This window comes from Anoplolepis gracilipes, chromosome 4 (genome assembly GCF_047496725.1).
Source record: "Anoplolepis gracilipes chromosome 4, ASM4749672v1, whole genome shotgun sequence".
Taxonomy (NCBI): domain Eukaryota; kingdom Metazoa; phylum Arthropoda; class Insecta; order Hymenoptera; family Formicidae; genus Anoplolepis; species Anoplolepis gracilipes.
The window spans coordinates 6,336,439-6,397,386 of record NC_132973.1 but is presented as its reverse complement, the minus strand read 5'-3'; the positions used below and the strand labels follow the sequence as shown (position 1 = coordinate 6,397,386).

Sequence of the window (60,948 nt, the reverse complement as noted above, 5' to 3'; positions counted from 1 at the left end):
AATTAATTTGCCAATGCGAACAGTTATAACGACAACGACCGGCCGACGAGTCGGTTCGGATATCGTCCGGCCGTTAATCAATCGCGCGATAGTTACTCCATGCGACAACAATTAACGATTGGTATACTCAAGTCATTTAATGACCAGGCACGCGGAAAGAACGTTAGTATCGTTAACTGCCGTTTTTCTCTGTCATTACACCGATCTGGCATTTTTTATATTCGTTAAAGATTTCAATTAGTTTCTTTCTCCATCGCACGTGCTTTATGAGAAAGTATATACAGGTATATGTATGTATGGTGGTATATCCACATCGACGGTAGGGAGTAAAGGCGCTGACCTTCGGAAGGTCATCCGTCTTGCAGCGATGTACGATATGCTTCCGTGTACCGTTTGTAGTAGCGAGAGATCCGTGACGTTATACTCGGAATATTAAGGAATATTGACCCCGCGCGGCGAATTAAATCATAATTATTAACGAAGCGCGACGGATGAGTCGATAGAAATAATTATCTCGCCGTACCAATCTAAAAATCATTATTACGCAATCGCTGTATTAGCTCTTTCGTAAATCGCAGTTCATGGTTTTTTATCATTAATACGCCAGAAATATTGATGGCATCATGCGATGTATTTGTATTATAAAACTCGTTATTGTATTAATAGAAAATTCAGATTGCTTAGGGTATTTACTCTATAAATCTTGTGAAAATATTCCTTGAAAATTCCCCTGATCTTCCAGAAATTTTTGTTTAAAATTCTAGAAAAAGATAATATTTTAAAGATTTTTTTATGCAACTTACGTATGTAAAGTTGGCTCCTCATTATTAAAAATTCAAAAAAATAATTAGAATTCTGATCGAAAATTTTTGAACACATTTCCCAAATCGTAACTTTAACCAACGAGATCTTTTTTATTTCGCATAGCACTTTGATTATTAAGAATAATTTGTTGAATATATAAATAAAGATATACATGTATATAATATATTTTAAACATATCATTCACTTGTTGACAATGTATGAGCAAAATTATCAAAAAGAGAATTTTAAAAAATTCCCTGAATCCCAATAAAATTCTCCGATTTTTCCGGATATAAAAAAAGTACATATCTAACTTGAGACTTCAATGTTTCCAGAGATTAAACGCCCTGTCATTGCTCGTTGATTATTTATTCGTAAGGTTGCGTCGTTTTTTTCACGCGCGAGGATACGTTCAGGAAGAAAATGACACACATCGGTCGTAAATGCAGGGCACATTTATCGAAGGCAAACCGCATATAATCGCGATATCTCTCGATGAAATTCAAAACATCTACGATAAGCATCAATGACGTGCGGACATTCCTCCCGACCTCTGACCTAGGCCGACGTAGAGCGAAAAGATATTAATGGCGTATACGTACGTACCACGTAGAGAAAACAATGAGGCACTTGGTGCCTCGTCGCTGTAATCAACGTTCCTCGAGTCAATAATCATTTTGCGGCAGAGCGACAATTACGAAGACAATGACACTCGCGCAACGTTTCTTTCCTAAACATAGACATTAATATTCCCGCGTTCCAGGCTAATTGTTGGATAGTTGGGTGTGCAACTAGGCATGTGAAAGTACTTGCTAACGAAGCCCAAAGAGAATTTATCCAGAAAGTTGAACGCGTAAATTGTCTTTGTGTTTAAATTTTCGTATTTTGACATAATTACGAGAGAGTAAATTAAAAGTAAATGTAATAAACGCATAAATCATATATAAAAACATTTTTTTAAAGATATAAAAAAATCTGAGCTTTAAGTTTGAGCTTCCATCTCATCAAGTTTATCAATCATAACTTATTCATAAAACAATTAAAATAGCAAATCTATCGTAATCGAGATACACATTTATGTTCGAAAAACTTGAACTATCATGTGAAGCTAAGATTTCTTACATATCATGCGGAGACATATCTTTCCTAATGTACTATGTGAATTTATTCACGTTGCGAATAAGTTCATGACAAAATTTAATAATAATTTGTGCAAAGGAGGACGTCGTCTTCCGACGATGGCAGACGAGAAGTTAGTTTCAAACGAATAAAAGCCAAGCCATCATGGCCCACTTATTCGGATACAGTTACAAAAACCGCGGTAGCAAAAGAAGTTTACATTTTTGATTCGTGACGGCGATCATTGTTACGCAATTCGCCGCGTAGCGGTCCATCTCGCAGATTCGCGGAAAGTGGCACGCCATCTGCTCGGGGAACATATGGCAAACATAGCGTAAGTCATTTAAGTTGGCGAGTTACCTCGATACCTATAATAACTCGGTATTAACTGTTATGCGCGTCTTTGTAATTGCCGACTGTCTTAGACACCGGACAACGCGAGACGATGCTGCACGCTGGATGCAGCGATGTCGCGCTACGCGAGTGTCGTCAGTCGGTGAGAAATTCAGCTCAGCGAAAAATGGCCGCGACTATATGATCTTGGCATTCTAGTTTGTAAGTTCGTGAACGAAGGTGTACGAAGGTTACACCGTTACTGATCACGGATATCTCGAATACAACGTGAAATTTCAAATTACGGGGTACGAATGCACAGTAATTGCGCGCATATTGCATAATATATGTAATTATTAATTACGCGGGCAAATATCGCGCTCGTAATTTGGCTGCCAATCGACCTGAACTTAATATCGACTTTTTCGAATCAGTTTGAAAGAAATCTTGAACAAATTGAAAAAAAAAAAAAAACTAACATAAGAGAAATCTAGATTATAAAAATTTTATACAATCTCAAAAGATTCTAGAACATATATCAAATAATATAAATATATTAAGTTTCGCATACATATTGCATAGGCTGTCGAAGCTTGTAACACATTTAAAAATTAATATTCCATGATGTAATAATTCTTAAAAAATAAAAAATTACGATAAAAAATATTTAATTAAATTATTTTTTTTAATAATTAATAAAAATATTTAATGAAAATCAATATTTAAAAATCCAAAAATACCTACATGTCTAGATTTTTTCACATAGAACTTAAGTTAACCATTTCATCGGAAATGCTGTCAACTGTGCACGGATTTTACGCAAATATATCATGAAATTGTACGGAAACGGAAGTTCCGAATTGATTGAGGAAAGGAGTCGCAGAGTCGCGGGAGAAAAAAAAAGAAGGAAAAGTCTCGGCGACTCGGAGAGAGATTCCCGAGAGTACCGCGAGCCTGCGCGATACAGTTTATTTGAACTGGGGATCTCCCGAAGTGGGGAGACACGGCTCGGCGCTTAGTGCTCCGCCGCGTTTGTGCGGTTTGTGAGCTTTTAGTCGCGCGATCTCGTCCGCGGCGTCGGGGCGCTCCTCGTCGCGTTTCTCTCGCAGCTACGTCTCGATCGATCGATCGCTCGATCGCTCGATCAATGCCGGTTCGACCGTGTCGTGGTACATCCGATCTCTCGAGAAGAATCGAGGTACTCGCGAAAATTTTCGTCGGTCCGAGTATCGAAAATCATATGGGATATCGCGTTTAAATCGCGAGGAAATTCGACGAGTCTATTTTTTATTTTAGCATTGTCTTGATACGTGCAACAATTTGATTTGTACGCACGAGTGAGTCAAATGTCTTGTATGGATATTTTTAAGCTTTTTAGTTAAGTTTAGATGATCGACGAGGTGAGTGATAAAATAATAATTACAGTGAATGAGATTAAATCTGTTTCGAATAGCGTACGATCACGTTCGAAAAATCATGAAGCTAATGGATATACAGCGTTAGGATGGATTATAATATTTGAAGTGGCCTTTGTTAATCATTATTATTACTTTGTTTGTGTATGCGAGCACAGAATAATAATAAGGATGTAGATAGAAAATACACATAGCATCATAATTTTAATCTTTTGCAGAAAATTATATATTACATGCTTATTACTAAATTTTATTAGAACCTGCAATGTAGAATCTAAATTATGATTCTTCAAATTATAAATATTCGTCGTGCCTTGCAAGCGTGCAAAATATAATAACTGTCGATAATCTTTAATATTGGATTCAAACTTTCACTATATTATTAAAGTAGACCTCGCTCACGAAACGTTATTATCTTATCTAAATTAAAACAATGATTAAAATTCTCTGTTTTATTCTATAGTACTTAATTAATTATCGTATCGTTAGAAAGTTGCACGTAATGCAGAAACTTTCATAAGCTCGATTAAAATCGCTGCCAGGATTACGTGCTTGGCGGCACGATAAGTCTTCTGTAGAAAAATTACATTAGGAATGTCTGCAGTAACACCGCGTGGAAAACACAAAACATTTTCAACTTAGAATAGCCGCTAATGGACGAATTGCTAAATCTACACTTTCACTTCGCACGATTTATTATTCACTCAAATGCGATGAGACTTTTTAGCTTAACATGAATGTAACTTAATTATCTGATATCGAGAATTCTCGCAATTCGTTTCTTGTCAGTTTTACGTCTACTCATATTATGTTTCGACAAAGTGGACACTTTGACATTTGACGGCTGTCACACGTGATAAATGTCATCTTTAAAGAATGGACAATAATAAAAGACGGAGAGTGAAATCGCAAAGTCTCGAAAAGAAAAAAGACGTCACTTGAGGTCACGAGTCTCTTTGAAAGTATCGGTCGAAACATAATTGCTCGTTGAAAACGTATGTGTGTAGCAGGAAGGGGGAACGCGATTTCTGAAAAAGATTGTGCGTATGAACGGAATAGCAAGTATTCGCTTGCGTACAGGACGCATACTAACGCGAAAGATCCGTGTAAAGCGAGCAAATGTAAAAACGCAAATAAAAAAACCACGAACATGAGAAAAACGAAGGTTTATTAAGATGCGTCATAGTCAGCTGTCGTAATAATTCACGATACCTTCGTCACGGTCGCTTTAGTCGTAGGTAATTAAAACTCCATTACATGGCGATTACAGAAGTTTCGCGGATGAAACATTCTGTTGCGAATAACGAGGAAGAAGTCGCGAGTTTACAACAAAAAAAGAATTCCCCATCTCATGTGTATTCATGACCGGAACCGCGGATAATGCCCGGAGTCTCCGCGCGCATCATATCTTACATATGTGGAATATTAATTCTCGTCATTCGTATGCGATGTACGTAGTATCGTCGCGAAGCTATGGAATGTCACAGGTGCAAGTCACCCAAGAAAGTGCATTATGGACTGCGTATGACAGCGAGCATGAATAAATTATATTCCACGTCGCTCTAGGAGATGCTAATAGACACAAATCATCGTCCCTAATTATGTGAAAATCCTAAGAATATATAGGATTGAAAGATAAATCGGATTAGAAATAAAAATTTCTAGCGTGAGAGAAAATATAAGCTGAAAGATTAAGGATAATTTTTTAAGAGGCGCGACCGCAAGAAAATTAATAAAATAGATTGAAGAGAAAGTAAAAATTATTCAATAAAATTCTATTTTAATTATCAATTAAAAATCAAGAAAATATTATGTTGCCATATATAGTAATATTTAGTAATTGATCATTTATTAATCTATTATCCTCTCTTTGCTATAACTATACGGCATTTCTATTACCACTTCAAAGGTGACATTTCGCAAGTAGCCGAGCGTGTTGCTTCATCATTCTGCTCACGTTTTCCTGTGACATAGAGCCAGTCGCTCATCCGAAAGGCAAACACCAGTGGCGACGCACTGGTATGCTACGGAAGATATATAATCACCCTCATAAATTCATCATCATCACCATCATCGTCAAAGTGCCCAAAGTATAATCATTCATTACCTCGCACGGTTCGCTGTTAGTGCATCAAGGCTGTCATGCTTCGCGAAAAGACGAATTCCATTGGGGGTGGTTGAGGTAGCGGATAATAGGGGAAGGGGAATAAAGAGAGAAATGTACTTTGTGTTCTGACATCGCTGGGTGCATATCGTTATGTGCGAACAGGAAGCAAGCTGGTTGCCCGTGTTATTGCAAGAATCCTTTCTTCCACTACATTAATTCCGTAGAAGTTTTTCATCGCATTATAAATCTTTCTAGATCATGTAATGACTGTTAAAAAAAAAAAAAAAAAACTAAAACTCTTTTTTTACATTAAATTAAAAAGAGATTTTAATAAGATTATTTTTATAAATCAATTTAAAATTCTATCAAAAAAATTTTTTTAAGTAAATAAATCTAAACAAATGATATATCATGTAATCTTAGGCAGTGCTACGTGTCTTCAACGAGCATGAGAACAAAAGGTCATTTGATTTAATCACGTTGGGACATTTTTAAGACCAGAAATTTTGATGTAGTCTATCAAGAATTTTAGAAACTATTAAAAATAAAGTCAAAATCTCAACAATTAATGAGTTTTTCCACAAAGTGAGACGTCAAATTCATGCACACCCAAATGAAATTGCACGAAATATACATGGGACAAAAAAATTAATTCCGCGAATAATACGTAATAATACAATAAATTATCTGATTGCTCCCACAAAGCTCTCGATATGATTTCCAGGTCTGCTCATTTTTTTCTTTCTTTTGATGCATCTTCAAAAGCGCTCACAAAACACTCGCGTGATATTTTGCACGACACTTCCGATTTCGATATATATTACATTTATTGATGTACGAAATCTATGTCTAGTATCTCTTCTCGCTTAATACGTATCACGAATCATAACAAAATATCGCGTACAGCGCGTTATATACATAAAAAAATTCGCTGTTTCTGACGAATTCGCGATTATTAGACATGTTTCTTGATACTCGCGGGTATCCATCAACTCAGGTACTTCTCGAAATGATGCCTCTCGTGCCTAGTATCACGCGTGTGTGGTAGGCGCAGGCATGATTGTATTGCGTGTAAACAGCCAGCGACTAATTCAAGTTTGTGATGTTTTTTCCCGTAATACGCTTCGAGCTACCCGTATTAATTTTCTGTATTCTTTGCTTCGCGACAAAATAATATAATAGTAATGTTTCTCTATATGGAGAAAATATAATAATAACAATTAGAATGTATAAGATTGATAATCGTGGAATAAAGAAATCATGCGCGTTATTCAATAATATTAGGTATACATATATATGAATATTATATACGAATATTATGTTTTACGAAGGGATACTGCAATTATTCAAATATTTTGATGCACAAATACATCATAATCGTTAACAAACATTAGAATAAATACTTATCATGTTTATTGTATGTATAGAAAGAGTCATTAATGCCTTTATACATGAATTTATACACATATCGGAATATACATTTTTTATATATACAAAATATATAAATGTATATTGATATATGCAAAAGGCATTAATAACGCCTTCTCCTATGTATGTACATACATATGCACAATTAATTTATTATAGACAAGGATACAAGCGTTTCACCTCGATACTTATATCTTTGGCATCTCGGACGATTTTGTATATAATAATTTGTTTAATTAATATTTTAATAATTTTTACGCATAGAACTTTTATAGAATTATTGTAGAATTTTGAAGCGTTTAAAATCTGATATAAAATGCTAAAAAAATCGTCGGATTTGCGGACAAAGTAAGCAGGATGAATTTTGGCGTCTCAGTTTGTCTGGAGCTATATTTTTTAATAACTAGAACTCTCAACAATTAATGAGTTTCCACGAAGTGAGACGCCAGTCTTCAAACACACTTTGATGTGTCCACATAAAACGCATACGCGCGCGTCGGAATGTAAAAGAAACCGCAGGAAGATTTGATGCGAGATACTGTGAAAAACTGTGCTGCGATGTCATCGAGTGGTGAATTTTCAACGCTGTCGAGCGGCGAAGCCACCGGAACCGGCGAGGACTCGTTGCCGAGCTCGAGAGAGGCGACCGCCGAGGCCGCAGGTTCCGGTGGCGGCTTCATGCCGTTGCGCGAGTTCCTGGACAGATTTTCACTGCCGAGAGTGGTCAGGGTCGAAGGTGCCGGTGGAAGACCGATACTGCTGTACAAGCAACAACAAAAATCGCTGAGAGTCACAGCTACGCTGCTGATGCATCGTTACCGTCATGATGTCAAAGTGGGACCGGAAATAGTCATCCCGGAAGGTTATCCCGGTGAGTACAACTTTAGATATATATTATATTATGTTATGTTACATATTTGTTTATACTCTTGCGCTTATTTTTATAAGTAAATTTAGTAAGAAAGCTTGGCAAAGATTCTCTCCAAACAAGTATTTCATATAAAATTGATTTAAGATAAGTATGTGCGTATAATTTTGAAAAAATACATTTTTAATCATTATTATTCTTTCTTTGTTTTTTTATTAATCATAAAATGTCTGAAACGCAAATTTTCATTCGTTAAAAAAACTATTGTAAAAATAAAATTTAATATTTTAAGCTTGTAAAATAGATGATTGAAAAAGAGAAATTTAGTAAAAAAACGCGATCAATAAAATCGCATAAAGGCGTATATGAAATTAATTACCCACCATTCCGATCTTTTGACTCGACATATCGATCACGTCGTGTACGATGATCGATTATGCTCGCGGAATTGTATCAGAAATTTGATCTGGAATTAAAACGATTGCGGTGGGTTGCGTAAGAATATATGTGTACGCGGTTACAATCGATCGATTAATTGGAAAGAGATTTCTTCACAAACAAATTGTGATAGATTTTTTTTGCACAATTAAATTGAAAAATATTATTTGTAATATATTCGTATATTCGTGCCAATTCTACATTAATCTGGTTGAAAATTAACGAAATATAAATTGAAAATTCGAAATCGTATTTTCTATTATTTATTTTGCGGCTCAAATATCGCTTACGACATCGTTGAGATTTTCTCGAGGATTGAGGAAGTGAACAATGCATGCACCGAGTTGGAGTTTATTTATCCACGCCTAGCTGCGTACATATATAACCAGGTTATAGTAGGTGATTTAACCTAAACCCGTGGAAAGAAAGATGGTTGTGGGTGGCAGTGGCGGCCTAACGATGAAAGTAAATTTCTATTCTGAAAGACAGAAAACGAAGTAAACCGCACTCAAGTTTGATCAACAGCGAGACGCGAGTGACAAAGATGCGATATAAAATTAAGAAAAAAGATCTAACAAAACAATTTTGTTTCAAGAAAATATTAAGAAAATTCATGAAAGACTCATTTATAAGCTGATAGATATTTCATCATAAACTTTGACGATTTGCAAAGTGCAACGACAATGCGGCGTCGTGATGACCTAGCAAGGACCATTCGTCAGATATTACTCAACGCGCAGGAAAACACGATCTCCCGTAAACCTGCATAGAAACGTTTCAATTTCCTCGACACGGCACGTACCTATACACGTTGTTGCATCTGCCACAGCGATTTCTCACGACCGTAATCGCGCTCGCGAGCGTGTCAGTATGCTTTCTCGGCGTCGCGTCGGTTCGTAGCTCTCGCTGGCAAGGAATAGGAACGAACGAGCGAAACGAGTATCGGTCTATAAATAATGAAGGAAAGTATGAGGTAACGCGGTAGAGCGTGCCGCGAATTATAATTTAATATTGTCTCGCTAATACTTCGGGAGGAATATCTACGCGCTCGCAGAAACGTACGAATCTCGCCATGATTCTTCATTCAATGCTGATTTCAACGCTAATTCAACAAAATAGACAGCAACAAAGGAAGAAAATCTAATCTTGATTCGTACGAAAAGAGAAAGAAGAAAACGCACGATAAGAGAAACGAGCAATATTATTATCCAGTTACGTTCAATGCGGGTAGGTGGTCAGTGACATACGGCCGTGAATAATACTCCGCTCATGCATTAGCATAATGCTGACTTTTTTTTTTCAATAAAGATACATGAATTACAAATGTACAAACGTTGGATGGGCGTGGGACGAAATTACGTTGTCGAATGCAAGGATTCATACTCGCGCGAGAGAATAAAGATTGAAATATATGTATATAAAAATGATCATATAATCAATAAAATGATAGAAAAATAAAATATAAACGTCAAATATTGTAAGTAATAATAGAATAATCCGAGCAATTATCCTTAACTAAATTACTGCACTTATAATATTCATCAGTAATTAATATTCGATATCTGTTTGATTTTTGTTTTATATTTTTATATTTTAAGTGGAATGTTTTGACTTTTTTAAGTTTTTTTTTAGTATGAAATTCTATATCTCATTTCATAATATTTCCCGCGTTGATCACGTGTTCGATTACAATCGCTCGCTAACGAAGTCCGCTCCTAATCCCGATGCAACTCCGTCTGTTGCACGTTATCTTGCATTCATGTCAAGGCATTGGTCAATACCGTTGGGCGGATTAATCGTAAGATGGCCATGTATATGCGTGAGCGCATAATCGTGTGCGGATTACACGAAAGTATAATCAATTGCAAGAGAATGATTTTTCTTGAAAACTAAACCTACAAGTTTTGAATTTGCAATTCCCAAGATATTTCTCGCTGACAGAACATGATTTTTACTCCGCAAGGATTTAATTTCCCACTACTTTCTTTGGTATTAAAGTAACTCCAACTTTGTATCTATCATTTTATAGTTTCAAGTTTTCTCTTATACAAATATTTATTTTCACAGCACATGTTTGTATATTTTATCATGCGCGCTGATGTATTAGAAATATGAATGAATAGAATGATCAATTTCCATGTTTCCGCCTAACGTACGCCAACATACACACACGTTGACCTTTCCTTAAGTTTTACTGAAGTGCATGTCGCTTCTCGCACGTTAGACTTTGTATTCTATTTCGTCTCACATTGCGAAGAAATAATCTCACCGTCACTGCTAATCGATAATGAGTGTTTACGTATGAGAGAAGATACCAGTTTGATATAAGCAGTACTGGAAGCTGACGGATTATACGGATTATACGGATTATGCGATTATATTAATCTCGACTATAAGTTCAATATTACGCCTCATTCAGCCATCGTTCTGTTATTGAAATTTACACAAGCGGATGGCCGCATAATGTTGCCGTAACATCTGGTATTACTTGACGCAACTTTATTAGTCCTTTTTAAAGAGAGAGAATTTCCCTGAAGAGAACCGCAACACGACTGGAGTCTTTTGACCTTTCGCTCAGAATTTCAATGTTTTCTTTCATGTTGTACCGGATCGAGTTGCCTATCAACTGTTTATAAACCTGACTTTATGCGCTCGGATTCGTAAAAGTCGTTCAACGCAAAGAGGAAAAAGGGACGTATCTTTATGGCTACAAATATGCTGTGAAAGCGCGCTCGTGACTTCGCCGAGACGTGGGAGTGCCGTTTCGAAAAAAATATTAGCTCGGCTATAGTTCCGGTGGTGATCCGAACAAAATTACGACGATTTTATCGGACAAACTTATAACACAATATCTCTCTTGTTTTTATTTAAAAAATTCGAATTGATTTTCTCTTTCTTTCGATCATCTTGAGCAAACTGCAAGATTCATTCATTAAATATATCAAGATTATTTTAATATTTAATTTTATTATTAATTTTAATAATTTCTCTTAAGTAATCGATAATAAAAGTGAGCGAACTACGATGAAAAATATAACTTTCTGTCAATTTTAAGTTTTATGATAATATATGCATTTATAAAATCAATTACGCATTAATTATTTTCTAAAAATTTATTTACTAAATAATATATAATTTAAATTTATGCTTTTTAATAATTTTTCACATATTGCGCCTCCTTGCCCATAAATTTTCATCCGATGACGTTTGAACACTTTAATAACACGGACTTAACGAGTTTACGCAGCTCGAAGCCACTTTTGCACGATAATTAAACGCGTCTCGATAAGTAATAAAGAACGATATGCTCCATTGCCAATCGCGAGACACTAGAAATAGTTCATAGTACTCTTAGTCGAGGATCATTCATCATGAACGGCGATTACACGTAGCCTTGCGCAGCCTCGAGCGCGATTTAAGTCACTCGGAGTGTCGGAGTTCAGTAGTGGGTGAAGAAGAATGCTGAATGTTAAACGGGCGGAAGTGGCGACCGCGCCATTTCTATGCATAACCCGTTGATTTACAACTAGAAATACATTGCGCGCACGAGCACACGGCCTGTTTTATGGATTCTGAATTCGTTGTTTGTTGCGTATCCCATTACTTTCTCACGTATACGTCTTTCACGCGCCTCTAAATTTGCATAAATCACGAAAATGCAAGGCAGATGCGAAATCGAAAGTTCAGTAACGCCGGTATTAAGCGCGAGAAACCTATTGCCTTTTACGATCGTAAACTGCGTAAAATTCTTCTCCACATGAAGGCTATCGGTTCTGCGGTGAAACATAAGCTGCGAGGAAGCTGTCAGAACAACACAAATATGGATGCATCGAGCACGTGTTTTAGCGAAAATAAAATCGAAGAGTTTTAAATTTTATTTTTGTTGTATGTAGAAAAAAATGATTAAATTATTGTGTGTGTTTGTGTATCTTTGGTGAATGCAAAAGTTTGTGCCTCATTTTAATTAATATATAACTCAAGCCCAATATATAACCGATCGAATTCCGCAAAATAATATACATTCAAATATATAAAAATAAATATTTTAATTGCAAAATTCATTAATCAAGCGTTAATCGTTCGATGCCACATCTAAATATAAACTTGCCATTTCAAGTTCCATCGGGTTTAAATGGTCAATATTGAATGCGACTAAACGTACACGTGGCGAGAATAACCGCCATGATTTTTGTCAATTAGCGTATGAATGCATAACGAGGAATACAAACTTCCGCGGTTGTAGGTATCGCGACGGGATTATAGCGACTGTGAAAAACTCAACGGCGCATTAATTTTCGTTTACATACACCTCACTTTAGTGTCTTTTGATAACATTCTCGTGGCTACGTAAAAAATGTTTAAAAATTTTTTCCACAGTTTTTGCACAAACGATACGAGAAACGAAATATCAATATCATGAGTCTTCCGGGTGATGTAAACTATTCTAATTTATGAAAACTCAAGAGAATTGAAAACTTAAAAGATTATTAAAAAATAAATAAAAATAAAAATAAATACGAAATATATGAGTATGTATATATGTATGATTAATTATATCTTTTCATTTTTCACTTTCGACTTTATTTTAACAATTTTTTTATATTTGAATTTTCGTTTTTTTATCTTTTACTAACACAATCACATGTATTTTATCTGTTTAAATACCGGATACGATTGTAAATTAAATAGCGAAAATGCAAATGCGCGTTAATTGTTACGTATATTTCGCATTAGTCGTACCCCGATAAGCACTTTGCGCACAATCTTGTCTCACAATTTGCATTCGAACGGAGAAGAGCTTTTAGAATCCGATCTATGTATGGAACTTCTAAGCGTTATCTCAACCTGGATATCTCGCGAACGTGTTACCTCGTTAAAAGACAATGCGCGTCCGTGGCTCTGTGCCTACTTTACCTCGATACTCTCGCAATTGCAATTGTATTATTCCACACAAAGTATGATTTTTTTTTTACTTTTCTCAGCAATTAACTGCGCTTTTGATACTTACGATACTCAAAAGATAGCGGAAGTTGCGGACAAAAGTTTTTGCGCAACGTATTTTATTACCCAATCCCGCGAGGAAGAATATAATTAACTTCTTTATAGTTTTCCACGAGCGATTTAGCATCATTGATATCCGCAAATTATTCCGATGTCTTTTCTAACGACATACCATTGCCAGACGGTCGACACTGCGGGCGGTTTACGCGCGATTGCGTGTTCACAGATTATAGTTTTAATTGCCCTAATCGTTGTCCATGAAGATGGCATTTTAATACCTCCGCTGAATTTTATGACGTTTAGTTAGCCATAATTTGTAAGACTTACAATTAGACACATACAGACTTAAATATATTGCTTATTATTATTTACTCGTAATTAGCTCGCTTGCTTATTATCTCACGAGATGTATGATTTTAATCACGTAGTTGTATATATTTATCGCGTTTATACGACGTAACAATTTTGAAATGCATCTTATATATCGGGACAGAGTTCAAGGTACAAGTGTAAACACCGGTTTGAAAGGAGATAGGCGTGAGTACATTTGAATGTAGGTATATGTAATGCACAAGACGAGAATTACATTATTAAGAAAATCGAGCGGCAATTCTTGGAACACAAGCATGACAGCTGAGCCTTGAACCGCATTCCACGATTGATTAATGTATTCATTGTTTCTATTCATTTATGAAAAATTAATGAAAAATTGTATGAGAGATATTTGAATAAAAAAATGACTAATCGTATAAATAATATTCAAACCTAATCAAAGTCAATTAAATTTCAAAAATTGAATTTTTGAATAAATTTTCCCTTTAAGCTGCTTAATTCATATCATCGCGTTTTCGTCTTCTTATGAGACGTTTATCGTAAAAATACTAAAGATGAATAGTCGTACTCTTCGTCGACACAAAAGTCTTTTGTGCTGCATTCTTTACGTGAAGGTGCGAAAAGAAGCTTTTATGCATGAATTCTCACATATTACAAACGGCTAAATTAACACGACGCGGGATGCACGCTAATATCGAGTCTGTGTTCATCGTTTGGTAAATGAATTATTGTGTCGAGCAAACAGAAGGCACGGCAAAGTGTTATGCAACATGACGAATCATTCCGACTTCTTAGAATTTTACAATTTACGCGGCTCATGCCTTGGACCGTCTCAGCGGTTGCCTTTCGTAACCAATTTTAATATAGCCACACCCATGAAATTTCGATGAACCAATCCTATCGTCTCATCGGTATACGAGACCAATTTCCGACACCGGGAACGACAAAGTCTTTCGTAATAACAATTTTCGATCGACACCGTAAAGCTTTTACCTGGATCCGACGCCCGCGTAGATCTCGTTTAAGTTGAAAATCAATAAGTAGGTCACGATTCGCATTCAAATCAGACAATTTTTATCGGAAAAAAATGTAGAAAGTATTTTCTCAAGGCTTTGCAAAGAAAAACCCGTCTTGATTTTAATTTGATCAAAAGCCCGTGTTTTTTTTTCTTTCATCATTAACTAAACATTTATGCCGAGACATGATAACACATATTCGCTAGGCGCAACAAATCTCCCTCCTTTCTCGTTATGAGGAATGTGTATTCGTAACGAGTGCTCCTGAAGGAACGATTAAACCTTAGCTTCCGGCGATGAAGTACTCAACCGCGACTTGATATCACGTGTTCTTACTGTGAAATTGGAGCGATCTTCCTCGCAGCAGGAAGAAGAATCAAAGTAGAGATCCTGTTAACCCCACGTGCATCCCGCAGATTGCTACTCTAGCGAGAAGTCTTCACTACTACAAACGAACGGAGCTCCGGTTTAGAAAAGTTACGAGTGCACGCGTCGGCTGCAATCCAGAAATAATTCTCGATCCTTCACGATGCTGTTCTTCGTAAAAGATTTTATCTTTTAATATCATTTTATCTTTTTGCGAAATACAAACTTCACGTAAGGAGAAGTAGAAAATTTCACGGAGATTAAAGTATTTGTTTTATGTTCTAATTATTTAATTTTAATGTGTCGTAAAAAATACATTTAAATATATTTTATTTGCCTCTATCCTTGAATTATTTCAATTTATGCATATAAATTTATTGAAATACATAGTCTATGACGTGATAAAAATATTATATCCAAAAGAAAAGTATTACAATTAAATTAATATAACATTTAATCCTTTTCCGTGCGTGTATGTATGTGCGCATATATGTGCGCGTGCTATCAAAATTATTCGAGGAAAAAGTGCTATCAAGCGTGAAGTCGATGTTACCTCTGCAATCGAAGCGCAGTTCCCGCATAAGTATTCGCTCGTAAATACATGTTCCGCGAATTGCGCTAATATTCCAGATACAAGCCTCAGTGAAATGACTAGCGCATAATTTCTGTCGAGAGAGAGAGAGAGAGAGAGAGAGAGAGAGAGAGAGAGCGGACAAAAAAAAAAAAAAATAATGCTACAGAGCTGCGCGCGCACGTGATAACACACAATTCCGGTGGAGAGAGAGAAAGAGAGACGAGGGGAGAAGCGCGGCTTGGAAAATCGCGGTTCCTGTTAACCCCGTGCGCGCGCGTGCACAACGTCCCGAGATTGCTACCCTTACGTACTCGCGTATTCGCGATTCCGCTCCACCGAGCGGAGAGCCCCGCTCTTTCTCGCTGGCTCACACGAAGACACACGCTGTAATCCCGGGATAATTCTCGACGTATCCGCGTTATATAGCCGCGGTATTCCGCCGCAGATGTAAATACCCGCGGGGCAGCCGGGAGCCCCGCAGGTATTAAACATACGTTCCCCGAGTACTCGACAAATTGCTCGCATGAACCAGAATAATTAGCATCCCTAGCCTCCGGTGGTGTATGCCTACTCGCGTTGTGCTCCTCCGTCCTTCTCTCTTCTTATCTCTTTTTCTTCTTTCTTCTCTTTCTCTCTCTCTCTCTCTCTCTCTCTCTCTCTCTCTCTCTCTCTTTCTTCATATCTCTTCGGCAACTCTACCGCTTGAATCAGGCTTATACGTTCTGGGGAATGCCCAGAACAGAACAAGTGTGTTTCTCCTTCTCTCGCTCACCAACGTGGTGGTTCTTTCTCTCTCTTTCTCTCTCTCTCTCTCTCTTTTCTCTCTCTTCGTCCGTCTCATTGTGACGATGCACCACGTTCCGTGGTTGCGTTTAATCAGCCCCGCTGACTTGATGCGCGCCATACTGTCCGGCCTCTGCCGTGCGCGTCGGCCGATGCGGCTGCTTAAGAATGTAATTTAATATGCGACGTTACACACCGCGGGCCCCGCCGTGTCATATTTATAGGTATTTATGCATCAGCTTCGCGAGTACGTTAGTGCCGCGCGCTGTGCGTATGGTACGCGCACAGAGTGCGCGAGCCCATTGAAATTATCTCCCGAAGAGGGAGAGAGAGAGAGAGAGAGAGAGAGAGAGAGAGAGAGAGAGAGAGAGAGAGAGAGAGAGAGAGAGAGAGAGAGAGAGAGAGAGAGAGAGAGAGGGAGAGGAGAAGGAAGGTATCGCAGTGCGCGCGTATTCACAACACTCGTACTCTCTCGAGCATACGTGGGAGGAATTTATCGTTATTTATCGCCGGTTAAAACCCTACGCACCGCGCCGATTCTCTCTTCGTGACGTTTCGCGCAGCTCAACGCGACGAGAAAAAGAGAAAAACGCACTGCCGTTGCACCTGCTGTTAACATATATTATTCTAACTCGTCGCTCGCTGCGCTCATCAACCTTATACATCAATCATAAAAACGTGGCTCTATTTTTTTCAAGTCGCGATATTTTTTACTCTCGGTTTTGCTTCGTCTATAATATATATACATTAGAGAAATCTTAAAATACTGACACTGAAAATTAATCTAAAATGATATCCATTGCGAGTCACATTCTTTACGAATGTAGCATTAGCATACTGTATAATTTTGGTTATATTATTTAATATCAATTATTAATACATTAACTATAATTTTAAAACATATATAAAAATTAATAATCAGAATTTTATCTTGGGATTAAATGGGATTAATACATGTGCGTGAAAGTCTATCTATGTAATAAAGTATATAGCACGTACAATAAATCTTTCTGGTTAAAGTATCGAACGAGTCTCTACCTATGTTTTCACTTTACCTATTATACATATATAATACACAGAACCATTTGTTACTCTCCAAGTTATAAATAGAAATATATTGTAACAAGCAAAATATTTCATTATAATATATTAATAGAAGCTAATAATCTCTAATATATGTATATATAGAAATTAATATCGTACTGCATCTGCAGCTAACGATATTCAGATTTCACTTTGACATGTTAGAGTAGAAATCTAATTTTTATAGTCGCATATATCAAGCCTTACTTATATCGTGATCGACACACGTGCATGAAAATGAGGATGCAATCACGGTGTAATTACGTGCATCTTATGATGCACGATGACGCGGTGTCAGGTCGCGAGATACGATCACGAGGTCTCGCTATTATTATAACCATTCCCTTTTCTGGGACGGCGGGGGCGTGAACGTATATCGGCATCGATACATTATGTAAGAGTCTTTTTTCTCGATTAAACAATTTCCCCCTCTAACATTGATCGACGTGGGCGTTAAGAGAGACACGTGCTGCCGACACGTTATCTCATATGAATACTAACAGAAATCTTGCATAGAGGACCACCCTGACGAAATTCGAAAATATTTCTCACGATATAAACGTGATAAAATGTTTCGGATTTGAAATTTAGATTCACTCGAGAATAGATTAAATTTATTTGAGATTGTCGTTTAAATACTCATTGAAATATTATACATGGAAATGAGCCAGGAGCGCCTGATTCGTCTGATTTCGTTTCAATGCCGTCGTATGTTATTTATAAAGTAACCTGTTTGTGTCATGTGTATGCAACAAACGCGTTTCGCGGAGAAACACACGGTCGCGTCGCGAGGAATATAATTTTCCGCATTTTCCGCGCGTTTTCCTCAGCACCGGGAGATTCACGGCGACGATGCGTCGTCGCCGTCGGCGAAACGCCCTAATGATGCGCTATGCATGCGCGTGTGCATTCATCGTAGTCCTGATCCTGTACACAGAGTGTAATATCATCGAAGTGTCGAACCGTGGCGAATAGTATCGCTAGCGCTAAGAGAATCCTTCCCGTTAGTTAACTTGCGTGTCCACTTTACTCTCAGAGATATGCTTGATAGTAAAACTACGGGTATGGAAATGAAAACGTTTATCAATTGCCAGATTAAAGATCTTTATCTATTCATTTCTGGAAAACGTTAATAATTTTCTAACATTTATTATGAAAAATAATAAAAGATATTACAGAATGAGTACTTTCTATTTCTAGCTGAAATAGAAATGTTTTATCTTCTTACATTATGTAACGTATATAATTATTATATTGTCATTTTTATAAATATTTATAAATAATTATAATAAGAAAATTAATTAAACATTTTTAATTTTATTTTGAAACGCGTATCATTCTGCTTTTTATCATTTTATTTGCAACTTATTACTTTATTTAAAAAGATAATAAAATAAAAGCCTATTATGAGCTAGGCCATGATTGACTATTTCTTGAAGCTATCTGCAATCCACGTCTTACTCTAGAAAAAAAGACTCGCTATGGTAGACAATAAACACTCGAGGATATTGTTACTACTCGCTTGCCAAAAGGCAGGATAGGCAATTTATAGTTAACGTCAGCAGCGAAGGAAAAGGCGCGGCGAGACGCGCGCAGAGGACGTTCGATTCGAGGCCGAGATTGTCGGCTAAGCCTTGAGGCGCGATCGTAACTCATAATTGATGAGCGGCGCGTCGAGGATCCAGATCTCTGTGGATCGACGTTGTCGAGAAAAAGTCGCCCGAGCTGAGAATAGCGCGCGTGCCCCCTCGCCCATGATGACTTTATAATGTCGTATCGAGGCGGCCCCGGGCAATTATTATCCGTTTCGGTCCGCACTTTTCCGCATCGACGTGGACGGCAACGCTCGCGGCGGTCGGCCTTAATTACAAGGATACCCCGAGACAGAGAGGGAGGACCCCGAAGTGCGCCAAGTCCCGAGCGCATATTGTCGTTACATCGCGAGGGATTACGTTGCAAATCCGCGGTACGTCGATCCCGCCGGAGAGAGATCCGCCGTCAGTCGTAAACACGGTTGCGTTACTGCAGTCGTAAAGAGGATACGATCGAGAATGTAAGTTTCGTCGTTTCTTGCCGGTCGTAATTTTCGAGATTTCCGATGAATCGCTATAAAACAAAATCTTATCGCTCTATCTCCGTGGCAAGAACCGCGGAGGGAGACTGTCTGTCTCTCTCTCTCTCTCTCTCTCTCTCTCTCTCTCTCTCTCTCTTTTTCTCTCAAGATTATTACCTGAAGTCGAAAATCGATGAATAAAAAATATCCTTCGCGTATTTCTTCATCCATCCTTCTCCGCTTATTTGTACGTGTGCATATATCCTTGAGGTATTTATTACTTATTATTAAATCTATAAAAAGAAATTTTTTATTCCATAATACGGCTCAAGAGAGAATTTTAGAATAAATCATTTTCCAATTTTTTCGTAAACACGAACTGTTTGAGCACCTGCAGTTTCACCGATGATAATATCGCGAAACTATCGCGAAATGTATCTAAGAATCGTATACACGGAGGAAAATAATATTACACCTCGTCTCTTTTCCCTTCGCGTAGGACGTGTGGATATAGCAACACGGTTGCATAAAATCGCCAGCGGTCTTATCTCGCGCTAGCACCTTGTCTTGTCGGTCGGACTATTGAAATTTTCAATGCAGCCTATTCGTAGAATCGAATGTCACGCGTAGGTTTACATCTTTTTCTGGTTTTGCCGGGCCCATATTATCGAACCATGCAACGGTGATGCGTTAATTTATAGTTATTATATTGACAGAGAAAGAAAAAAATATGACACTCGAATTTTGTCTACCGTTATTCAATTCAACTATCAGTCAAATATTACATTTTAGTTATCTTTCATTTATTTTTCATTAAATGTACAAATGTTATTTATAATTCTTTTTGCAATTCGCGATAGTTTGAAAAAACAATTATTTATTGTTTAGTTCTCTTCGGTTTGGTTTACAGTCGATTTTACAGTTGAACTCTGCTATTCTTCGCGCATTAATTACTCAGTTGATCGATTCGAAAATAACAAAGAGTATTTATTTTGATATCGAAAAAGAAAAACTGCTTACTGATGTCTTTTCTGTGAATGAAACCGATTGAAATTCTCTTAGGCTAATGACGCAGCGTATATTTAAACAGAAATGATACATAACGATATTGCATTCTTATAAATAAATGTAATAACAATGCATGTGTGGGGTTAATTTAAGAATTAAAAAATTATTCTTTGGAGGGATTTTAATTGCATATGCGAATAGAAAAAAATAGACTGAAAATATTTTCGAATTGCATTTAAACTCTTGCGTTAATTAAGTAGAATAATTTGTGCGTTTAATGTATTATAGAAATTTCAGATTTCTGTATTGTAAATCTCTTTCATAGTAGTGAATATTCGATATTACTCGGATTCGATTTAAACTTCCTACTGTGCAATCGTATTCCTGATAACCGATAACGAATTGTTTCTTTGGAATACCGTAGATAGTTCGATAAATTACTTGGAGATATCAAGAATAATTAAAACCCTACTGTGGTACGCACAGAGTCATTTGTCAATTAGTTCAGGAAGCGCGAGCCTCTGCTTCGAGAAGCGAACGACGTTGTTACCTGTTATCAGTATAAGGTTCAACAGCATTATACTTCATGTACCGCTGCGCGCAATCAGGAAGAATCAAGATCACTACTATCTTTAACTCTTCCCGGCTTGTCGAGAGAAGCAGCGAAATAAAACGCAGCCATTAATGCGATTAACTTAATATGATCATTCATGCGAAAAAACTTTGCGAAATTCTACTCTCACACAGTGAAAATCCAATTGATCAAAAATGATTTTTAAATTATATAATTATAAATTTAAAATTAATTTTAAATTAAGAATTAAATCCTACTTTTTCATTTTGACAATTATTATTTTTATTAATAAATTGTGTATTGCCTTATTTAATAATATTAATTATCTCGTATGTTTGTCGAATAAAAAATAATGATAAAATTTTCCCAGTTTAAAGTGTTCTTAAAATCGCACGAGATCGCCTTCGATACTCGCGGAGAGTCAACTTTATTTGGTTTATTCAGGTTCAATGGCACCGGAACGTACGTACAACTTGGCATAGCGCCACGTGTAATCCGGCAGAATCAGGCTCGGTCGATCTGCGCACAGTGGTCGTTCTCGGAGTCCGTTGATACGAGATGAGCGGTAATGCGGACTTAATGCGATCAAACGAGTCCACCACTGCTGCTACCAGTACAGACGAGAGCGAGGCCACGGTGCCCCGCATAAATGCGCGTCCGCGTTATTATACCGGTGCCAGGACCGACTGAGAGACCGGGTACGCGTATGTACGCGATACTATTGCGTACTTAGCGCAGATCGGCCAAGCTGGTCGCGGGTCCGGTGTACCAGAGCCAACGGTGCCTCCCATCACGTAATCTGACTAATCGTTTCCGGTTTCGTCGGCGCGAACTCGCCTCCAGTATTATAGCCACGCGAGGTAATGTTAGACCATCTCCGCCCGTGCGCTAATGATACGCCTCAATCATGCATTAGACGTATAAAAGCGAATTTACACGGTTCACTCGTAACGATATCGTACCGGAAGAATTCGATGATTCTTTATTATTCTTTAAGTAAACAACGTTTCAGCAAGTTTTATTCGCGAAAAAATGTGACAGTATATATGACATTCATCTTGGATACTCACTGAAAAAAGTGATACGTAATATTTGAAAAACCATCCTACGTTTTATCATATAGAGATATGTAATATTGTACATCTACAAATATTTCTCGCCCTTTTTTAAACTTATTTGATTTTTAAATGCAAGAAAATTATTCAAGTTCATAAATTTGTATTTTTTTAGTGAGTTATGAATATTTATCACATCGTATGGGACAGCATTAGATAATTAAACTCAGACAAAAAAAAAAATAAAAACAAAAAATCATATATCTATTGCATTCACTCTTGGAATGTATTTCTCATGAGAAATGAATTGCGTAAATTTGTCTTAACCTTAGCGACGGGATGGATCGTCCTGAAAACCTACAGCGTAGGTTAAACGGCGTATTTAACCTCGTCTTGCAGGGGGTCTCTTTCAACGTATACACATGGCAAACGAAACACTACCGTGAAAATGATCGCCCGCAGAGATTTAGCGCATTCGGAGAACGTGAAGGGATATAGCTCTCGCGAAATTATTTTATATATCGATAAAAAGTATTGCGTTCATCTAGCATGAGGACACTGCAGACTGTAAAAGACATTTCTGTAATATTAAAATATAAAGAATAAATGTCCAAAAATATAATAACTTCCTCAATACGATAATTATCTATAAATTTTTTATTTTAATAAGAATAAATTAAGGCCTAATACTTTTCAGTGGACTTCTTGTTACATTTAAAATTCTAAAAGAACATCAAATATTCAAAAAGAAAATTTTTTTGATCACAAATTTTAATTTTAAAAATAAAAAATTGTGAGAACTCTTTCAATTTTGATTTTTATCAAGTCGGGATCTAAAATTAATCATTATATTTTATAATTCACAATATTTTGTTGCTAGAATATAAATTTTCGAACTTCTTATATGAAACATTATAAATTATAAATATTTTGATAATTATGAGAGTTTTGATTAATTTGTAATAGTTTATAATTTATAATCTAAAAATTATTGACCGAGAAAATTGGAGATATGTATGACGACGAATGATAGAAGGAATTTTTTCGAGCTACCCTGTATAATTACTGCAGAGATCCATATTGAGAAGCTCGAATCGAGCTTTTCGCTTGGCTAACGTTCGATTCCTGATATTACGTGATTGCAAGGTCACGCTGTGCTACAGGTAATAAGGGAAATATACAGACTTGTGATTCTTTCCGGCAAACCGGTCACGAGGATCCCTGAGGGATATGCACACTGCGCATTGTGTTGTACTGTCAGAACGAACTCGAGTGCACGAACTCGAGTGCAGATCGGCTGCAAGAGACCACGCGCGCAATTCTTCGAAAGCGAATAAAGTGCAGTGGTTAGGCGCTAACAATGCTCATAGGTATACCAGCCATTCTATTAACCGTCTTCGATTTCGCGGTAAAACGCAACAGACAAAGTACTAACTCCCCTATACTAACGCTCGCAAATCGGCCACGGATTTCTGAACAAATATTTGCATTAACCTTGAACATACTGACAACGAGCGCATTTTAAATCGAATATAATATTAATCATATGTTAATATAAATGTTAACATCGCTACATATACGTATACAGATTAAAATGCAATAAAATATATACATATATAGTTAAATATACACACAGTTAAATAATATCAATAAGTAAAGTATTATATATTAAATTCTATTTCACGTTTAATAATGTGATATAAATTAATTTAATAAGAATCAGAATATTTGAAAGATTATGAAAAGTGATAGAGTTAATTTTCACGATAAATGTAATATATATTCTCTTATATTTTAATAGAATAAGACATACATGTAACATATATAATCTTTAAAAATTTCATTTTTCCAAAGTTGTTTGAGATACACTTCGATCGTACCTCTTTAATTAAAGACTAATATTTACTTGCAATTTCAAATATGCCAAAGTTAATTACAATTAAATAAACAATTACGTTTCTCATCGTATAGTTGTAAACGTGAAATAAAATATGAGAAATCTTTTGTAAAATGGCATGCAAGATATTCTCCAAAAGGCAGTGCAATAAAGCGAAAAGGAAAGGCGCACCAGATTAGTCAGTAGACAGTGTCGGCAGGCCGGTCGGCCTGTCCGGAAGAAATCGAGAGTGGCTCCGAGAGAGCCAGGACAAGGTCGTAATCTCGTGGTTGGAAAGGAGAGAAAGCATTTAGCTCTCCCGATCCTCCGGCGACTTGACTCCTCGAAAGTATCGAACGTTGCGTAACCGCGTTCGATCATCTGACGCAACAAAGCAAACGAGCGAGAAATTGGATCTATTATTTTCATAATTTGTATCTTGAGACTTGCTCAATGGGTTTACGAAGATCGTCAATATCGTAAAAGAGTTTGACCGCAAAATATTCGAAAAAAAGTCGACACATCCATCGCTACAATATTTTGTATTTATCAGGATAAGATAATATAGGAGAAAGAGAGGGAGAGGGAGAGGGAGAGGGAGAGGGAGAGGGAGAGGGAGAGGGAGCGGGAGCGGGAGCGAGAGCGAGAGGAAGAAGGAACTGATGGATGGTCCAGACGATTCACTCTCTCTCGCGGACGCGAGCGTGGGATGCGAAGGTTGACGACCTGGCATCGCGAGGATCCCGTCAAGGTCGCACCGAGCGGTCGAGCGTCACGAATTTCGCGCGATTATGTGAGCGTTGGCTCGTCGAGCTGGGGGTGTTCAATAAAAAAGTATCGATATTCAGCATTTATACTTGATCGATAATAGGAGCTAAAGCAAAAAATTTTATACTACTTCCGTAATAATTTTGTAATATGTGTGTTGTTCAAATCTTAAAAATCCGTCTTTATTTAAATTGTTTCTAATTATTAAAAAATCAGAAGATTCACGTGGAAAATTAATATTCTATAATAAATTAAATTTTACAAGTAATTACAAATATGTACTTTAAATTAATTGTAATATCAAAAATTTAAAAGCTTGCAAAAGTTCTTAAACCGATGGAGACGAATTTATCTGAAAAGATGCAAGACACCCTATGCGTCGACTAGCACAGCATCGCGATTGACAAATGATTGAGTCGATTCAAACGCAAATTACTACTATACGTTCTTGAAGAGCCAGGTGTCTCGAACGTGTCGGATTACGAAGGTCAGGAGCGATGATCGAACGCCAGTTATTTTGTTGAAGGTTTATTCGTTGAATAGAAACGCGAAGTATACGCTGAAACCGCGAATTGTAGTCCTGTCTTATAACACTAACCATCATTGATTGATGCATTATATCAACAGTTTCAATCTAATCAATCAAATCAATGTTCTCTTCTGATATTCGCAAAAGATTTTTTTCTAAAGAGTTCTAAAAAAATCGCCTAAGTAAATTAATTAAAAAAAAATTTATTAACTTTATGTAATTATCCCAAGAGTATATTTGTTGTTAATATATTATTAATATATCTAATTAATATTTTTCTTATAATTTTTGATGGCTAATTAGAAATTTTGATATAATAATCAGATATTAATAGAATTGGTATAATATTTCTTTAGCATTCTCTTGCTCTCTCTTTGCCTCTCGCTTTTTTTTTCTTATATTTTTGTCAACGATTCTATCCATTCAAATTTTAATTACATGAAAAAATACAAAGAATCATATATGTATAATCCGTCAGATGTTATGAGAAGTTATAATTTATTAACGCGATATTATCGTATATAAAAGAGTTTAAATTTTAAACAAGTCTGCCTATTTAAATGTGTTGATAAAAATCGGTAATGATAATAAAATAATAAATAATTGGATAATGTTTTGGAAAATTCGACCGAAAATGTATTCGCATTACGTCGCAGTTTCGAAATATAACTTGAAATTTATAATATAAAATTTTAATCTCCTGATAGAATTTTTTAAATATACAATAAATAAAATTTACAATAAATAGAATAATAATAAACAACGGGTTAATTAAAAACGACCTGACTAGCCAAAATTATTCAATTTATTTACACGACGTTTCGACCATATGGTTGTGGTCCTTTTCAAGTGTAACTATAAAGAAAATAAATAAATAACGGATCAAACATTGATATATAGATACAATTTTTACCAGATTTTAGCCAAACAATACAACATAAAGGCGTCATAAAACCAGTCTACTCACACGTAAATTAAGAAAGAGATGAAAAAATCCAATGGGGCATGTTTAAAGGTAGAACATAATGATGGAATAATTAAATATGTCACTTAGTTAAAAACAATGGTTATAAATTTTGAGATGAACACAAACAAGGAGACACGTCATGTCAGCATGAGTTTTTTGACAAAACTGTGAATATTTAAAAAGAAAAACAGTTCAAACGACCTTTATAATTTTGTCATAAATATTATTTAAATTTTCAGTATCTCTTTGTAGATTAATGGTGGAGTTAAATTTCTTAATAAAAAACATTTCAGCTATTTCTCTTTTCTTAATAAATTTTTCATTGTGTAAAATAACCGGATCATCCCACTCAAAATCATGCCCAAATTCAACTCTGTGTTTGCTAACGACTGATTGATTGGTAGGATGTAATTTTATATTGTTAAGATGTTCTCTAATACGTGTGCGTATATGTCGCTTTGTTTGGCCAATGTAAAGCGCATCGCAATCCTTACACTGTAATTTATAAACCACATCAGTTCTAAAGTCAGTATGTAATCTGTCTTTACCACGCTTAATCAATGTATTAAGTTTATTAGTTATAGTCATAACGACGTTCAAACCAGCGTCACAAACAATACGACGTAAACAAAAGCTAAATTCATTAACATAAGGAATTGAAACATAAGGTCTGCCTCTTTGTAATTCCTTCACCCGGGGTTCAAATTCCAAATTGTTGCGATTTTTTAAAAAATTGACCCTCTTTTTGATGTGTCGTCCAATAAGGTTGTCAGGGAAACAATTATTACGCAAAGTTTTATAAACGATACACAAATTCTCATTATGGAACCTAGTATCAGAGAGCAACAATGCATGATCAACAAGACTATAAATCGTATTAATTTTATATTTCATGGGGTGATTCGAATAAAAGTTGATATATCTTCCCGACCAAGTGGGTTTCCTGTACCAATTAGTTATGAGTCCATTGTCAGCACGTAAAACAGTAGTATTTAAGAAGCTAATGGACTTATTCTGTTCAATCTCAAACGTAAATTTTAAACGAGGGTGAAAATTATTAAAGGTATCCAACATCTCATCAATGCTTGTGCGTGGAATTATTGCAAATATGTCGTCCACATATCTATAGTAAATTGGGACTTTAAAACTTAACAAATTTAGACAATGAGGCTCTAAATCATCCATAACAATGTCCGCTAATATCGGAGATAAAGGAGAGCCCATGGGGCTTCCGAAAATTTGCTCGTAAAACTGTCCATTAAAACTAAAACTTGTCGAATCTAAAATCAATTCCACAACATGAATAAATTGAGCAAGGCTAAAGTTAGTAGCAAAAAACTCATGCTGACATGACGTGTCTCCTTGTTTGTGTTCATCTCAAAATTTATAACCATTGTTTTTAACTAAGTGACATATTTAATTATTCCATCATTATGTTCTACCTTTAAACATGCCCCATTGGATTTTTTCATCTCTTTCTTAATTTACGTGTGAGTAGACTGGTTTTATGACGCCTTTATGTTGTATTGTTTGGCTAAAATCTGGTAAAAATTGTATCTATATATCAATGTTTGATCCGTTATTTATTTATTTTCTTTATAGTTACACTTGAAAAGGACCACAACCATATGGTCGAAACGTCGTGTAAATAAATTGAATAATTTTGGCTAGTCAGGTCGTTTTTAATTAACCCGTTGTTTATAATCAAATACTAGCGACTTTAATAACTTATAAGAATAATAATAATTACATATTCAAAATATATAGAATATTTATTATATAATTATATTATATTATAATATATATGTGAAAGAGTTAAAATTATATAAATTATACAATAAAAATAATCAATTTCTTACATTATTATTTCTTTGTTAATTTACATAAATACTCGATTTGTCTTTTAATATAAAATTTAAATTTCATAATATAACAACATACTTAGAATATATATAGTATTATAATATGTGAAAAAGTTAAAGTTAAAGTTAAATAAATAAAAATTTACATTATAAATTTCATATTATCTCTTTGTTAATTTACACAAATACTTAGAGATTTATTTATTGTAGTTCTATTTATTTTTTAAAATTCATTACTTTCAATGTAAAAACGGTACTGGCATAATCTTGGTGCGCCCTTAAAATTGTTAAAATTTATATATGACTTACCATACACCTGCATTTGTTATCAACATTGTCGACTGAACGTTCCCCTCTTTCACGGCAGAAAATCATGGCTGAGAAGATATCCAAATATATCCAGAATGACTTCACGAATCCATAATGTATCCGTAATGCGTCGATAATAAGCACTCGCGACACAACACTTTTTCTATTTTCACGTCTCATACGAATTCAGAACTGTACAATAATGTTTTCGTATCGTTATATATATACATGTGCATCCAGGTCTTTTGCATCTAAAGCACTTCAACAAGTGATTTTTATCTGTACTCGTGACGATAGAACACGACGGCACATTTGTTACACTCGAGTCGCGACGATTCCAGGAAAGCGATATCACGAAAAGTATCTTCCATGAAAATGACTTGGCGTCGAAAAATAATCATGGCAATTGAAAACATTACATTCGTTCGTAGCATCGCATTTACGATAAAAACACGCAAGTATCTTCACGCAATTTGACAATTCCGCTCGTACAGACGCATCGAATGAATTTAATGGTTCACATAAATAATTATATAATTATGTATGTTTTCATAAAGATAAAAGCACTTCGATATATCGTCGGTCGAAATTCGTCGCTGGCGAAAATAACGTAATAATATTACACGTTGTTACATACTCGTACTGCACAAGTACGATCTCGTATATCGTCACTATAGTCGTTACACTGCAATGATAAACGCTCGTCGATATGCGATCGAAGACGATAAAAGATGCGCACTTTTCACACGACCCACGTCTTTCACGTTTTTACGCCACCCCGGAGATATTTTCACCATTCCGTATTCATGCGAAACTCGCGATTTGATCGGGCAAACGGAGACGAAAAGGTATCATATATACTTCGCGTTACACACTCGCGAACGAATACCGATCACCCATCGCACAATCGAGGGCAAAGGATGATGACGCAAGAGCTTGACGCTTTACGGAATAAACATAACTGTGTCGCGCCCGCGGCTATGCTCTGCAAACTGGCGTTCCTCCTTCCCCTCCCCCTCCCCCTCCCCGTCTCGCGTCCTGCGTATTTACCGAAATTACTGCTCCGAAACGATGTGTCCGCTCACCGGGCGATCGAAAATTCGAATTCTAGCCTTTCTCAGAACGAAATTTAACAGAGGACAGAAAGACGATGTACGCCGGTACGCAATCGGAAAGACGTGAATTTTTTCGCAGGGCCGCGGACAGTTTGGTGCAGGACACGGGCAACTTTGCATACGTATGTCCGGTGCTCTCTACCCTTTCGTATCCACGCGAAGCTTGCAGTTTGATCGCGGAAATAAAAACGATATCGCCACACGTACCTCACGCTGTACACTCGCGATCAAATACGGATGATTGATCGACGGATCGAAGGCAAAAGGACAACGCACGCTCTACGGAATACCCGTGTCTTGCTCGTAGTGGTGTCCCTGCACGACTGGCGTCTTCTTCCCCCCCCCCCTCCCCCCCGCCGCAAATTACTCGAAAATACTGCATGAAAAGTGCGTCGTAATTGGCCGAAACGATCAGACGACCGCTGTTCGTTCAAAGTTGAATTTTACGAAAAATAAGCTCAGAGTTGATAGAAAATAAAAATGTAGCGATTTAGATTAAAACTAATATACATTCTTTCATTACACAGAAAAAAAGTAAGTGTCAAATCAAAACTTATATACTTCATGTAAACGCGTTCATTGTTTCATATATACGCAACAATTTATAATCTTGTTAGAAGAATTTAAAAATCTTAAATTTCAACCAATATTATAATCTCTTTCAATGTTACAATTGTCATTTCAAGAATAAAATAATTATTTTAACTCTAAAAAAATTATAATCTTTGATTTAAACATGTGTTACTTTCTATCCAACATTTTTTCCTCTCCGTTCAAGAAAATTATTCTTATAATAACAAGAATATATTTTTTCTTGGTTGAACTATATAAAATGTCTTCATCCAAGCAAATTTTCTTTAAATCTCATTTCAAGATTTACATTTTGAAACTAAAGATATTGTCAAAATAAGAGAATATTCTTTTTTTCTGTGTATGCAAATCAATATTTCTACCGAGATAATATCGTACACTAAAGCGAAAGATAAATATCTACTCTTAAATGGCATGTTAAATTGATGTTCAAGTATATTAAAATTCTCTTGAAAAAAATATTGAAATTTATTGCTTCCTTTTTTTTGTGATGCCGATTATTAATTTGTGATAAAAATCTAAAAGCTATAGGAATAGGCAATAAACGCTCGACGCTTCCTTAAATTGTAATTTTATATTATAATTAATTTCATTATAGAGTTTAATTACGATATCAATTAATGCAACACTTAAATGAATTTAAGTCGACAAAAAATTAAAATAATCTTTAGAATTGATATTATAATAATATACGTCATACACATTTGCATTAGATCTTTTTCTCAATAAAAATTTTTCATTTACGTATGTATACAAGTAAATGTCGACACTGAAATGACATTTTTTATGTGTTTGTGTAAAAGCTCCCAGCAATAATGGCCTCTTCGAAAAGTGCACATAAGAAAAAATGAAATGTGATGCAAATCAGACTACAAAATGTGAAATCTTTTAGATTCTCTTTCTTGTTAGAGAGTTTTTAATAGTATCGTAACATGATATCGTGACATGTGATAATTCAACAATGCATCTGCATACGAATGACAGTACAAGCCGGCTCGTCGTGTTCCTGAAAGAGAGACATAGAACTTTTCTCTTCTTTTTCCTTGCTTTCTACCTCTGCTTTCTGCTTTCGCACTGTCATGTTTTGCTTGCGTACAATCTACTAAGGTTGATAGGTTAACTAGGAAGCCGCACTGCATGTACGCACGCGAATATAATTACGCTACATGCGTGCCCTATTATGCAATCGCGTGTGCGTGCGTCGTGTCATCGCGCATCGTGATACGTCTACAGTTCGATCCCGAAAGGAAAATATATATAAGTGTATATATATATATATATATATATATATATATATATATATATATATATATATTACTTTGATATGATACAATATGTTCAATGAATAATTAAATGTTTAATTTATTTGCAAATTTCTTACGATATTCTGTTTATTCGTAAAGCGTATTTTATATTTATTACATATGTAAATAAAAATAATATATCGCACATAAAATTCAAATAATAAATAAAAATATTATGCTGCAATTCAGTTTTGATAAAAATTTAATTTTCTATTTTAATTTACTCCTTTAAATAATTCTGGAGCAATAGCTTAGAAATAAATAATTCCATTAAAATTTAAATAGTTTTTGTGACAAAGAATTATTTGATTTATGATTTAAGAAAGAAGGAAGCGCTCTTATACAATACCGTTTGAATTCCTGTATTCACCGGTATAGAACTTGCTGGAAAGTGTTTCACGGAAGCTCTTCCTTCTATCAGATTCACAGTAGCACATGAATTATATGTATACTACCTTGAGAAGAACTCGGTAAGGAAAGTATTATCCGTGAAACACATCTGTATGGCATCAATAGAAATTTACATATTGAGGTAATAAAAAAAAAAGATAAAAACCTGTGTTAAAACATTGTGTATTAAAATTATCATAATAAATCCATAAGAGTTTATAAAGAAGTTATATAATTCATACAGACAAGATTTACTTACTTTTAATTACTTTAAAGTTAAAAATGTTAAAATTTAATTAGGGAAGTCTGCATGAAGTTATTAATCAATAACCTCTTTGCTGTCATTTTTATGTGTCATCCATGTCATATATCACAAACGTAAATATTTTCCATCGCAAAGAAATAATCATAATTTGTTCTTTCGATTTTTAAGAAGAAATTATATTTAAAAAGTTTAATCACCCCAAACACGTTGAATTAAAATTTTTGATGGATACAATTTGACATTCAAACACTATAGCAATTATTATTGAATAATTTTAAACCTGATAATATAGAAAATATTAATATAATCTTTTTTTGTTGTGATTTTAAGTAAATATAATCGATCAAGTAGCTGCATATGAAAAGTAAGAAATTTTGCAAGCGTAATTGCAAGATGTATATTTATAAGAAGGAAGTCGTGCGAACACTTCAAAATTCGTTGTCTGATTTCGTGTTTACGCAATCGAGAGATACCGGAAATTGATTTGACGAACCGGCGATAAAAAGATGCCGAGATTGTTTTCTAGACGTGTTCAATCTTTGCCCACGATGGGTGGCCGTACGAAATCAATCGCGATTGACAGAGACAAACGACTTAAAAAAAAAAGATCATCATAGTTGGACACATACATGGATACGTTGTCGCTCATCAAGAAGAAAAGCACCATGTGTATTCCGTCATTGCATTCGCAGGAAGAAAGTCGAGACAGTAGTGCGATCGCTTCTGTATCATTCTGTCAATCCGAGAACACTTTCGAGTATATCAGAGATCGACAAGCAGATTTCAACTCGATGTCACTCGAATGAAGTGACATACATTAGTACAAAACTCAGAAAAGAGAATACTGACAATTATTGGACGACAATGGATCAGTCGAAGGACAAAACAAGTTTAAAGTTTATATGTATTTAAATAGAGTTTTAAAGACGAGTTGAATGAAGATAAAAGTATGGATGTTCTTGATTTGCATTTCGTAGAATTAAAGAAGAACTGGAAAATCGGTGAGATCATTGCAAACTTCTTGCGAAAGCGAGTTATGCTATATACGAAAATGTTTTCCGGGAGAAGAGGAGAAATACGTTTTATATAAAAGTTGAAAGAAATAGGAGAAATTTCTGTATTGAGGGAAAGCTGAAAGCGAAAAGTAATGACTCCGCAGAAATTCAGCATGATGTTGCAAAGAGTGCAAATGTCGTACAAGATGTAATTGAAAATTCGTCGATAACGATTGAAAGTGATTACCCGTCAATGAAGCACGCCGTTTACCATCGATTCGAGACATCTCGTATTTTGCAGGATACAACTTTTGTGAAAGGCGTACAAAAGGAGAAAATCGAACCAATTATCGATCATCAACACTTTCAATCGTGACTGTGTCCAGTACGGAAAAGTCGCAAATTCGCGAAATTTTTCTCCGTAATTGGACACTTATTTGCTCGATCCTGATAACAATCACGTGTGAACGTTTGCCGATAAACTGTCAACGACTACATCCTTTATTCGGATGCGATTCGATATGAATGAAAAAAGAATGATAAAGCAAACAGCGATAAAGCAGAGGTGTATTTCTCAAGGTGTACCTGGACGAGAAGTATCACTTTCTTATGTCGCTTCATCATCAGCTGAACAAAATGCCATTGGTGAGGAAAATGAAAGTGAAAGCAAAGATACAGAAGATATTTTACGAGGAACTGCGCACAAGAATTCGCGATCCGCATAATGCAGCGTGAGAACAATCCTGTTTACTACATTATACGTATGTGTATATAATTGTATATTCAGAGGAAAGCAAATTGGATTGTTATTAAATATAAAAAATTAAACATTTTGAGATAAAAAACTTGTTATATATGTGTTTCATATATCGAGGTTTTCATAAAACAGGAACGTATCCCCAATTTTTTGAAAAATGAGATATTAAGATATAAAAAGTTCTGCAGGCCTTGCTATCTTATATAACAGAGCTGTGTACTAATTGGCCTAATAATTATGAAAATAAATACAAAAATATTCAGACTTTATTTCTATGTATCAAATGCTAATTTTAAACCGTTTCCTCTTATTCTTGTAAAGTTGCAATTTCGAGCTTATGTTCCTATATTATGAAACCCTCAATATGTTATGCACAAAAAAAGTAAGTGTCAAATCAAAACTTATACACTCATATGAACGCGTTCATTGTTTCATATGTACGCAACAATTTATAATCTTGTTAGAAGAATTTAAAAATCTTAAATTTCAATAATATTATAATCTTATTTCAATACTACAATTATCATTTCAAGAATAAAATAATTATTTTGACTCTAAAAAATTATAATCTTTGATTTGAACATGTGTTATTTTCTATCCAACATTTGTTCCTCTCCGTTCAAGAAAATTATTCTTAAATAACAAGAATATATTTTTTTTTTCGTTGAACTATATAAAATGTTTTCATCCAAGCAAATTTTTCTTTAAATCTCATTTCAAGAATTTACATTTTGAAATTAAAGATATTGTCAAAATAAGAATATTCTTTTTTTCTGTGTGTGTGATAAGTTTTCACAACATTCTGCTTTTACATAACATTCAACTTCTCTTGTAAAATAAAAAACCTTTTTTTAAATATTTAAAGATTTTTTATTAATAAAATTTCTATTTGTGTAATGTACATACATACATATCTCGACTATATCATCTAAATGTTTTAATGAATTAATGTAACACGTATATACACATTAATTCTCTCTCTTTCTCTCTTTCTCTCTCTTGGAAAATATGATACAGAGACATGCAGATAACGAGTCATATACATGCGCATAAAGTTCGAAGAAAAAAAATCAATGATGCAGATCAGAAAGCTTTAAGGAAAGAAGCAAGAGAGAGAAGGCGAGAAAGACTATTCATGTTGAGGCAAAAAAAAATTGCGCAAGGCGGTAATTTGCCTGTTGATCGTTATTTATTGTGATCCTCGTGCTACGCGGGCGGACGACCGGACATTTGCATGCGAAATTGGCGATAGCATAAAGGCATGAATCTCCTCACGCACGACCGAACGCACGAGCAAGAAAATGGGGCCTGCCTTACGCAATTGTACGTTGAACAGTGGTCAGGGATTGGCCGCGTCTCTTCGTGTTGGCACGTTGACACGTACCATTTATACCTCATCATGTCCGTGGAAGATCGGCCGCGCGAGCGAGCGGTCTGCGGTGAAAAAACGCAGGGGCCCGCCCCCCGTTTCTCCCTTCTATCCGCCGTTTTGCACGTCACTCGCGGCCAGGAACGCGGTAAATTGAAGGTGTCAGTCGTGGTGGAATATAGATCGGGGGCCCGTCCGCGTGCCCGCCGTCGAGAGCGAAGTTTCATGCCAGCCAGTATCGCAAGAATCTTGTGTATGTACGTGGCGGAAAATCAATCCGTACACAAGCGCAGTCAAAGAATATAATAACGCATTCATCTGTCCAACGTTCTATAAAATCTTTAAAAAATTAAATAAGTGCAAAATTAATGGAAATTAATCTCTACTAATCTCTCTTTTTTTAATAATGCAAAATAAAATCTGGATTTTCTACGAATTATTCAAAAAATTAGAGCCAGTAATTATTGTGAATCAGTAAAATTTAATTGAAAAAGAATACGTGTGTAATATGTATATTATATATTTACACGTCCCTATTTTATAAATATTACACACATATTCTTTTTTTAATTAATATTATATTTATATACATAATGTCATAAACATCAAGTTTTTATTAAAAATAGTTTATAAAATAATTATTTATTTCAAAAAATAGATTTTATATATATATATATATATATATATTTAATAAAAAACTATTATGTATGTTTATATTTTAGATACATCAACAATAATGTTATACAACAGATATTTTTATTATAAATTTCTTTACTGAGACAAAAAATTAAGTGAAATTACTGTCTCGCATATTGTAAAATAAAATTCGTTCTCGGGATGCTTGGTAGCAGGACTACAATCTTAAACAGAATTGTCGAGGTAAAGAATGAATAACGGTCGCAACGACCTATCATTACTTAATCAGAGATCTGCTCCAGTTTACCAACATAGTGGCTGGCTTAACATCGGCAGTTCGAACACGACAGCGTGAACAAGAATCTGTAGACGTAGACGGATAATTTCATGCACCGAGTAGCGCGGTAGCTAAATAACTCAGAATCCCGGCGGGTCTAAACAAATTATTCGTCGAGAGTTGTAAATCAAGAAGCACACGCGGAATGATTATTACTTACCGCTTAAGAAAGCACAAACTAACAACCGTAACGTCGGGAAACGATCGAAGCGAACGAAAATGTTAATTACACGACAATATTCCGCGTCGATTCGAGCTCGCCCATCACGATGCCGATCATATCGTAGAACCTTTGTAGGAACCCGTCTCTTATTCGAACTGATATACCTTTTATACTCTCTAGTAGAATCAAATCTAAGTGAATTGTGTTATAAGAAATTATATCACCTCACCATCATTCAATATTAATCATATTTAGTCAACTTTAAAAAGTTAAATTCCTATATGTGTGTACATGTATGTGCGACAAACTGATACAATTTATAAAAATATTCTTCCATTTTCTTCTCTTCTCTCGCATTTTTATAAAAGAAAACAGTAGTGCATTCTATATAATATTAAGTTTCATTAATTTCTATATAGATTCACTTCTGACGTTCATTACACACGAGAGAATATATACAAGCGCGGATCAGTACACGTGTATATGCATACGAGACCGGAGGGCAGCGATTACGCAACGTGAAAGTCATCGATGGAATTCACTCTTACTTTGGTTTCGCCCTGACCTCCGGTATAATGAGAGCGATCTGAATAATCTGGTTCGGCACGTATTTGGCAATGGACCCGTAACCGATTTAATGAGTATTGAATATGTTCCGCCTTTTGCTTTTCGAGACTTAATCTTAGACGTGTGACTACGCACTTACATAATATTCAGATTAGATGATGGCGTCACGCACTGATGAAAAGATTGATCGACTGATAAATATCTCATCATCTTTTACAAGTTAAATTTTAAATCCGCTAAGTATAAAAGTCATGAATATTTAAACAGCTAATGGGACGCATTTAAAAATTTTGCATGCCTAATTAATTATATAATCTTGTCGAATATTGTCAATGTCAATGTCTCGTTTATGGCCAAAGCCGTTTAACTTTTTTATTGGCCATTTATGTTACATATAGGCATGTGATCGGTTTTTTCTTATGTCATTTCTTGTCTTTTTTAGCTCAGACAGTGATTGGTTGTTACGTTAAGCTAACGCAATATTATACCGTTGGAATAAAAATTTTGATATTGATCCGTCGCAGAAAAAATTATTTTAGACCGCAAAAGAGATTAAGCTTTTATCAAGATTACATCCAAGGGAACCTTGATCGTCGATTCAACAGCCAGACGTGTATGATACCGCGACGTGTTTGAGTAACGGTTTGTACCGAACCATGAAGCTTCCGAGGTTGGCCATTCGTACGGTATCTCGTAAATAACTGTCTAACCACGGACGATAGTTTTTTTCGTGTCTTCTTATCTCGAATGCCACAGATTTCCACTCTTCCTATATGTATGCTTCATATATATAATAAAATTTTAATATTAAATATATTAATTAATTTCTCAGAAGTATAAGAAACATTTAACAGTATAAAATGCAGTTTTATGATACTATAATTGAAACGATTAGAATTAGATATAGAATAAAGAAAGAAAAGTAAGATGGAAAGAAAAAAACTTGATTCATTCAAAGGGAAGTGGAAAGAAAAAAAACATTACGAAAGTATCAATTGAGTTTCGGCTGTAAATCGATTAAGCCGAACGCGAATTACTATCGGAATTACTATTTTGTACCTGACATCTGATAGTAGGCGATTCAAGGGAAGTCTGGATGTGTAACAAGCGAGATCGAGGGCGAGATCGATCTCAGCCAAGGCGAGCACGAACTTACTGATGAATGAATCGGCAAGATAAAAGTAATGGATAGAATCGGAATTGATTTCTTCATAGACGTAGGCGATATGTGCGAGAAAGTTCTCCGATTAATTTATATATCTCGCAAGCCTTACGGAAGTCAATGAAAAACGCAAAACCCGCATTCCTTTGTATGCGTTTACTTAATCTTTATAGCTTCGCAATAAAAAGGCAAAAACGCATAAATCGAGTTTAATGACAAGTGCATGCATCGTGGTTACGTAAAGTATCTGACAGCTACTAGCTAGGTACAATCGACCGACAGAATAATTTTATAATAATTCACACTATAATAGAACCGTAATAGAAATATCTCTGTGCTAACAAGCTATTGGACAAATCTCGTTAATATAGCTTGAGATACTTTCTCTTCATTTAGAACTGGTCACGTTCAATTAATTGCAATTTATCTCGCGTGCTTCCTTCATAATATTTCATATCCTTGTGAAATTTTGTTTTTACGTAAAAATAATTATTATCGATGAAAAGATAAAGTAAGATAAATCTACATCATATCTTAGTGATGATGGAAAGAATGCTGGATGATTTTATCGCGACGATATACGCGATTATAATCGCTCTTAATGTTTCCCAAATTTGTCCTGGGAACGTGCAAAAAATGCGGAGTAAAAACGGGAAGGTGTATTCTAATTAGGTGTATTCTGAGTGAATTTATTACGCGCCGTCACCTCGCGTCTCGCATTTATCTCTGTTCTCTGAGAAGGGACATTACAGTTTAATCCGACTATCGAGGATCGTGAAGGCCGATTAAGGATAAATTCGAAATTGGCTGTAAACGTTCGGATGTGTCGATAAAACATTCGTGATATCCATTCGCGGAAAGGACGTAACGATTGCGGGGATTCGTACAACACAACAGGCTCATTGTAAATCAATTCAAAATGGTGAAAACGTGATGTATATAAATCGCTTGCGAAACGGTACGACGATTTATATGCTCGTATTGTAAATACCGTGCCATACACACATACGAAAGTGAGTGTACGTTTATATTCGGCTATAAATTTCCGCGCGATTGCTCTTACGTCGCGCCGCAAATCGATGGATTACTGATTTAATCGAAGCTCGCGTGACAACACGACCCTTGGATCGTCGTTGAAGAGTCTCGCAGATTCGAACCTTTCTGTCGAGATCTCTTGCATGATTAAATAATATTACAATTACATAAAATTATTTTTCAATATATGTATATAAAACTGATTACTTATAATTATTCAATCAATTATAATATATCAATTATTATTATTAATATTATTATTAATAGTTATTATATTTAGATAGGATATAAATTATATATAGGAATGAATGTAAAAATGTATGAATTTGTGTGGATGGAGAGGATAACACAATTTGTAAGCACCAACCAAGTCCCATCTTGGAAGCTGGAGAAATAAAGTATTAAATATTAATAATTATTTATATCAATTATATAATAATATATATTAATATCTTAATCCTTACTCCGTATTGTTATTTTTGGCACCTTCTAAGTGTACAGGTGGGTCAGTATATTTTCGATAAGTGTATTAATATGTAAAAGTGTTTTAAAAAATCTGAAAAAATGTATATATCTTCTTTGAACATTCTAAATAAAGACTAAAATAATAAATTTGAAAAATAATTTACTTAAATATATTATTTTATGATTATTTGTTTTCGAGAAATTGACGTTGTTAGAAAAATCACAGACAAAAATGACCCATCAGTACGGAGTAAGGATTAATATTATGTATATTAACATTATATATTAATATTATGATTGCATAAAATTACTTTTTAAAATACAAAATTGATCAATACGATACAATTGATCAATGACCTCTAAATATGATGAAGGTTTCTCGACAGAAACAAATATTTAGAAAAACGTAATAAATTTATTGATTTATGCGAGACTGTATAAATTAAATATATTAATATAATTATATTCATATAAATATATTAATATAATTAATAATTCGTACAAATATATTAATTTAATAACATATCTAAAGTGTGCGCTATCAAGAATTAAGGAAAAGAAATCGCAACGATAGTCTTAGCCGCGTATAACGGTTGCGAGTTTAATGAAAATTATAGTTAAGCTCGATGTATAGAGCCATAATTCCATCAGTTATGTATCTACGCGTTGTACAACGCGTAGATAGATTTAAATTGCCTTTATGAAACTGGATCCTAGGATCTTAGGATCTCATTAGGCGCGTTATAAATGTCGATGTCGGTTTCGAGACGTGGATCGCCGGTCGCTCGCATTAACAAAGTAGGTCAAATTGACATTGTGATTTCGTAAAGGATTATTAGTTGTTGGCCGCGGTGATTTTAACGGCGTGTTCGCGAACGTAGGTAGGTTTATGAAACTAGTCGGCGCGACCACTAGTCGGCCGGTTTTTCTCCCCGCTATGCGAAAGCGCGCGCCTCAAAGTGAAACGAGTTTCCACGGCGTAACGCGTGTGCAGCAACGGTAACGTTTGTCACGTTCCGCGTGGAGAATGAAGCCGTGCAGCGCTAACGAACGCGCTAGATGAAACTAGGCGCGGAATGACGTTGCACACGACTGACACACGTGTTAACGTCGACTCTCGTGTCTCGTAAAGAGACACGAGAAAGCGAAATCCCGTAAATCCCGCGTCAATGAAATGTCGCGTGTTTCACGACATCTCTTTTCTAGAGAAACTCTTAATCTTTCCTAAATGAAAAGAGTATCATATTTATAGCAGAAATATATGAAAAGGAATAAGATACCAATTTATTTATAAATATGTTTATATTTATGCATTTTCATTATTATTACGTAGTTTTATTTTTATTATTTTTGCGACTCTGTTTTTAACTATATAATTTTTTATTATGTTTCATGTGTAATCTTTTTTATGTTGCAGGCTGGTTCGCAGTGGTCTCCAATAACAGCGGTACCGGAAATGCCAGAGTGTACAGAAGAGTCGGCGCCTTAGTGCGAGCTGGAGTGCCAGCGTTTTTGCTCGCAAAACCATTGAGAGCTTACACATTAACGCATTCTAAAATGGGTAAATTATTTTACTTATAAATTATATACTAATATGTATCAATATAGACTGTGTGTCTTTTGATTAAACTAATTTATATATAATTCCAAATTTCCTTTTATATTATGTAAAGTTATGAGCAGTTTATATGCAATTATAATACTCATTGAATGATGTAAATTGTTAATCAAACTTTGATAACGTGACCTAGGTATTTTTTTCAACTGACGATTTGACTTTAACAATACTTGGATTATTTTCTTTTCGCGCGCGCGCTCTCTTTCTGGCGAGTGTTAAGCGGATAGACATTATCTACATATCTCGCGTCACATCTGGTACCCGTCGAGTTTATTATTCCGGCCAACCCAAGTCCGCATTTTCCATGGGCCAACTGTCACGATTACAATTATCATCCGCTACGATCTGCCTGTGAAAATACGGCCCGTTACGAGCTATAAACCGAGATTCGCACCATACTAGCGCGCTCTTGTTTAATATAGTCGAAATTATTTTCTAAAATGAAATCTGCCCATTCTTTGGGAAAATGATATTTGGAGAAAAAAAAAAAAAACGCTGATATACAAAGTTTCTTATTCGTGGTTATATCGAAAATCGGTAATTTCGGTAGTCACAGAATAAAAATTTATAACCACTCTTTTTATTCGCGATAAAAAAAAAATGCTTTATTTGCGGTGAAAATTTCAATTCTATTTTATTATCTTTGTCAATTCTTTATGAAAATTAATTCTCAATGAAAAGAGAGGGAGAAAGAAACTTGATTTTTAAAAGAAATCTCTTATTCGCGGAACCTATCCTCCGCGAATAAAAAAATTTTGACTGCACATAAAGACGTCGATTGTATATGCGAACAAATGAATAATAAAAGATGCATATTTTTGTGATTATGTAAAATTCTTGTGATTAATTTTGATATTTCTTTTATGGGCAGAGCGGAGTTTATATATAGGGTTTAACGCCCTATATAATTCTATGCATAGGCGCGCGTACATATCTCGCCTCGCGGCTCGGATTTTCTTCAGAGTGCAGCGACTGGCCGTGACACGAATGTCAATGTGTCCGTAATGTGCGGTTCTCGTGGCGTACGTTCACACTGTCGGTCGCCATGTTTGTGCATTTAAACGTAAAGCGAGCTTTACGCGCGACAGGCGCGTAACGTAATAGGTATGCGGCTCAGTGAAAGCCGTCTCTTGCGACGCGCGTGCATAAACGGCTGCAAATGCGTGTACGCAGCTCGCGGCGCGAGCATTATATCATTATATGCACCACCGTAACAATTATGATCGCAGTGGAAAACGGAGAATTCCTTCATTCCGTTCCGTTTGAGTCTTCTCGCGATGCCTCCACGAATGTGTCTCCGCGTCCGTTATCCAACACGTTTATTGACGTGTTAATTACTCGACACCCTGTCTTTCATGCTCGCTAACTTGAAATGCAACGGTACGCGATTGAAGCATGCATCGTTGATTTAATACGGAAATCCGTCAATATGTTTCTTGAATATTAAAGTATATAGTGTATCGATCGATTGATTAAGCTATATATATATATATATATATATATATATATATATATATATATATATATATATATATATATATTATAATTATATCAGAAACTCATGAAGATTCTTCTGACAGGATATGTTGGATAATGCTATGTAAAGGAGAAAATTTCTGTTTATATGCACACATATTGTGACTTATTCAAACTCTATGAAAATATCATGTTAGTTTATTATATTAACGGTTCAAAATAGAGTACAACTGGTGATACTTTATCTTTTTATTATTTACTTGTCAAATAAATTTCTGTCTGTTTCTCTCAGGTGATTTTGATATTTTAGTATACAATTGAAACACACTCTACGAGCTAGTTCTCAGCATTCTCACATCTGATCTAGCGTGTTGCATGACATTATGTACAGTATTGCCTATGCAAATATATGGATAAAATAATGAGCTAATTAACAACTATACGAGCGTTAATAAACTCCAGTGTCCCACCTTTCACAACGGCAAAACATTTTTTGCCAGCGCCAATTAAATATAAGATAGCTAATTAAATATAACCATTCTCTTTGTAATTAATTTGATGACGTTTTAGACGCACACCGATTAATTGCCTCTATAAATTGTTTTTGTACATACATGCACGTAAACACCATTAAAGTTAATCCAAGCTTGAATCTCTGTTTATTTCTCTCTTCACAGTTTTTGAAAAAGAGATAGTGAAATCAGTTAAATCTTAATTGAGTTTTTTATATTTTCGAAAGTGATACATTAATTTTTGGTCGATTTCTTTCGCGTAGAGAATGGAAACTTGCGAGCTCACTACACGAAGACGACGGTGCGCGCCGGCGAAATCCTGCGGCTGACCGCCGTCTTTCAAGACACACGTCGGGCCCCGGTCGCCAGCAGCGTGTCTGGAGTGATCCCGGAAGGCAAATCCTCGAGATCATCGGAGAGAGATCAGTACGCACAGTGCTTGGACTCTCATGGGCACGAGCTGTTCGCGCCGCTCTCGGCCAGAGGCGAGTTCTACGCGATCTGTCAAAGCGGTAGCCTGGACACCGGCAGCGACGCCGTACTCTATAGGGTTCACCAACTCGCCAGGAGGGATCTTCCCTTGAGGGTAAATTTTATTGCGTTTTAAAATCAACGTCGTATAACGCAATCATTCTTATCTATTTCATCGGCCGTTTCTTTCTCGTAACACTGACGGAAAATTGTTACCATTTTATATAATGATAATGAAAGTAAGAAACTTTCAGTGTATAAATTAATTTTGTACGATAAAAAACATACATAAAATGTTTCATTATGTACACGCGCACTTGATTTTTCTTCCTTACGTCTAATATTTCCTTTCTTAAATTATATTTTTACCGACTTCTGTCATATTTCTGTTCAATAATATATTGCATTACGCGTTTTATTATCATATTTTACGAAGGAAAACTTAAACTTTCTCTTGATCAAGAACTCGCGTGAATGATCTTCAGGTACGTCTGGTTGCTGGACCTCTACCTATACCGCTGCCCCGAGATTACAGCGGTCTGATGCAGTTGGAGAACGCGAATAGAGGGCCCATAGTTCTCGGCTGCGCGGTGCCGTTGATGCCCGAAAGACCTTTACCTAATTCCACGGTGCCAGAGCTCCTGGAACTCGTCGCTACCGGTCCAACCGCGCCACGGGTGAAAAGGGCACGATTGGGATGCCCTTCCGAGGCGAGACTGCTCGCGTCGCCGAAAATGCAGCGATTACTCTCGGCTTGCAGGTAAAAGTCGCAATTGTATGGAAAAGCATGATTTGCGTTGCGTGATATATTAATTATTTAAGACACACACTACTAACACAAGAATCTAAAAGTTAAAATTAATTAAATAAAATTAATATTGTGTATAAAATGTATTTTGAAATTAATTAAGAGAAGATCCTTTTTTGAATATTTGTTAAAGTTTATGTTTGATGAAGAATTAATTCAGTTTAAATTTTAGTTATAAATTCAGCGTAACAAGAATTTTGTTGATTCATTTCTTAATACGATCAAGAAATTTTCTTTTTTATTAATCGTACTGTCAAATAGCTTATATATATTATGTATAAGAAATAAGATGACATGAGATGAGGCCACTTTGATACCGCTTTATAGAAGAGCCTTAGATCAGCGGGCAACCGAGCCGCGAGTCGCTCCTCCGAAACCAGTGTCCAACAACAGTCAGCTGAAAGAGTTGCATTTGAAGGAGATCAAAGCGAAGCCCGAAGCGAAACCGATACTGCAAAGTCTGAAGGAGGGTCTGGAGCACATCAAGAAGACGACGATCCGTGATCGGAGCAACAGTCGCAGTATCGGCAACAACAATAGCTTCCTCGACAAGATCTCGAGGATAGCGCAGGGTAGCAGAAGCAGGAACCCGGCCAAGAAGTCGGCGTCCTTCACGTTCGCCGTACGACCGGAGATCGGTATGCGATCGCCCGAGAGGTACGCCAGTCTCGAGTCGGAAACGAATCTGATGCAGGCAGCGCAGGCGTCGTCCAGGCAACAGGTGCAACGTTCCATCTCGACCAGCGTCCTCGAGGTACTGACCAGTAGCACGGACATGGATCCGCCCTATTCCAAGGTTAGAGACAGCTTGACGCCGTTACCTCCCACGCCGCCGCCAAAACCGGAAGAGATCTACGCCGAAATTTGCGAGCTGGGCAGCGGCAGCAATCCGTTGCGACACTCGTCGCAGGAGGAGGAGGAGAAACTGCCTCCCACGGGAAGAAACGGCACCAGAGAGCGAGATCGGGGTTACGTGAAACTTGCGCTGTCTCATTCCGAGGTGTCCGACTTGTCGACGAGCACCGGCGACGATGAAGAGGGCATTTACAACACTGTGTGCTGAGTGCGCGTCTTCTTCCGTCGAGGGTAGAATCAACATTCGAATTGTTCACGAATCGCGGTAATTGACTTTATGGTTAACCGGAACGAATGACGTGACGTGTAAAGAGTCGAAATTCTTGAGTCAAGCTGCGAATATCGACCAACGTTTATAATCGTGAATGATATTGGCGAACGTTTGTCTTGTGAAGATTATTTGAAAATCTCTAATATTAGAACGGTCGAGCTAGTAAATTTTTACAAATATTTTTTTAGTGATAAAAAAGTATAAAAACCAAGTGTCTTATAGATTGTCCTTATTTTATTATTATACGCAAAGTTGGAAATTATTTTTCTAAGCATTCCCTCTGATTCTCGGCCGTTTTACTATTAAAGAGGGAAACGAAGCGGCATGTTTTCCGGATTGGACAGAAAACACCAGGAGTCGGAAGCGATATATCGATCGCGTCAGCGAAAGATGAGAATCGAGATTAACGGCTCAGCTGGTCGCCAAGGAAATTGCTCCGCTAGCAGTTTCTTTCGTCGCGGGAGGATCCGGGTGTCGAGGAGTAGCCGATACGAGCGTCTACCATAGGATACCGCGCGGAATGATTTACAAGGCTGTTGGAACCGAGGAAAATGATGCCGTAATTACGGGCCCCGGTACACGTTGCTGCAGCGGATGTAGCGGAGCACGCCAGTCGGGTCTAGCACGCAGCCACGTTTCTTCGTGGCTTCCGTCATTAAAGAATCTGTCGTTTCGCCAGAGTTAATAGTAGTGGGTTTACCTCGCGATTACCTCGGTCGCTGGGTGACATTAAAATATCAGAAAAACGCGCTTCAAAAAATAATTCCTTGATCATTGAAAATTATTGTCGATAATTTGATTCAACAAACGCGTATTTGTTTTGTCAACAATAGATCGAATAAACTTTGATATTCAATCAAATTTTTCAATTTAGAAAATTCGGAAAAAACTTCTCTCCTTTCTATGTAAAATTCGTACTAACATTTTGAAACCTCAAAATCACTGCAGTTTAAGTCACGAATTTAATTTGTCATCAACAGTGATCCTTGTTATCTTTTTACACGATCTTGAATTCAATGCTTTATATTTTGTCTACAACGTAAGAACACGACGCGACGAGTGGAATTCTCTAAGGCGGATGATGACGCTTTATATGATCACGTACGAGGGGAACGTGAAACGGATCGTTGAACGTCGATCTAAACTTCCCGAACACGTTGGAAGCCAGTGTGTATCGCGGAGCACGCAACCGACGTGGCACGAAGAAGTCGACGGTAGAATGTAAACGAGCCGGTCGGTGGCTTTTAGGAAGAGGAAATTACCGGCGTCCTTCGAAGGTCTAGGTCATCATCGCGATCGTTGAGGCTCGGAACGAAATAGTCGACGATAACGGTCTAGTCGCTGAGTTGAACCGAGCCGAGCCGCGCTCGTTCCCTCGATCCGGGGGTGATATTTTGTGACGATTAATTCATTAGCTTGTCACGCTTCGCTGCATTTGGCTTCCTTTTCGATGTACGATGACCCCGAAGTTTTGCGCGCTCTCGCGTCCGATTGCGTGACGTTGCGCGATTGGCTGTTAAACGCGTGATTACAAACCTTGCCAGTAACATAGCAGGTATTGCGTTCGAAACGCTTCGAGGAAACCGGCAGATCTCCTGTACCTTTCTCTTTTGCTCCCTCGCCTATTTTTTCCCTCTCTCTTTCTCTCTTTCTCTCTTTCTCTCTTTCTCTCGCATGACGAAGCGCTTGGAGCTGCCAGTCGGTCGCGGCATCGTACGAACGAGGATGATGAAGAAAGGGCGTAAAAATCGAGGGAACGATGGGCGCCTAATGGGAAATACCCGCGGGAGAACGCGAGGAAAGCAGGACTCGCTTGCTGAAGATTCCCAGAGGATCCTAATGGGTGTAATCTTGTCTAATTCGACGTCTTCAGCGCCCCTTCTTTCCATTCCCTTCCTCCAAATCGCGTGCGCGCGATAATGATGTATATTTGCAGGTTTTGTGTATATTCAAATGAAGTCGTTAGCGAATAAAGAGAGAGCGTTTCTACAACAAAATATGTCGTCGAAAAATGTCTTCTCTGTTAACTTCCTTGTTGACGTTAGAATAAAATTATCTTGACGCTTGCAGCGGAAATTTGCAGGTAAGTGATTTTTTAAATATATAATGAAATTAATATCATGACACTTTCTTAATAACATATTGTAATACTTTTAATAAAACTGTTGATGATTCAAATTTTATATATTCTAAAGCTATTATATATTACAACTATTATAATTTAATATTCTATCAAATTATTAACACAAATTTGAATATATCCAATAGAGAAAAATATTCATTGATACATTACAATATACAATATTATTCGACTATAAAAGCTATAAATTATTCATATTTTGAGAGAAATGAAAAGATGAAAATATGCAAATGGAAACTATAATTATTTTATGTATCATAATACTATTTTATTGTTATTCAAGAAAAACAAGTAGAAATTCTTTTGTCATGCTTGTCTTATCATCATTAAGTATTCCACTTAACGAGTGATAAATATGGAGATATCCACTTTCTCGCCGATCGGTGTATGTTCGTCATTATTCATCTCGTCCGGCTCACCCACGATCGCAAACGCAGAAATTCGCGATTAAATACACCGCTCACGAAGCAATAATAACGCAAAACGATCGCGCCGGCTATTGGTCATTAATGTTTTTACGAGCATGCAGTACGCACAGCTGCGTCTATTCAATTATAGCGAAGAGAGAGAGGTTCGGACACACAAGTCCAATGGCCCCCTCTGGCATACCTCTCTCGTCGCAGCCTCGACTCATCCCCCGCGTCCACCTCCGCTGTCTTCTTGTCCCTCTTTATTTCTCTTTCGAGCGCGGCAACACGCATTTACGTCCATTAATATTAACGGCTCGAAACAACGATAATAACGGGGAGCTATGGGGAAGCAGAGAGGTGTTCTCTTCGACGGTCACGTCGTGCAACACGTCGGCCCATTCGCATAGCTCACGTGACCGTTGCATGCATCATTCTCGCCGCGAAGATCGACAATGCCAGGAAAATGCGACGGCGATTTTTATCGTCAGGTAAGTTCACGGTTCAGTCTGAGGCTGTCTAAAGAGATTATGCTGTTACGACGAGAAATATTATGGGAACTGAAAGCTTTTGTTTTAAAAAATATTTCTATTATTCTTGCTAAACCATTTTACATGCGTATAATATAGATGTTTCAATTTAAAATATGAAATCAGAATTAAAATCGTACTAAATATAATGACTTGCATTTTGTTGTTAAAGTAATTACGCAAGACAAGGTTTAAAAAATCGAATTAATACTGCATTATTGATTATCGGAGAAAATTGGTATCATGCAAAACGTATGACGAAGTACACAGTGTGCAAAGTGGGTTAGCGTGATACAAGATGGATTAAGAAGAGCGATAGCGAGAGCAACCGTTTTACATCTCAAAAACGCTATTATTATCATAATTATTACTATCGTTATCGTATCCTGAGCAAATACCGTGTCGGACGCAGCGTAGATCGATCGGGACAACGCATAGGGCGCTATCGAGATCCGGCAATCTCTGGTCCACGGGTGCATATTTCAAGATCGGCATGCGTGAACGGTCTCAGGGCCGTCGGGTTGCTTTTGCGGTTGTGTATAACTCGGCTTTACTGCGGCTAATGCGACGGACACGGAGCGCGAGGTATCGTATTTCGCGAACCTGGGTCGACCGATCGTGGAAGCATGTTTTAATATGCAAATTAAAATGCAAATAAAGCACTCCCTCCTCGTCTCTTGTTCGCATCCGTTGTCTACCATTCCTGTCTCTAGGCGCATCGTGCACGATCGTCATCCCTCATCCTGTAGCCTGAGGACAAGGTCGCGTTTTTTTTTTCCTTGCACAAGGTTTTATCCTACTTTCTATTCTTTTTTATTTTGTTCCTTGTTTATCCGGTATTTAGTTGCCCGTCTGGGACACAGATCATTTTTCGAATCATCTATTTACAATATATTCAACGAAATCTTTCTCTACAGTTATTATATAGACTAAAATTAAATCATCATTTAAGTATATTAAGTTAATCTAAAAAAAGTTTTAGCTAAACAAATTTTTGTTGGATAATTTAATTGTTTGTACTTGAAGGAAATATTATTATTACAATTTATAAATATTATCATCAAATTATTATTAAATATTATTTGATATTATCAACGCGCAATTGAATATAGTTTTAATATCGCAAGGATTACTTTTTATTATACGTATTGTTTTCAACACAAAGTCAACATTATCACGCATGACGGATTAAATCCGTAACGTTATATCTACAGATCTTTCCTGAATGACGATATAAAAGGATTATATGGAGAGCAGTCAGATACAAACAGGACGAATCCTTGAGCTATCGTATGCGTAATGTCTTCATTCAACCCGACTCCTATCATAATTTCCAGGTGATGAACGAGCGCCCTTTATACGCAGAACGGAGCGAGATTAAACGAAGAGTCATCAATAGGCCGGTCGCATTAAACTTGCGTGTACACGTGGAGAAAAATCAGAACGAGTCAATTAGTCGCCCTCTACCTGTCCAATCTGTCACAATATACAAAACTCCCTCTTTCTCTCTCCTTTCTCTTTCTTTCTCCATCTCTCGTTTCTGATCTTCTTCTTTCTTCCTATCGCTGTTCAGGATCACGTGCCGCGGGCGAGATATCTCTGAACTCTAGCCACGTTTTACGGGCACGGTTAACAAATAGCATGTCGCTGAATGTACTGCGCAATATTATCGCACTCCGACGTCGACAAAAATTAAGCGCTGCAATTATTTATGAATGTCCCGCGGTCGGCCGACGCGAAACTCGCCGGCTATTTCGGTAGCCGACTTTTGCGTAAGTGCGTTGCGCACCCGAGCCCATATAAGCGCAACGTTGCCGGCGATAATCGATCATATATATCTGTCACGTAAAATCGATGCGCATCGAATAAAACCTGTGATCAAAATTGCGGTCGACAGGTGGATAATCTTGAATCTTGATCTTCTTTATAATTAAAAATATTATACCTTTTACCGTATATATAATAATTTGTTAATCAGTAAAATAAAATTTCACAATTTTACAATCTTCCAGTATCTTATCTCTCATATCTTGACTTATTATCGCGTCGTAAAATATCATTTTGAAATACAGTATCTCCGACACAATATGCGCATTCAATCTTTGTTACGCAATTAAAGTGATTACAAATGATGTGCTAATCAAACGCTATCGTGACACGCGTGCGTGCGCACGCGTACGTGTCGCTAACAAGGGAACCTTTCCAACTGTAAATCTCCGATTTTAATGAGTTTTGAATGTTTTGTAGTTTAGGTCAAAATAAGAGACACATATTTTTTTATACGTGCCCATACGGCCATTAAGGGAATGAAACGCCCCCTTGAAAAAAATCAGTTTTTATCTTTCTGAGTGAATATTGTCGAAACAAGTCACATTTCTTAATAATTTCAAACCCTTTGACAGTTACATCTTTTGCATCGCCGATATTATATTTGATATGTTTAAAAATAAAAATTACCGCATATTTATATCCGATAAGTTAAATTAAACTACTAACAGTTTAATTTAAGTTGTTTCACCCTGCAACACAAAATTAAAACAATAATTAATGTTAATAAAATTTAAAAAATATATTTTTTAAAAATATTTTTTTACTTACATTAATGTATGTTTCTTAGTTAGCAAGTGACGCTTGTAGCTGTCTTTACGAGTAAATTTCCCGTTGCACAGGTCACATCCTAAAGGAATAATACTATACTAGAATCAGCAAGGCTGATTCCTACAGAAAAAAATAACGAAATTCAGGCACTGTTTTTAATTTTAACCGATAACGATAAAATTTTTACTTACATCATTTGCTCGTCTGTAACCATCTATGCTTCGTTCTATGCTGTTTTCATTATCACTGTCGATAGTCGGAGCGTCTTCCAAAATGGACTCCGCTTCCCGCGATTTTAGCAGCATCTTCTGCGCCATGGCTGGTGGCCTGGTGCTGTCCGTCGGTGACATACGTCCTTTTTTTCTCCCTCTATCAATTCAAAGAATTCACGTCAAAAATTGCTTCAACTTATTTTTAAACATATCAAATATAATATCGGCGATGCAAAAGATGTAACTGTCAAAGGGTTTGAAATTATTAAGAAATATGACTTGTTTCGACAATATTCACTCAGAAAGATAAAAACTGATTTTTTTCAAAGGAGCGTTTCATCCCCTTAATGGCCGTATGGGCACGTATAAAAAAATATGTGTCTCTTGTTTTGACGTAAACTACAAAATATTCAAAGCTCATTAAAATCGGAGATTTACAGTTGGAGAGGTTTCCTTGTAAGTGTTACGCGTGACATAATCGGATTGCAGGAGAAACGGACCGGCTATGGTCGGCCGACAGATACAGCAGCGAGAGCAATGTGTGATGCGCCTCGCTCGTTACAGCAGCATATTGGAATCCCCGTTAGATGACGGGAGAAAATATACCCTATCCAGTGTCCGGTGTTCTGTCCAATGCATACTAAGTAGGTTTAGAAAATATCGGTTGTCAGTAGAGACCTCATAGCGTCGAGTCTGAGTGAAGGAATTGAATGAATCAGTCTATCCTAGCTGGCCTTGTGTCTCTTTGCTAATTTGAGTGTTTATATATGTGTCTGTGTATTCATTGTTATTAACACACTTTAAACAGTTTAGACGCTTCAGCACATTACAATTAACGTGAAATCACATTGTATTATTCGCGATAAAACTGAGTAAATATCAAAAAATGGTAATTATCTGTTTTACGTGTTTAATTAAATTTTTTGTCTATTGTGTTTTTTTTTTTTTAAAGAAAATTTATATAAAATAGTTATCAAATATAATAAGAGACACATATGAGACACTGTTTTTAAGATCTAATTTGCTTTTTTACGTTAGTTTCGCATTTCATAAGTTTGATAGTTCCAACATTTTTAGAATCTCTTTTGTCAAAATGTATGACCTTTATTCTCGTTTACTCATATAATTGTGTTGAAAGAATTCAGGGAATTTGGTATCAATGTATTTTTGTATACATAAAAAAAGATGTTACACAAAGAAGCACTATTTTATTGTCTATTGTTCAAATCTATCTTTTCTACAAAGAATTATTATGATGAAAGCAAATGTGCCAACTAGATTTAAAAATCTAAGATACTCTGAAGAGAGGTTCACGTATAGCTATAGATTATCAACCGATTCTATACTCAATCGGATGTTATATAATAAATGCACTTGGCGCCAGAGACACTATCGTATCTTTTGATACGTACATTGTCGCAACAATAGTTCTACTATAATCCACGTGATTGTATACAGTTGCATTGTTGCGAGTCTGTAATGGTGCAAACTCTGAGTGGTAGTGAGGGGGGAGGAAGATTGCAATGGAAGAGAGTGCGGCGAGATGAAGAAAGAGAAGAGGAGGGTATGTTGGCGTCGCCTGGAATGCCCACGAACCACGAACGATCTGCCGATACAACGGGTTCACCTTTTACAGTCTACCTACCGATCGTTCAACCTTCAATATCTACGCATTATATATCTCTTTATGTATATCTCTCTAACTCCCTTTGTCGAATCGCATCGTTGTTTTTGCTACCTCAAAAATTAATCATCTCTTCTCGCAATGAACGCAACTTTGATACCATACATATTCTAATATGAATTTAATTATTGACCATCATATACTATGCATAAAAAGGAGACTTAATTAAGAAGTATTTATATTTTTAGAGAATTTTATTTCTTCCTTTCCTTCCAACCTTCGATTGTCAAGGTCAAGGAACGAGGAAGGAATAAAATTCTCTAAAAATATGAATACTCCTTAATTAAGTCTCCTTCGATGAAATTTAAATTTAAAAGAAGATTGATTTGCTATTGAAATATATGGGAAGAAAAGATTTAATTAAAATAAAATATAGAAGAAGTTTTATATATATATATATATATATATATATATATATATCTTTTTTTTTCTTCGTTTGAAGCAATAATGAAAGCAATATTTTTTATGTACATGTCTAATTCTTTCAATTGTGGAATATTTATATTGCATATAGAATTTGTTTTATATCGAACCGTTTTTCAGAACTAATAATTTCTTTCAACAAATAACAAGAATAAATCTAAATAATTGTAGGCCGATCATGGAATTTGGCACAACGAGATGCGACAGTAATGAAACGTTTCGCGATTAAGTAACATCGCGGTTCTCCGAGATGTCATCATTTTCAGCGATGTTTATTCATGATCACGATTAACTACTTACTACGCCAGTTGGGATCAGCGCTCCGCCTACCTCGTAAATTTCCATTGCTCCATTGTATTCTTTATTCCAATGTGTCTTTGTATCATTCTGCGCTGTTTGAAAAACAGTTTCTCTTCTCGCAACGCTATTTATATAAAACTCTAGAAAACATGAAATTGCTGTAAGATATTTCAAAATCTATTTACTGGCTTCAGAGAGAGCCTTAAATGAATTATAGGATCATTCGAGATAATTGGCAATTATTCTATGGTAGCCTATATGGTGTTCTATGGTATAGGATTAACTCTCATACTAACGTTCTCTGAAATAAATTACACACGAAGGCATCTTTCGCTTGATCGTGCTTCGATCGCTATTGATCAGCTCGACCGAATCGACCTGCCTGGCCTGGCAATGATCCTAACCAGATTTCCATGTTCATTGATGCATTATCGCCGCTGCCGGGACTATCTCCTTATAAAGCCCCGAAACCGCAAACGTCTGAAGGTCGGATCGGGGTTCGGATATTAATATATTAAATAAACTGAGGAATATATCTAAGCATATTGCACTGCGAATAGTCAGCAACAACCTAACCAAGGCGATCGCAACCACGGTCGTTGCAGGCGGCACCCATTTGCTCTCTTCGGTTATCTTAATAGGAATTCAATAGCCTGATTTGGTATCTCTTTCCGTGCTACCATGCGTCCAGAGAAAATAACCATTGGCGTATCTATATTGGCAGAAGCCTCTAAACGCTACTAAATTTATTGGAGTCTTGGTATGCTTAATATTTATATTATTTTATATTAATTTAATATTATTTTATATTTAATTTTTTATATTAGATTTATCAAATACAAAATAAACAGATTTTTTTATTTATATAAAAATAAAATTATGGAGTTCTTAACTTGTTTAATTATTTTATATATAGATTTATATATATTAAATAAAAATGTGTGTGTGTGTGTGTGTGTGTGTGTGTGTGTGTGTGTGTGCGTGTATGTGTGGACAACAATTTTCATTTGTTTCACATATTATCATATTATTCCTTTATTTATATTATGCATGGATATAATAATAATTTAATGTAATAGTAATTTTAAATTTCTGAAAATTCTTAGAAATTATGTTGATCTTTAAATATATTATTGAATAAGTTATATCTCTACGTATCTTAAAATCGAAAGAAGATCTGACAAATATCATGTTGTGATTTATCTCGATAAGTGCTGGTCATAAATTACTGTCGTACATTTCGAACATAGAGGAAACATTAATAGTCACACTTAAATAAATATCAGAGCGATTTAATAATTCTCTTTATGGCAAAACCCGTTAATTAATATTCTTCTTAGAGACGTTTACATTCGAGGGTGAGATCCGCTTTAAGCGCTCGGTGATATTAGCATTCGATCCAATTTCTCGCTTTAACGAGCACAATCCGGTTGAAGGGAGAACAACATGGACGCGCGTAATAAACGTACTGGTCTTCCCAAGGCGACCGCCCACGAACATATAGCTCGTTAGTGACAGATGCGATTTGACCCATTAGCACAATCACGGTTATGTGCGCCTCGTTTACCTCCTCTTCTTCGCATCTTTCTTCCTCTTCTCTTTGTATCTTCTAACATAACGAGACTAACGGAACTCGCGGACGCAGACCGGAAAAGAACACCGCACTTCAGAATGCCGACGCGTGCCATATCGCTTGACTTGTCCCGTATGTCCATAAACGAAGATCTACGAAGTTCTTCCTATGATGGTCCTTCTGGCTCGCAGAGAATTCTTAGAGAATTCTTCCTCCGTAAGGAAACATAGCCGAGAATGGACAAGAATTTCTCATCCGTGGCACGCGCATCATGTCTATAAAGTCGCATACGAGATATCCCGGAAACATAGCCGTATTATTTAATCTTTATGTATCGTTTAGTTGAGCTATTTAATTTAAAACAATTATTATAATTATTTAGAATAATAATTGAATAATCTTTATGTCTTGAGCATAATATGTGTAAAATTGAATAATTTATATCCTAGAAATCTTATTATATGATAATAAATTTTATAATTGGAAGAACATCATATGTAACATAAAGTAAAAATAAAGCAGATAAACTTTCTCTCTGTTCGGGTTAACAACGTTGTAAATCTCAAATATGGCTCACTCAAAAATTTCTGAATTGTCTATAGTTATGCGGAAGCAACTCATGAAAAATTCATACCTCCTTGTTTCTTTCTCTAACAGATAGACGAGCGAAACCAAAAGGATTAAGTGCATCTCATCAAGCGGCCGGTCCGGTTCGTCGAACCGAATCGCAACGATCGGCGCACAATGACTCTAACGAGCCGCCGTAAAGGCCCTGCCGATGTCTTCTCTCTTTCTCTCTCTTTTTTCTTTTCTTTTCGGCAGAGATTCGGACTGAAGCCCAACACGAGAGAGAGAGGTTAATGCACCCTGCAGAAGATACCCCAAAATGGAGCGCAGCGTAGGATGACGCCCTTGCGCACGCCTACGCGATTCTGTCGCGACCGTCCAGGACTCCAGGTTCGCGAGCTCGCGACCATCTGAATGGCTGCGTTCAACTTCTAAGAAAAAACGTACATAATCTCTCTCGCATTCTTCATTGCAAAAGGGATGGCCTTGTTAGTCGACGCGCCGAGATTTATCGACTTATCGTTTGTTACGAGAAGGAACCAGCTCGTCTCTCACACGGTGAATAGATATTCGCTCTTGTGACAGCGGGTGATAATGTATAGCCGGATGCTGTTGAAAGTCGGCCCAAGACGTGCAAGATAAGAATCCAAAGGATACATTTTGTCCTTTTGTGCTACGATCGAGTCTCGCACAGCCGCGTCTAAGCGAATATATACATAGACAGTTGAAGTGTAGTTGACCTTCGTTGAAATTTTGACTCGCTCTATCTGCGCAAGTTCTCTTCGCTGATTATTATTTTTTTCTTTTCGTATTTCTTCGTTATTCAAATTTAAGAGTGGCCTTGTACTTGACGAGATTTATACTAAAACATAATAATAAGATAATAATAATAAGAAGAAGAAAACTTATAAAATTATAATAAATAAATTAATTTTTTAACAATGATAATTGAATAATTACTCCATTCATCAAGAACTTTTATTATTTACGCTACTGGATATTATACGAGTTGTCAAAAGTTTTAAATTTTCTTTTTGCTTCTTCTTTCTTTGATCAATATCATTTTCATTATGTATGGGCATTGGCTATTTAATGTGCAGTAGCTCGAATTCATTATTTCGCCTTCATCAGAAAGTCAGCAGGCCATCGAATAAGGTCACTCACCTCCAGGCAACTTCCGAGAATCCGAGAGAGAAAGGACTGGCCCTTGTGGTCGAAGATCTCGCTTAGACCTTTTGGCCCGGTCCGAGTTCTCATCTTACCCAACGAATCTAACAATAAGATACGAGGCGCGCTACGAAATTTCGATGGGCGAAAAAAAGAGTAAATTGCGACGAGACCGAAGAGCAACAGCCGAAAGCTAGAATTTCGCCCTGTCGAGAGTGCAAATTAGGCGCTCGACTGACAGAAATAACTAACGATCACCTCAAGAAAGAGAAATCTGACAGACAGCGGCCTGCCATACATCTTGCTACTCGACAGCTCGTCTAAGAAAATTAAAAGAAGTCTGCGATAAGACCGATTGCCAATTAATCTCCGGTATAATTACAAATTGTAAGCATTGCTCTTAATTAGGTATCTTCATGCAATGTTTAATGATCACACTGAATATTTATACAATTATGTAATTATTCTCGCGTCAACGTGATTCGTTTCGCATCGTCAATGTAGAAAATTGTTAGGCCGACTACACTTGGAGGAAGGACAACGTAGCGCACATGAAGTTTGTGCATCACGTTCGGGTCACTGGTGTACGAGAAGACCGTTATGAGTCAGTATGAGCCCAGGGGGGAAGCATTATGCATAGCTACGGGCGTAATCCTGACTTCCAAGAAACGATCGCTCATTGATCCTGAGTCTCCCTCCTGTTTCGACGACACAGGTCACGTCTGCATAACGGTCCCCCGCAAAGGACACGTGCCTCTAAATCGCGCTCGTGGACTAATCAACCTGACACCGACTAGCGTGGAAACCGCTATTGATCGAACGATTTTCTCGCGATTGACGCGGCTGTCTTACAGTAACTTCTTTCGCAACAGGATTCGCAAACGAAATAAGACACGAATTGATTAGATTGCTTTTATTCATTTTAGTCTTGAGAAGTATTTAATCCTTGCTTGTATAGAGATTTATGGTATTTCGCCAATTTTATCCGAAACAACATCTTGCCAACATCTTGGACGAAGAAACCGACAATTTATCGTTACAAGATGACACATCGACGTTTATCGGTGTCTTCAGTATTCTTTTATGTACGACATAAAATGCATTCTTGGGAAAACTCGTATTCCTTGACACGCGAGAGTGTTTCTCAATCCGCGACTTTTCTCGTCGCGACATCGTTTAACATATACGTAGTCGGTCAAGGAATATAATCGTCGCAATTGGCGCACCGTAGCTTGTTCGTCGTATAATTTATGAACGCCGCAGCAATAAAGTAATATAATCTTAATAGTCCACCGTTGCCTCATAAATCATCAAATCTCCGAGTTTATTGACGCAAACGCAATTACATTGCGCGAAACGTTTGCGAAATCGCGCGGAAAAGAACTTTAATTAGACGATCAAGCTCGCGCACCCGTATAATGTCTCTCTCGTAGAAACAAACTTTCTCTGCTCTATGCGGTCTATGCTATTAGACTCGATTTTAGCGTTCGTTAAAATTTTGCATAATGCGCTACTGACCGGTTGCCGTAACGAAAGTCTATCTCACCGATATATACATGTATAATCGCGTATCGAAGGCAACGGTATTCGCTGCTTTTCCCATCATTTCTCGTATATACAGCTCGGACAGACTTCTGATGGCGACTACTGCTAGGAATGATGCATAACGTGTCACGACATAACAGGTCTTCCGTGCGTCTCTATATTCGCGTAATGCAAAACGATCCATTACTCGTCGATCGAGACAGTACACTCAAATAAAATCAACATAATAAAGTACACACGTGCCTTAATTCTAATAATTTTTAATACACAATTATTTTTATTAAGCGGTAATATTTTTTTTTTTATGACTGCAAGATTTAAAAAAGAGATGAATAGCTGTATGAAGAAAATATTAATTATTTAACTTTTCAATATTCATATGAGTTTTATAATTATTTATAATTTATGAAATTATATTATTGATAAAGAAACTTGGACTCACATTCGTGATATAATAATAAAGAGAGATCACTGTAGCGAAGCATTAATGCTAACGAGTCCGTGTATGATTGCTCGTACATAAATTGGAATACGGATGTGAGTTCTAACGGCACGCGCGTCCCGCCTATCGAACCAGCAAAAGCGTTCGATTCTGCGGTTATCTACAGATTACGTTCCTGCAATTTAACATTGATTTGTACGCAAATGGGAGAAAAGGAAAAGACAGAGCATGGGAACTCCTATTGAGAGTTCCTCTATACGAAAGCGGGACTAGTATATGATGTATGTAGGATCCGCGGAGCCATCAAGTTACAGTTACTTGCTGCCTGCTGAAGCAGGCGTCGCCAATTGATACCATGCGATTATGTTAGCGATCGCTCGACAATCTGGAGACTCGTGAATCGCACCGGTTTACAATGCGCTCTTCTTGTCGGATTCCAACGTAACCGGTGAGTCGCGAATAAATGTCTGGCATTGTGAAAAGGAAGAAAGAGCAGAGGAATTTACGTTCATTATCACAATGGACTTTCTCGAGAAATAAATTTCGACTGTCGTATAATTCAAAATATGTAGCACGTAATTAATAAAGAAAGTAAATTTTCGAAAACTTTTCAAAATGCAAGTCGACTTTAATGGTATAATCGACCATATCGATATTATTAAGTTGTATATAACTGTATGTACATGGGGAAAAACTGTGACAGTTACGGGGAATTATATTGTGCCGCTATAACGCGATATGTTCGTTTGGCTCGTTAAATATTTGACCATCGCATAAATCATAACTTTATTTTCCGCAGGTGGTACCGCGTTCGAAGTTACGCGCGTATTCGCGCGTATTCGCGCGTAAAAGCCATCACAGTCGGTGGCTCTGCCGCCGATGCGTGAGAAAGGCCAGTTTCTCTTATTGGAATTTTGCCGTTTGCCATTGCGGTCTGTGATTTGTGTCGTTATCGCGAATCGATCGCAAGCGATAGTTATTTAGGAAGTGGAGCGGACGCGCAGATACGCAGATACTGATTACGGTTATCCGGGAATAACAACGCTCTGTATTTATGATGGGAATATCCCTATTGCTATACACACAATTATGATAGTCCGATTGCATATCATGTCGCTATTTCGTCGATTAAAATTTTTTTTTAACGATTTATCAAATGAAATGGAAATATATTTTTAATAATAATTAATTCTTTTAATAGCACTTGTTTCATATTAATATAATTTATATATTTCATATTAATAATAATTTATTTATACACAAGTTTCTTCGTAATCAATGAATCATCTTAATATACGATTAAAGATACTTTAGTTGTATATTTTGAGCCTATATAAATGGCTGAAAATGAAACAAATTTTTTTCATGTAACACGAAATTCACCTTATTTCATTTGTTTCTCACAACCGAGCGGCATCATTAGCCGAGACATTCGATTTCCTCCTCTCGTTTACGAATCGAGAAGGAGAAGATACTCCCGGGTTTGGACGTTCGCGATGCCCCATCCCCGCCGTCAAGTCTCGGGCTTA

General features: G+C 36.4%; 1 protein-coding gene across 7 annotated transcripts; it reads left to right on the top strand.

The window, feature by feature from the left end:
- Positions 1–3,314: 3,314 nt before the first annotated feature.
- Positions 3,315–47,851, top strand: LOC140664592 (uncharacterized). Of its 7 annotated transcripts, none has more exons than XM_072889814.1 (7): positions 3,317–3,454; positions 3,553–3,656; positions 7,717–8,077; positions 41,238–41,381; positions 43,690–44,012; positions 44,383–44,657; positions 45,033–47,851. In XM_072889814.1, exons 2-7 carry the CDS (start codon positions 3,645–3,647, stop codon positions 45,766–45,768), a joined length of 1,851 nt encoding a protein of 616 aa, XP_072745915.1. In that variant the 5' UTR covers positions 3,317–3,454; positions 3,553–3,644; the 3' UTR covers positions 45,769–47,851. The 7 variants fall into 7 exon arrangements, with proteins under 7 accessions (XP_072745922.1, XP_072745919.1, XP_072745918.1 ...); XM_072889819.1 differs by having other exon boundaries at positions 7,482–8,077; XM_072889821.1 differs by having other exon boundaries at positions 3,315–3,593; positions 7,614–8,077.
- The last annotated feature ends 13,097 nt before the right edge of the window (positions 47,852–60,948 follow it).

Coding starts and splice junctions, on each gene's coding strand:
- LOC140664592 (XM_072889814.1), top strand. Junction 8,078..41,237: donor CATCCCGGAAGGTTATCCCG/GTGAGTACAACT, acceptor TTTATGTTGCAG/GCTGGTTCGCAGTGGTCTCC. Junction 41,382..43,689: donor ATTAACGCATTCTAAAATGG/GTAAATTATTTT, acceptor TCTTTCGCGTAG/AGAATGGAAACTTGCGAGCT.